Below are 65,568 nucleotides of genomic sequence, written 5' to 3'. Positions count from 1 at the left end.
ACCAGCCGCGGGACCTCTGAGCGGATCATACGCAGCTTCAGCCAGTCGGGCAGCAGCAGTGCCTCCTCCGATGTGTCCACCAGGAAGGCTGTGGGTAGCGGCTTCTTCTCCGGGAACCAGATGTCCAGCAGCGCCTGGAACTCGCTGTCACCAGCTTCAGGAGAGATGGTGCGGTCAGCACCATAGCCACTCTGGGACCTCAGGCCGAGGTCTGATGCCAGCATGTCCCCAGTTTACGAGGGGAGCCGGGGCTGCTGAGGAACAGGGCGGGGGGTAGTCTACCAAGAGCGAGTGTGACCGGCGCCAAAGCCTTCAAGGGGTGGGCTTATCCAACCCTCACAACCACCATGTTCTCCCCTGTCAGTCAAGGAAATCGAAGTGCAGGGAGCCGGCCAGGCCCCCCAGAAGCCGGGTGAGGCCAGGACCAGCACGTGCACTGGGCTCCGTGGGCTTGGCCGAACCAGCTCCTTCCCGCCCTCGTCTCCACAAAGCCCTGGGCAGCCAGCAGGCCAGACCGGCATAAGGCCGCCTCCCTGGACACAAGACGCAGTCACCCACACCATCAGCCTCACAGGAGGGATGGAGAGGCTGCCAGGCCAGGAGGTCTCAGGCAGCCAGAGGATCAGCCAGCTCTGGACACAGCCCCTAGGCAGTAGGTCAAGGGCCACGACCAGGCCTGTGGCGGGGACCTGCGGCCCCTCGGTGGGCAGCCCTGTGGACATCTCCACCTCCAGAAACCCGGCAGGAGGAGCAGGCCCAGGTGTCCGGCAGCACCCATGTGCACCTCAGGACGACGGGACAGCAGCTGGACCTGAGGGGCCCCACCACGGAGAGGTTCACCTGCTCCCCAGGAGGGGCGTCTGCCTCCACGGGAGACCCGGCCCCACCACCCGCAGCCTGCTCACCACGGGGCGGGCCCAGAGTCAGGAGGATGACCATGGCGTGGACTACCAGGATGTGCATGGTGGCCGTCTCCCCGCTGCTCCAGCGCAGGAAGACCTGGTCCTGCGACTCTGACTGCAGGAAGGAGGCGGCGTGAGAGGCCGAGGCGGGGCGCGGGGCCGCGGAGATGGGCGGGGCCTGGCGGGGCGCCACCTCCTTACCCAGCTGTAGACCTCCTCGCCCTCCTTGCTCTTGCGCATGCGCTGCACGTAGCGGGAAAAGATGGACAGCAGGGCTGCCAGCACCACGTCCGACTCGGCGCTGCAGGAGCGCTTGGAGAAGAGGTGGGACATGATGGTGGAGCGCTCCACGATAAGCCGGGCCACGTCCTGGGGGACCGGGCGGCAGGGAGCGGGGTCAGCAGCTCGGGCTCTCCTCCCGTCACACCCGGCCAACGGCCCATCCCCGTCCAAGGCCACCCGACGCGGCATCCTATTCGGCACAGACACCCCAACACCGGCCAGCACGCCGACGACAGACGAGGCCCCGTGTGCAGCCCCCTCAGGCACACGGGCTGTGAACTGGAGAGGGCTGGCCCCGCGGAGAGGAGGGAGTGACAGGAACACAGGCGGCTCAGGACCCACAGGGAAAAGCCGCCTGCCCACAGCCAGACGTGTCTACTGGCAGCCGGCAGCAGTGACGTGGGGGAGGCTAGCCCCTAGACCAGACTCAGAAGGCAGGGGCCACCGGCCCCTCGGCAAGAACCCAGGCTTGGGCAGAATCCCACTGCCCACCAACCTCAGTCCTCAGCCAATCCCTCCACTCCCTCTACAGGGACTTGGGGCCTTCAGGACCCCCGCACTGTCAGCCGACAAGCTCATGGAAGAGCAAGGTCAGGAGAAAGACGGCCAAGAAAGAGCAGGCCGCGGGAGAACACAGGCCCGTGCCCGGCTCACGGGCCCACAGGAGCACGATGCGTGGACCTGACCCCTCCACCTCCCAGGCCGGCCAAACCACACCTCTCGGGCCCAGAGCCCCAGAGACACGGGGCGCTCCTGCCCTCGACTCCTGCTCTGGACAGAAGGTCTCTGCCAAGGTAGCTCGCACTCGGGACCCAGAGCCAAGGTGTGGCCCTGCCGCCTGGTCGCCCACAAGCTCCCCCAGCCCCACCCCCTCACCAAGGCCAGATCGCTGTGCTGGCCCTGCTCCTCCACGGGCGTGTGCTGGGACAGGTAGACCAGGTAGGCGCTGATGGTCTGTGGGTCGGTCTCCATGTGGATGGCCTGCGGGGGGGGGCCGTGTGAGCAGAGGGGATGGCCCCCGGCCCCTCCACCCAGCCCCTCCCGACGGGACGGCCCCGCCCTCGCCCGCCCCCGCCCCCTCGGTGCCCCGCCCTTCGCCTCCGCCCCGCCCGCACCTGCTGCAGCGCCAGCGCGGTGGTGCTCCTCACGCTCTCGAACAGCGGCAGCCGGGGCAGGTCGCGCAGCAGCCACTGGTAGCCCTGCAGCGCGTCCGCGTCGCCCGAGTCCTCCTCCAGGGGCGGCTCCTTCTCCTCCCCGTCCCGCAGGCTGCCCTCTGAGAGCACCAGGGACAGGCCCTGCAAACGGACAGGCGGGCTCTGGGGCTGCCGGCTCCCTCCAGCCCAGCAGACACCGCGCGCTCAGAGCTGCCAGGACAGTGGCCCGGCTGCCCGGGAATCTGGCGCCAGCACCTCTGGGAGGCGGCAGGACGGACACGGGGCTGCCCCCAGGACACTTCCGGTCACCCCAGAGCGGGAAGGGCCCGGGCGGGACAGGACCCAGTGTCTGCACGTTACTACCGTGCCGTTTTCCCTGATGGTCTCTTTCGGTGAAGCCCCGGTGAGAAAAACGGTCATTTTAACAGAAAAGACAACCGTGCCAGGGGAGCAGAGGGCCTGGTCCCCTCACCTTCATGGCCAGCACCCTGGCAGCCACCTGCGAGGAGCCCAGCCGCCGCAGGAAGTAGTCCAGCACCTCACACGTGGTCTGCTCGTCTGCCTTGGGGCCCAGAAGCAGGTCCTGCAGGCGGCCCAGCAGCTGCTTCTGCTTCTGCTGCCTCTGTGGGGGCGGGGGTTGGGGGTCAGGAGACGGGGTCAGGGCGGGCGTGTGGGGCCTGGGTTGGGGGGTGGGGTCAGGAGATGGGGTCAAGGTGGGCATGTGGGGCCCCGGGGATCAGGAGTCAGGCTGGGCATGTGAGGGTGGCGGGGTCAGGGCAGGCGTGTGGGCCCCGGGCAGGCACTGACCTGCCGCTTCCTGGCCTTCTGCTCCTTGCTCTCGCCCTCCTCCTCCTCCCCGCCCGAGGCGGGCTCATCAGCGGCGTCATGCAGCAGGAACTCGCACAGGCACTGCACGGGCAGCACGTCCAGGGAGCCCTCGCTGGACTGCACCAGGTCGGCCAGCCAGGGCATGGACTGCGAGGAGGCCTGGGCGGGCAGCAGCACAGGGCTCTTTCTAGTCAGTCCCGCTGCCGTCCTCCCCCCAGCAACTGCCCGCCACCCGCGGGGACTCCCAAGGCAGCTCTCTGCACCCCGGAGCCGTAGCTGAGGGGCCCGGTCTCCAGGCGTGCCCTCCAGCCCATGGTCTCATCTGATGCCAGGGCCCCCCGCAGCCTTAGGGGTGCTCACCTGCCTCTGGATGATGTTGAGAAGGAAGTCGGGGTTCCGGCTCCGACACAGCAGGTGCCCAAGGCGCAGGGACTGGTTGAGGCCTTTCACCTGGTCCAGGATGTGAGGCGGAGGCCTCCGGGGTGGCCCTCTGAGAGCGCCAGGCAACACGTGTGTGTCAAAGTGGCAAGTAAAGCGCCCCCAGCTAAGAGTGGATGGGGGGGGCGCCTGCCTGCCTCCCACCTGCAGCCAGCTGCCCGTCCTCCCACAGGCCCGTGGCTCCTCCCCTCTCAGCCTGGCCTCGGGGGCTCTTGGCTTCACCCACAGTGTGGCCCGGCCTCCCATTAGACCCCACCCCCACCCTCCAGGCCTGGCCGCCCCCCGCCCCCAGCCCGGCCGCCCCCTGCCAGCCAGGCTGGCTGTACCCCCCAACCCCCGCCCGGCCACGCCCCATGCCCCAGGCTGTGCACGCACTGGGGCTCGAGGCTGGTGAGCTGGGACAGCAGCAGGCTGCTGCTCTCGGTGATGGTCTGCCGGGTGGAGGCTGCGGCCAGGTGCCCCTCGAATGCCAGGATCTCCTGCTTCTCCCGCTGCGAGACCTGCAGCTCCCGGTTGATCATCTCGGTGCGGCTCTCCTCGTCCGTCAGGGTGCACGGCGGGTACGAGTAGTTGCTAGGACCAGGGGACAAGAACCTGTCACCGTGCCGCCCCCAGGTAGCACTCAAGAGTAGGGGTCAGAGCCCGTGGCGACGTCCTTGGCTCAGGCCTGGATGGAGCCTTTAGACTGTGCAAGGCATCCGAGGGCCATCGGCAACACACCACAGTCAGACCTCAGTGAGGGAGCGGGTGTCCCTCAGAGCCCACAGCCCGCCACTCTGTCCTTCCACACGACCGCACGCTGGTGCCTCCAAAACTGGCCGACAGGCGTCAGGGCCCCAGACCCAGAGCGGCATGTGTGCGGGAGGGCCGTGCGAGACCCCTGCCACTGGGCCATGTGGTCAGGCACAGGCACCAGGCCGACTCCCACTTCAGAGACACAGGCGCCCTCCGGGGGCCTGAAGGCCGGGACCCCTGACACACGTTCTGAGTGTAACCGAGCCCCCGCATCCTGGCCCCGCGTAGTGGCAAGCGACTCACTTGGTCATCGCCATCTCCATGAGCATCTTCAGCGTGGGGTACTCTTCCCAGGCGGCCAGGCCTAGGGGCAAGGCAACAGGTGGTGGTGGGACCCCGGCCCGCTCCCAGCCCCTCCCAACTCATCACCCCACCCCCCCACCAGGCTCTGCCCCCCAGCCCGAGGAGCGGGACATCCAGGAGAGGCAAGGCCCACACAGGCTCAGGTGGCCGTGGCTGGCCAGGGCAGGGGGCACTCACCAATGTTCTCTGGGTTGAACGCAGCGACCACCAGCAGGAGGGGCCACGCCTTCCAGTAGAGAGTGGAGATGGCGAGGTTCGGAGGCTGATACCTGGAACCAAGGTGGCCACAGCTCAGCCTCGGCACCCGAGGTCCGAGAGGCAGACATGTCCGGACCCGGGCAGCAATAGCGCACACATCCGTGAGGGGCCACCCGGCCACCACAGCTCAGATGTGAAACGTCCAGAAACGTCCAAGCTACGGGACTCGTGGTGTCCGACGGCCGTGTGTGTTTGAGGGGAAGGGGAGGGGAGCGCCAGCGGATGGGGAGAGGCTTCTTGGAGGGACGACGCTGTCAGGTCACACAGACGACGGCAGCGGAGCCCCGCGGCTGCGCCGAGACTACCCTATCACAACCGCAAACAAGTGACGCAGGCGGCAAATGAAAACCACGCTGCGATCGGGCGCTGAGGAAACGGAGTGAACGCACTGTCGTCCGGAAGCAGACACAGTGCCTGGTTCACACACGAGGGAAATAAGCAGCCGAGTGCTGCGGGCCGAGGAGAGAGCGGGGCAGTCGGGGGACCCGGGTGCTGGGGGCCTCACCCTGGCGGGAGCTGGATGTTCTCGGGGTGGTGGTAGGTGCACAGGTTCAGGACGGCGTCGATCAGCTGCACTCGCTCCACCTTCAGCACGTCCACATCTGAAACGCAGGAGCCACACGCGGGTCCCTCGGTGGACGTCCCGCCTGGACTCGGGCCATGGACGTCCGGGAGCAAGGACACTGGGCAGGTGGGGCGGGGACGATGCAGGCACGGGACGCGCTGCTGCAGGAGCCCCAGGGCGCCAGGGCACGTCTGCACCACGCGGCGCCCGAGGGTGCAGCACGGCCGGGCTCAGGGACGGGCAAGGACACGCTGACACCCGTGGGTGCAGCGGATGCACCAGGGAGAGCAGGGGAACGGCGAACCCCCCCGTGCTGCAGCCCAGCCCAGGCCCACCAGCAGCGAGACACGTGCTCTAGAAGGGGGCAGCTCCGCCGCAGGCCCTCCCGCGGCCCTTCAGAGAGGTGGGGGACAGACACTCCTGCCGGGTTCAACCGTGCAGAGAACACACAGAGGCCCGGGAGGTCACGGGGAGGGGAGCCGGCGGCGGGAGGCCCTCACCGTCAGCCTGCACGGCTGCAGCCCGCTTCACCAGGTGGTCGGCCAGCTCCATGGCGTCGGCGGGGCCAAGCGGGAGCTCCCGCGAGAGCCCGATGACCAGAATGCGCATCAGCGTGTCCTCCAGGATGGGCACCTCCGAGCAGAGGCGGAGGAAGAAGCTGCGGGCAGAGCGGGCAGAGGAGGGCTCGTGGGAGCCCACCCCCAGGGCAGGGGAAGCCCCAGCTCCAGCCTCATCTGGGCACAGAGGGGGCACTGCCCACCCTCCCCGTGGTCACTTGTGCCTGATGCCCATGTGGACCGGGCCCCACAGCCCTGCAGAGGACTGTGAGTGGGAGCCCGGCCTTGGGGGTCTCACAGGCCAGCTCGGCCCCAAGCTGTGCCCTCAGACAGGGGCGGGGCTCCGGCAGGTGTGGAGGAGCATGCTGACCCCGCGGTGGGGCCCAAAGCGGCGAAAGAGGGAAGCGACCTGTCAGAAGCTCGGGGAGGGTGACCTGGCTCGGGGACCGGTGAGGGCAGAGAGAGGACACGTGTGTGCGCTGCCTGGACGCGAGGGGTGGGGCTCCACCCAGCCGAGCATGCGGGAGGGCGCGGGGGCCTGTAGACAGTGCATCTAGGGAAAGGGCGGCGCAGGGTGTGGGCGCAGGGACTGCGACCCCCAGGCCCGCCCGCGGCCCGCCCCCCGCCCTGCTCACTTGCGGTCGCTCTCGGGCGGCCAGTTGTCCCATTTGTAGTAGGTCTCGGGCTGCTCCGTGAAGAGAACCTTGTGGAGGCTGCAGAGGGAGAGGACCATCAGAATGGGGTCCTGGCCCCCACCCCATCAGCCCCTGTGGGCGAGGAAGCCCGTGCGCAGAGCAATGGCCCAGCTCCTGGCTCTGCAGTGAGGCCTGGGGAGGCTGGCAGGTGATGGGCCCCTCCCAACAGGGAGCTCCCCACCCCACCAGACAGGGCCCCGCCTCCCCGAGGCCCTGCCGGAAGCTCAGACACCACGAAGTTTTGGCTGTTGCCCACTGGCCCCTCTGGCCTCTGAGAGCCTGGCGCCAGCTAGTGGCCTGTCATCCGGGGAGGAGCCCTGCCGCTCGTCACCCATGAGCCCGGGAGCGCGGCCGGTCGGGGGCGAGGCAGAGCCGGCCGCACCAGTGCACGTAGTCCTTGGGGGCGAGCTTGCTGATGGAGGGCACGACAGTGTGCAGCCACCACACGGCGTCCCGCTGGATCGCGGCGATCTGGTTCTGGAAGGAGCGCAGCACCTCGAGGTCTGGGGAGGAGGAGCCGGTTACGCCGCCTGCATGGCAGCCAGGCACACGGAGAAGGCCTGGACAGCACAAGCATCCTGAGGCCTCACAGAGGGGCGGGACCCCAGATGGGGGGGCGCTGAGATGGCTGGAGCAAGGCTCCGCGAGCACCTGACCGTCCCAGGGTTGAGGACACCTCAGGGAACTGAAACCCTGAAATCCCAAGTGTCTTTCCAGCCAATCGCTTAAAGGGCCTTGCAGCCAACCCTTTCCAGGGTCAGTAATGACCCAGGGCAGGCTGACCCAGACACCGCTGCCCTGCCCCCCTACCCTACCCCCAGCCCAAAGGCACCAGGACCTGCACAAGCAAACCAGCAGAGGGTGACCCCGGGCTGGGAGTGGTTGCTCTCCGCCGGGACAGAGTAGGAAGCAGCCGTTTCCTGGGACTCCAGGGGCCGAGCTGCAGCTGCGACCCTCCCGCCCCAGGCCCACACTCAGAGCAGAGCCCCTTCTCCCACCCAAGGCCACCCCCCCTCCACGAGAGCCCCCCGCAGAAGGCAGCCCGCCCCCAGCTCCTCACTCTTCTTCTCTCCTTTGTCCCAGGCGACGCCAGCCTCCTTCACCTGGGCAGTGATGCCCAGCATCATGGACACGGCCAGCACATCCGTGACGTGCACCACGAAGCGCTCCTGCAGGATAGAGCAGCCCCGCCCAGCCCAGCTCAGCACAGCGGCCCACGTCCCTGTCTCCCCTCTACCCACCCCCCACCACGGCCAGCAGGACGGCAGGACGCTAGGGACCAAGAACCAGCCACAGCAAGGCCAGGTCGGGCCACAGGGGGAGGTTTAGCCCACAGAGCTGGACTGAGCTATCCTCCGGAGAAGAGGACCCCCACAGGCTGTCTGCTGACCTGCTCACGTGGCACTCGAGATCCGCCACTCTCGGCCCCAAGTCCTATTCTCCAGAGGCCCTTCCTGCCTCCCCAAACTCCCTAAAATCCACCCTGAGCAGACCCCGGGCCCTGGGGGCGCCGTTGGTCTGCACACACCAGACACTGCTGCCCCACCCCAACACCCAGCCCAGAGGCCGCGGGGACGGCGGCCTGGGGGTGTGGCGCCGCGCACCTTGAACTCCATGTCCAGGTACTGGGGCTCCTTGCGCTCCTGCATGAGCCCGAGGCAGAAGGCCTGGAAGTTGATCTCGTGCTTGGTCTGCTTGATGATCTCACGCAGCAGGGCCCGCGAGGCCCGCAGGTAGTCGTCCTTGTTGGTCAGCAGGTCCTGGAACACCATGGCCAGGAACTGGGGAGAGAGAGATCGCGGGAGCTGCCGGCCGCCTGTCCCAGCTCCTGCGGCCCCCGCAGCTCTCATCCTCATGGGCCAACAGGAGGCCTGCCCAGAGAGCCCGCGACCCAGACACCCCGGGACAGCCAGAGCCTCCTCACAGCGCTCTGCACCCGCCAGTCCACACCCTCTCCTCCAGCCAGGCTCCGGGGCGGGGGTCCCGGGGGCCCACCTTGGGCGCCAGCTCGGAGCTGTGCTGCAGCACGGTGTACAGGATCTGCATGTTGTTGGGGTTCCGCGCGTTGGAGAGCTCGTTGAAGATCACGAACTTGATCGTGGTGCCCAGGTTGTCCTTGTGCGCGTTCAGCAGCTCCCTGGGCACCGCCAAGCAGAGGGAGCTCCAGCGGCTGCCGCCCGCACCCCCCATGCCCCCGCCCCACGCCCCCGGCGGCCCCACGCCCCCCCCACATCCCCACCACCCGCCCCGTTGGCCCCGTGCCCCCGGCCCCGCGCCCCCGCCCCCCGCCCCCCGCGCACCTGATGCAGAGCATGTAGTGGTTGAGCAGGACCTTGGGCTTGAGGCGGATCTTGACCAGGTGGGAGATGACGTCCATGTCCTCAGCGCCGTGCGTGCTACAGTTCATGCACACGGACATGAGCAGGTCCTGGGCAGGCCGCGTCAGCTGCGGACGGCGGGAGAGAGGGGGACGCCGTCAGCCCCGCGGCCTCGGGTGCAGGAAGGGCCCTGCGTGCGCAGATCCGCGCGCCTCACCTTGGGGTTCTGCAGCCACATCTCCAGTTTCTGCACCGTCATCAGCCGCACCTCCTTGTAGCCGCAGGTGGAGGTGAGCAGCCGCAGGAGGTTCCGCGAGACGCTGTCGATGGGCTGCCGCCGGTTGAGCTGGTCGCGCAGCATGTCCAAGACGTACTCCTCCACACTCTCCGCCAGCTCCTCGTACCTAGGCCAGAGGGGGGACAGCAGCGGGCAGGAAGGCAGGCAGGCGGGGGGTCTCCTGGGACCGCGCGGGCCAGGGGCGCGCGGCACACCTACCTGGGCATGAGCTGGCCCTCCTGCTCGGGGCTGAGCTTCTCCTCGGCGATCAGGAGCTCCGTCTGGCTGTCCTCCTCCTCCGTGAGGGACGGGTGCGGGCTGTTCCCTGCGGAAGGAGCACCTAGTGGACACCGGCTCCCCCCCGGTGCCGCGTGCCCGGGCCCCTCCCACTGGGAATCCCAGCCCAGCTGCCACGGGGGCTCTCACCAGCACTGAGGTCCCCTCCGCCACGCCCCGCCTCCCCCTGCAGGAGCACACTCTTGGGGGGCATCTTGGTGTTGAAGGCTGTCTGGATGTTGTCCACGAAGGTCCTGCAGTGCGGGCTGTCCACCCAGATCCGCTCCCCCAGGGAGTCTTCGATGTACACCTGCCAGGACGGAGCCCAAGCCTCAGCCTGCCCTCTCCTGTGACCCCGCGTGCGCGGGCAGGAGCAAGCTGGGAGCCTCCCCAGGCCCCGGCTGCCCCTTCACAGCCAGCAGCTAGGGGCAGGAGATGCCCTGGGTTGCCATACGCAGCCCTCGGGGCTCAGATGCCTTTACTCTCTGATGGTCCAGCAGTTCCCCCACCCCAATCGCGGCCCTCTGCCCCCTTCACCAAGAGTGATCGCCTGGGAGAGGCCACTCACCTTGACGAAGATCTCGGGCCAGTTCTCGTCCTCCTCATACGCGGCCATGAGGAGGTTGCAGGCCAGCACGGACACCAGGCTGTTGCCCTTGGCCTTGAAGCTGACAGAGGCATCCCGGCGCAGGAGGCTGCACAGGGCCTGCGGGAGATGGCGTGGTGGCGGGGAGGCCCGTCTGGCCCTGCCCGCCCCTTCCCCACTTCCTGGCATGGAGGAGGGGACGGCGGCCCTCACCTCGATGACGCCCTCCGTGGCGAAGATGTTGGGCTTCATCTTGGCCAGGTACATGAGGCTGAGGTACAGGACACTGTCCGGCTTGGCCCGTGTCACCTTCAGCTGCTTCACAGCCCCGCACAGCACGCCCTCCAGCCGGTCATCGTTGCCCTCCAGCTCGGCTGCCTCGATCTCGTCCAGCAGCACCGTGGGTGGGACTGCCGGGGGAACGCCCGGTCAGGTGGGCAGCCCCGAGCCAGACCGTCCCACTCGGCCCCCAGGCCAGGGGCTGCCGAGGGCGACTTCCAGGAACCTGACTGAGGGCCTGGGGTAGAGCCGCGACCGCAGGTCCCCAGGGAGTGGGCGGGGCAGCTGGGCCATGCAGTGCAGGGGTCGCCCAACCCCCAGGAGTGCCCGGGCCAGGAGGGGCCGTGCGGGAGCCCACCAGGCACTGCTAGAGCCCTCTCGCTGCGCCCACACGGCTACTCCAGGGTGACGTGGCCTAGGAACACCTCTTTTTCTACAAATTGGTCCTTCTCCCTAAGCTTCCGAGCGAGCTGGCCGGGCGCCACCTGTGGACCTGTGGCCTCCTCCTCCACTGCGGCCTCCCCGCATCTGCCCCTCAGAGGCTGCTCCCTGTATCTCTGAGAGAGCCCGCCAGGGGCTCCGACTCTCCCCCCACACAGCTACCCTCTGCTCTTTCCCTCCTGCTACCTCCTTGGGCATCCTGGCTGGCCCCCACCTTCCTCCTCTGACGGGACCGGAGGACCCCCTCCCTGTTCCCCACCTGAGGGCCCCCTGGGCCAGGCTCGGCTCCACCCACGTCTGATCTGTGCTGCACTTGCGATCGTTTGGGTCCACCTATTCTCTCACTTCCACTGTGATTTCTTTTCTGACCCAAGAGGTTTTGTTAGGACTGTGTTTTTAGATACCCAAGTGATGGCGACGCGATGGATTTCTGACTCAAGTGCGTGGAGGACAGAGGTTGACCGGCACTCCCCGAGTGCTCTCCACGTGCCAGGGAGAAAGACAAACAGGCAGGAAGAGGGGTGGAGCTCAGAAAGTCCTGGCCATGGAGACACTCCAACTGCCACACGCCATGAAGTAGCTGAACTCAGCCTCTTCTGTTTTGCTAAATGTGTTTCATTTGTAACATGCCTTTCATAACCATACTCCAAGTAACCTTCAAAGCCACCTTATCTGGGACTCGTGTGATGGTAAAACCAAAGCACGGCCAGTGAGGAGAGAGCTGTGGCCTGAGTCGGGACTCGGTCCCTCAAGTGCTCAGTGCTGACCTGGCCCAGCCGCCAGGGAGGGACCCCAAGCCAGAGATCCGAGGCGGCTGCCACCCAGCGCAGCCCCAGGCCAGCCTCCGCCCGGGTCTCACCGCTGCCCAGCACAGCCCCGGCCCTGGCCCGAGCACGGGCCCCTCCACCAGCATGAAGGCCGCCACGCCACGGCTTCTCTCGTAGTCCCGCTGCTAGTCGAATCCCAGCCAGCCTGTCAGGCTCTGTTTCCTGCCACAGTCCCCGATGGGCCTCCTCTCTCCCCGGTTCCCCAATGGGCCTTCCCCTCCCTGGCTGCCACGTGAGCCCCTGTACACTTTAACGCCCAGGACTGATGTGATGTTAAACAGACCCGACCTCCAGAAAAACGGGAACGCCCGGGGCAGAACAGCTTCTGTATAAACAGCGGGCTTGTGGCTAAGCTTTATGCCTGTCTCTAATGCTGTCATGATACCTCATCAGCTAAGAGATAAAAAACAAGCAAGTGAACTCTGCATCGTTAGGAACTGGGAAGAGGGTGAGGCAGCACAAGCTACCGCCTCCTGGGTGGAGAGGGTCCTCACGACACGCACAGCCCCCATGGACAGCACCTGTCTGTCTGCACTGCCTTGGACTCCCTGCACTCAGAGAAGACTGTCACAGAGGCAGCCTCGGAAAATAGCCAGGCCAGCAAGGGAACAAGAGAGTGCGCCTGCTCCCCAAGGACCGGAGCTGGCAGCCCTCCAGGAGGGCATCAGGCTCATGCCCGCTCCAGCCCTGGAGCAGGGCTGGCAGGAATCCGTGCAAGGCTTTCCAATGCAGGAGGCCCCTGCACGGCTGTCTGCTCCCCAGAGAGGGCCACGGAGGCGCGCACTCGGCAGCAGCCCCAGATGGATGTGGGCCACCTTGCCCTGAGTGACAAGCACCTCCCATCACTGTCAGTCTGAAGCAGAGGTGCAGTGAAGGCGGCCCTATGAGAGATGCTCTGAAAAACAAACTCACAGCTGACTCCTGTCCTCCATTGTCCAAAGAACCTACACTCCTAAGCTTGGAAGTAGCCTTTCTGAACCCCGGTGCAGGGACGAGGCAGGGGCTGTGCTCTCTGGGGGACGTAGAGAGGCTGTCTTTACCTTCAATCGGGACCACGGATGGCTCTTTAATGGAGGGAGAGATGGCACGCTTCTCTGCAACCGCAGCCTCAGCCAGGCGTCCCAGGGCACTCAGCGGGGGCGTGGAGGAGAGTTTGGGGCGCTTGGTGAGCCCCGGCAACGCCGAGGCACCCGCCAACGCAGCCGCAGCATCGCGCTTCCGCTCCGAGGGCAGACCGGAAGGGGCAGGCTTCAGCAGGGTGGAGGCTGTTTTCGACTCAGTAGTCTGACCCTTTGAGCCCAGAGCAATGAAGTCTCCTGGCGGAGGGTGACCTGCAGAGGGACACGCACCTTCACACAGAAGCTAGGTGGAAAAGGAGTCCGAGAACAACTCCAACCTCCCACCATTTCCATGGGGATTCGACTACGGTCGGGGCAGGCGAAAAAACAAGACACCCAGCAAGTGCACAGCAGTCCTGGGACTGGCCAGCGAGCAACAGCGGACAGGCACACGGTGCTGACCACACAGCAGGCCGTCTCCAGCCTATCAGCTTCCGGTCCCTGCACCCTCAACAAGTTTCTGAAACAGGCATCATTAACCTCACTTTACAGGTTGAGAACTACCAGGCACAAAGAAGTTCAGTAAAGCGCCCAAGGCCACTCAGCTAGCGCGGGTTGGAGGCCAGTCTGGCTCCAGCCTGCTGTCAGCCCCTGCTTGTGCCGCCCCCTCCTCCCGCCAGGCACTCCTGGGCTGCGGTCCGCGGCCTCGGATGCACAGACCAACGAGCCGGCCTGGGTCGAGAAGGCGGTGGCGGCGGTCCCAAACCCCCGTCCCGGGACTCCCAGGGCCCCCGGGACCAAGGGCTGCTGTCCGAGACCCCATTCCTGGGAACCGCGTTCGGCTCGGGGAAACAAAGCCGCGACCCGAAGGCGCTGCGCCGCGTGCCGCGGGGAGAGGCCGCGCACCCGAAGGCTTGGCCGCAGCGCTGGGCCTGCGGACAGTGGTGGGCTTGGCCCGGTTCATCCTGCCCCCGAGCCCTCGCCGCTCCGCGCTGCCGACGCCGCACTGGGGGGAAGACCCGCGCTAGTCAGCAGCCCGCCGCTCGCCCATTCATTCCAATCTGGGACTGCGGCCCGGGGCGAACGCTCCGCCCCACCGCGGGCAGCAACTCCTGAAGCGGCCGCGCGACCCCGCCTTTCCGCCTTGGATCCCGGGAGGCTCCGTCTCTCCGGCAGAGGCGACCCAGTCCCTTCTAGTGAGATCGATAGATGTCCATCGCAGCGGCGCCCGGGTACCGTCGCGTCCGCCCCAGAACCGGAAGTCGTCCTTCGAGCCCGACTTCCGGAACACCCGGAAGCAAAACAATGGGGGGGAGGGGCGCGCGGGTCCGCGGTGCCTGCAGCGCCCTCTGGCGGCGGGAGGCCGGTGCAGCCTCCTCGGTGAGGCGGGTTTTGTCACCCGCTCCCGCAGGTGCGGCTGCCCTTAGTGAGTGTCGAGCCCAAGGACACGCAGCTCGGAAGGGGGGCCTCGGCTGCTCCCCGTACGTGCTGGGCCTTCAGAGTGCTCTCCCACCTGTGGGCCGAAGGGCAGGCTGCGGGGTCCCCTGGGGGGGAGGGGGGGCGTCTAGGAGGGAGCCCAGCAGCCAAGCCAAGCCGGGCAGGGCCCCGGGGTGCGGCCTCGGGACTCCCGGGGCCTCGGGGCGCCGGCCTGCGCAGCGGGGCCCGCTCGGTGCTGAGGACGTGGTCGCCAACCACGCGCCGAGTGCGGCTCCACGCCAGACCCTCACGTCCTCCTCTTCCTGGGGGTCTCCACGCCGTCCCCACCTCCCAACCAGGAACGAGGATCGGGTGGACAGCCAGGCCCCACCCGGCCACTTGCAGCGGGCGGCCCCCCCTTGAAGGCAGGGCGGAGGATCCCCGCGCGAAGGACGAGGCGACCGTGGGAAGGACGCGGGCGCCACTCACCGACCGAGCGCGTCGGAAAGGCGGCATCGCTGCCGAAGGAAGCCGGACAGGGCCCGGAGCTGAGAAACGGATTTTATTCAGTAATGCTGCGGTGGGGGCAGCGCTGAGCTTTGAAAGGCGCAGAGCGGGTGGGCTCAGGCGAAAACCTGCGGACGGTGGCCAGTGTAGACGCACCGGACCAGCTGCCGGCGGCTGTCAGAGCCCCGGACCGGCCTTCCTCCCGAGGATGGTGTTCGGAGAAAGGGCTGCGGTCCTGGAGAGACCCCTGCCGGGGAAGGGGTCCGAGGGGCGGGCGCTGGCTGCACAGTCGGTCCTCTCGGCAGCCCCCGCATTGCCGGACTGAGCGCACACGGAGGCGGCGTCCCGGGACGTTCGTCAGCTAGAAGCCCTGCTGGTCTCGGCCACGTCTCTGTGAGGGTGTTTGTGCAGGGGTGGTTTCTTGCTTGTTTTTTAAAATTAAGTTTGTTTGTTTGTTTTTGTCTGTGCTGGGTCTTCTTGCAGTGTGGGCTTCCCTCCAGCTGCAGCGAGTGGGGGCTCCCTATGGTTTTGGGGTGTGAGCGGCTCACTTTAGTGGCTTCTTTTGTCCCAGAGCATGGGCTCCTGAGTTCAGGGGCTTCAGAAATTGTGGTGCAGATGCTTAGTTGCTCCACGGGATGTGGGGTCTTCCTGGACTAGGGACCGAGCCCATGTCCCCTGCATTGGCACGCGGATTCTTATCCACCGCACCACCAGGGAACCCCCTGAGCAAAGATGTTGTGTGGTTCTCACAGCCCAGCCCCAGCCAGAGAGGTGCCTTCCCTGACCCCACCAGCCCCACCTCCGCTCCCCTGGCGGGTCTGCTGCCCACCTGGGGCAAGGTGGGCTGTGGTCACTTTTCTCTCTGCTGTGACAACATCAGTTGCATTGGGGTGTTGAGGTTCTAAGCCAGGAGTCCAAAGGCTCCCAGGGGCATCTGCAGGAAGGACCACTCTCCAGGGACCCTCAACACCAGAGAGGCTGACCTTGAGCCCCCCGGACGGTGCCAGGCAAGCACCGGAAGGTGCCAGGGAGCCAGCAGCTCCCGGTACAGGGAGCGGGGGCCCGAGGGCCAAAGGCTCAGCAGAGGCTGCAGGGAGGGCTGCACTCTCTGTTTTGCCTCCTTGGAGCTCGTCTGCCTGGAGGAGTAACGGATGGTGAAGAATGAAGGGTGGAGCAAGGGAGGGACACTCAGTGAGGAGAGAGGTGCCCACCTCCCGAGAAGGAAGACAGGCAGGGAGGGCGGGCTGGAGGGGCGCTGGGGTAGGTAGACAGCCAGGGGTGACTTTGGGCGGACAGGTCAAAATACTCCCCCTCTGATGGGGTCGGATGTTGTGGGGGAGCTCAAGAGGAGGGGACATGCGTACACCTATGGCTGACCCGTGTCGGTGTACGGCAGATACCGATACAATAGCATAATTATCCTTCTATTAAGAATAAATTTAAAAAATTGAAACAAAAAAAGAAAACCCCTCTGCATCAGACTCCCGGGGGCCCACCCAGCGCTCCCCATCAAGGCTGCCCCTGGCGGTGCTGGAGAGGGCCCCTTCTCAAACCTGGGACTGCTGCAGACAGCGGGGCTCCAGGAAGACGGCCCAGGGAGCCGTCACGCCAAGGCCAGGTTCCGGCAGAGGCTCTGCCGATGCTGGCCTTCCCCTGGGGCCGCCAGCCGTCCCCACACCCCGTGAGCGCACGACCATCCTGGGGAGATGTCTAGCGACAGCCTGATTCTGTAAGCTGTGCTCGACCTCTGACCCAACCAGCACGCCTAGGATCTGACCCCAAGTGTGCAGGAATTCCAGCACCAAGTTGAGCCTCTTGGAGGCCTGGGATCCGGCTGCCTGGACCCAGGCACAGGGGGCCCAGAAGACGCACTCGTCAGAAGCTGCTGCGGAAGGACCACGTGGACCTCCTGTGATGGAACAGCCCAATCGGTGGTGAAGGGAAAGAAGCCATCCGGGCGTCAGGCTGTCGGAAGTGACCGCATCTATCTAACGGTGGAAACGGTCTGGGAGAGGCACACCCAGTGCTCCCCACAGTTACGAGCAGGCCCGGGCTGGGCGGGGACAGCCGGACAAGCCGTTCTCTCTGGGCGCTTCGTTTTCACTGATATGTGAATGGCGCAGCGACGTTTCCACTAGGAAATGAAGGGCGGCGCGCCTGCCGCACAGGGCTGTCCCGGCTCCTCCCGCGGGGCCCACTCAGGCCCCAGCCTCCCTCTGTGTCGCAGGACGGGCAGGCGCAGTCCAAGCTGGCAGTCACCACCCTGGCCTCTCCCTGGGACGTCAGCCTCTGCCTCACTGGACAGCCTCTTCTTCCTTCAAAGTCCAGCCTCCCAGCACTGCCCTTCTTCCATGAAGTCCTCCAGGGCTGCCCCCACCGGGGCAGGCGGTGGCCGTCGCCCTGCTCGTGCCTCCACCCTGGCAGCTCGCACACCTGGCGTCTGTGCTCACGGGCAGTGCCCCAGGGACAGCGCCCAGCCCTTGTGGAACGGAGCCTGCCTGCCTGCCTCTCTGAACTTTCTGGACAAGCCCCAGATGCTGAGGTCGGGGTCACAGAGGTCAGAGGTCAAGGGGTGATGGACAGATCTTTCCCGTTGGGATACCGGGGCAGCAGCGCTGGAGGCCCGTCCCCCACGGCACCGGCCGGCCACCTGGAGCTCTGCCGCGCCCGGTCCAGGAGGGAGGAAGGGGCTGCAGGGACAGCGAGGGGCCACCCGGGCTGCCCCCAGAACTGAGTCTGGGGGCCCAGGAACCTGCTTTCCACAGGTTCCCCGAGAACGCAGGGGTCTCCAGGCCTGCCTGAGACCCCACTGCGTTCGTTAGCTTCCCAGGGAAGCCCCTCTGCCGGGCGGCTGAAGCACAGGCGTGCCCTGCAGGCTGGGCGTCGAGGTCGGGCATCCAAGGAGGGGCCCTCTGCCCCTTCCAGCTCACGGGGCACCAGCTCCTGGGCTCCGGCCGCACTCTCCGTCTCTGCCTGATCCCCAAGCCGCCCCTCTCTGGTCCCTTTTTCTCTCAATGGATTTAGGCCCCCCCCAACCCAGATGACCCCAGCTTGAGGGCTTTCCCCGAATTAGGCCACAAAGACCCTGTTTCCCGACAAGGTCCACTCTGAGGGTCCAGGGTGGGCATGTGTTCTGGGGCCGCCCTCCCGCCCACAGCAGCTGCATTCCGAGGACTCTCGCCTGGTTTGCCATGCCCCCTGACCCCGTCCGGCACCCCAGCCTTCTCATCTCTGCGCGCGCCAGGCTCCTGTCTCAGGGCCTCTGCCTGCCCAGGCTCTTCCTGCATCAGAAACCCCAGGCGCCGCCGTTCTCACCCCAGGACCGTGGCCCGGGCCCCCAACACCTCCCTTTGGAGCCCCTGCCACCCCGAAATCCTATTGTTTACCTCCTTCTTTAAGGCCTGCGTCCTCCTACCTCCACCCCAGCAGCACCTCGCCGGCGTGTCCCCTGCCAGATGAACGTGGGTGGCGTGAGTGGACCAGGTGGGCAGAGCGAGGTCGCGACCTGAGAAGCCGTGATGGGCCGGTGCGGGGTTCAGCCTGGACAGACGCGTCAGCTGGACAAGCCCAGGCCTCTGACCCCCACTGCCCCAGGTCATCTGGGCGGTGACCCCGGAGCCACAGTGAGAACCCTCGCCCCCCAGACTCCTCACCTAGTGGGCGCATGGTGGGCACACACCTCCAAGCCCCCACGGCTCTGCAGGAGACAGGAGGGCAGCCCCTCCCTGGCACCTGCAGGTCTCAGAGCTGAGGGGGCCCGTAGGTGGGGGTCAGAGGTGAGAGGCACCTACCCCGGCCCCCCAGGTGGGGGTTGGGGAGGGGGCAGGACTGCAGCTGTGTGTGGTCTAACGGCCTCCATGCAGGAAGCAGCTGCTCCAGTCTGGGGCCCTGGGCACCCCCTGAGCTGGGCTCCAGCCCTGGGGGGCGGGGTGTCCCCGGCTGAGGTCTCCTTGCCTGGGGCAGGGGTCCCCAGCCCAGCCAGGCCTGGCCCGGCCCAGCACTCACAGTGGGGGGGCTGGGAGGTGGGTGCCCCCCAGCAACCACCACAGGCTGGGGACCCATCAGTTCCTAAATCTAGAAGCCACCTCGTCCACGCTGGAGACCGGGTCAGCCGTGAGTCAGCGGCCGTGGGGACTCTCGGGAATTCCCTCCGCCGACGCCAGGCTGTCGGGGGGCACAGGGGCCTGCCGCGGGGTGTGGCTGTGGTGAGGCCAGCTGGGGAGTGGGTGCCCTGGGCGCCTCCACCCCCCCACCCTGCCTGAAGCCTCTCCGGGGGCCGGGGGGCCGGGGAGGTGGAGCGGAAGCCCCAGGGAGGCCACCTCTGGCCGGAGGTGGGAAGCGCCTTCCGACAATGGTCTGAAAATAGAGCTCCCAAGGAAGCTGACCCGCCAGGGGAGGGGCAGGAGCAGGAAGGCTGCCTGCCCGGAGGGGCCCTAGGCCTCAGTTTCTCCGCCGGCACCGCCCAGGTGTGGGGCCGCGTGACTGAGGAAGCAGACCTGGGGGGCAGCCCCCCACAGTAGAGCCTCTCTGAGGCCACGCTTCCCACCAGGCCGCGGGCATGCCCAGCAAACGGATTCCAGGGATAGTCCCGTGTCAGCCGGTGCCCCCTCCCGCCCCGTGAGGGCTGGCACACTCTGGGGCCTGCACCCAGGACCAGGCTCAGCGCCTCTGGGGAGAAGACTGAGCCCAGGGCCCAGCTCCGGTGGGAACGCCAACCCACTCGTGACACGCTGCTCCCACGCCTTCGAGAGCCTGCGAGGCGGCGGGAAGCAAGTGTCAGCCACAGAGAGCAGGGCGGGGAGGAGCCGGGTGCCCCGGGGTGTGGGGGGCTGGACCCTTCCGCCTGCGGAACCCTGGGGCCCCAGGGAACCCCGCTGGAGAACCAGGGCAAGTGGACTAAGCAGCAGGGACCCCAGGCCCAGCCCGACCCCCCGACCAGCGTTTCACCGGGTTCCAGGCTCCCCTAACGGTCGAGGCTGAGCACCTCCACTGTGGCTGGGAAGCCCAGGTGCACCTGAGGGGCTGCTCAGCTACGGTGGGGAGAAGAGGTCGGGGTCAAGGGCACGGGGCTGGCAGGGCTGGGGTCACTGGTGTCAGGGCCAGCATCGCGGGATAGGAGGAGCTCCTCCAGGCCTGCACTCGCCCTGGTCAGCGGACGGAGACCCTCAGGCCAGCCCCTCCTTCTCGCCTGTCCTCCGGCTGGCGGGCCGGACGGGGGTCCTGCGACGCGCACAGCAGCCCCAAGCCCACGCTCCTGTCTCGCCGTCCCGCCGCCGCCTCGGAACCTCCCCGTCCCGACGCCGCCTCGGAACCTCCCAGCTCTCCGGCCGGGTTCAGCTTCCTTGTGGGGTTTGCCCAAGTTGCCTGTTCAGAGCGCGCACCAGCTTTGAAATTAGAAAAACACCCTCACGGATTTTGCTTTCTTCTTCCCGCTTAAAAGCAGATGCAGACAAATGTCCCAGAGGCTCCGGCCTCCTCCCAGGCCCGCTTCTCCCGGTTGACACTTTTCTGTGGGAAGTGCCCTCACAGGCTCACACTCCATCACGTGTTCCAACGTTTGGCTCAGGACCGAGTCAGATATCCCCAGGTTGGCTTGGTCTCCGTGATATTCTCAGGCTGAGCAGAGGCCGGTGGGGGAGCGGGCCCGCCCCCAGGTGGCTGACTGCAGGCCCCACGGGTCACAGGACTCTGTATTCACCGCCCGTGTTACCACCTCTCCTGGCCCAGGGCTCACTGGACTCAGCTGGGCAGTTCTGGGTGTGTGTGTGTGTGTGTGTGCGTGCATGCACACGTGTGGGGCGGGGAGGCAGGGACAGAGGGCCGGACGGGAGCACCGCGGTCAGTCTGGTCAGGGATCGAGACCTCTTCAGGGGCAGCTGCCCACGGCTCGGGCCTCCTTCCTGCAGGACACCAGGTTTCCAGGTCAGGAAGCAAAGAGACAGGGCCCAGCAACCCTGTATAACAAGGGTGTGCACTCCCCGGTGGTCCAGTGGCTAAGACTCCACGCTCCCAGCCGGGAGTTTGATCCCTGGTCAGGGAACTAGACCCCCTGGACCACAACTAAGACCCGCCACAGCCAAATGGCTTTTTTTTTTAAAAAAGGACATGTTTGGTCTTCGTGCAGACCTCCCGGCGGGGAGCTCCTGAAGCCCTGAAGCTTCCTGAAGGGTAGGGTTGTCTGCGGATGTTCCTAACAAGCCCCCGTGGACCCCACCAAAGTTCACGCTAAGGAGGTGACTCCCGGGTGGAACCGCCCTCATGAGGAGGGAGTGGACCTTACAGCTGCACCCCATCCCCAAATCGGAGGAGGTGGGGGTCAGGGGGGTGCCGGAGAAGGTCCGGTGAGTTCAATGGCCAATGGCCAGGGGCTGGATCGATCATGTGTACATGGCGAAACCTTGATGGAAATTCTGGAAGGAGCTCTCCTAGGAGCCTCCGAGCTGCTGCAGGCACAGCTGTGCAGGGAGAACGTCTGCGCTCCGTGCGCGCCCCGGCCCGCCCCCTCACAGCTGAGGCCATGCCCCGGGGCCTCCCCACGCCTTCCCTGTGACCATGCCCCGGTGGTTCCCAAGTTGCAGCCTCAGCGATGCTCTGCCCTGAGTATAAGTCCTTCCGGTGCCCTGCGCGTGGGTCTCTTTGAATGAATCATTGAACCTGAGTTTGGGGTCATGGGAACCCCCCAAATCTGTAGTCAGACAGGTAGATGAGAGGGGAGCCTGGGGACCTGGGGCTTGAAATGGGCTCCTGAAATCGTGGGGGGACCTCGTGGGACTGAGCCCTCATCCGCGGGGTCTGCACTGACCCTGGGAGCTAGTGCTCGAGTCGAACTGAGTTGTAGGACACCCCACTGGTGTTGGAGAGTCACAGAGCTGGCTGGTATTTGGAGAAACCGAACAGCTCCTTTGGTGAGCTGGTGTGGACACCCCCCCACCGTCCTCTGGGGCCCGGCGCGCTTCAGTCTTGAAAACAGGACTCAGGGCCCGGCCGCCACTGAACACGGCACATGGTAACAGCTATGCCTGCTGCTCGGAGGACGCAGCGGGTGCTCCAGTTTGGGGAGATTATGGATCAGGCCAAAATAAACTCCTGTGTGCAGGCCAGCTACTTGGACTTCACCTGCACACAGTCACCCGGAAGTGGTCCTCTGTCCTCCGTAACTGGGAAGTGACGGAGCTGTGGCTCCGGGTCCTTGGCGGGGGCATCTGGTGAAGGCATCTGATGGCCTCACCCTGTGTCTGGGGCCGAGAAGGACACAGAACGCAGATGCTTCTGCCGTTGTTGTTGTGGGGCATGGGGGACACGAGACTCGCGTTTCCCCAGAGCAGTTTCTTACCATCCTTTAAAAAAAAATCAATATACTGTTTATTGATAGGGACTGTGTGGATATATTGGAGAAAGAAATGGCAGCCCACTCCAATAGTCTTGCCTGGAAAATTCCGTGGAGGGAGGAGCCTGGTGGGCTGCAGTCCATCGGGTCACACAGAGTCGAACACAACTGAGCGGCTTTGCCGGTGTGTCTGTAGCCGTCGTTTGGCCACTTAAGCTTTGCCACCAGGTTCCTCTGTCCATGGGGTTTCCAGGCAAGAACGCTGGGGTGGGCTGCCACTTCCTCTCGTTCTGCCCTGCAGCCTTCTTTGCTTTCTGGGGCTGCCCCGTGCATTCTGGGATGTTTAGCAGCATTCCTGGCCGCCACATGCTAGATGCCAGTAGCAATTTTTTTTCTCAATAGGATAGGGGAGAACCGCTCAAAATGTCCTCTTGAGCAGATCCACAACATCGGCAGGGAAGGCTACAGGGCTTCTGTGTAGGTCTCACACACAGAAAGCATCACTGGCTTCACTGGCGAGGAAGCCTCTGGCTTGCTCTCTGAAGCGAAGGCCACGCGGCTGTGTAAACACGCACCATTATCGTGGTCACTTATGACTCCAGACGGAAAGGCATGACTTGGGAAAAGAATTTTTAGTTTTGGATCCTGAAATCAAGTGCAGTTACCGAGAGAGGAACTTCTGGCCACAGTCTTTGTCGCTTCTCCAAGCTGTGACAACCCAAAATACAAAACGGTGTCCGGTCTTGACCAAGCGCCCCCAGGCCCGAATCATCCCGGTTGAGAACCCCACCCTCCAGCATCTCTAAGTCCCACGGGCAGGAAAGGTGTGTTTCTTTGCAGAGTCAAAGGATGGAGGGACTGGCGTGGCATGCGGTCTCCCTGCCCCACAGTCCTGTAAGAACCAGCGCTCGGAGCCGCCGTCACTGCGGGCCCTCCTCCTCCTCTATAACCCGCAGGGTCTGGGGGCCCCGAGACAAGGGAGTGAGCATCTTTAGTGAGACGCTGGTGGCCACAAGCGAGCTTGCCATCGCCTGAGTCTCAGGTGCTCCACCTGGGAAAGGGGGCCAAGTAACACCTGGATAGCCCGTGGGTACCAGTGTGGGATGGGGCTGCAGACCACGAGGGCAGCCAGCATGCCCCCCCTGGCTGGCCGCTGCGGATGGGCTGGAAATGTCAGGGTGGGGCGGTCATGGGACCCTCACCTGGGAGCAGGAGCTTTGCAAAGCACCCGGCTGCCGCCCGACTCCTACAACTCGGTTCCACTCCAGCACTAACTCCCAGGGTCAGTGCAGACCCCATGGGTGGGAGTTCAGTCCCGCGAGGACCCCCCACAGCTCCAGGAATCGGTTCCAAGCCCCAGGGCCCCAGGTAAACACAGGAGAGGCGGTGGGCAGGGAGGTTGCGGGGGGTGGAGGGAGGTAACTTCTTTAGGAAACTTGATAGAGTTGTTCTCAAAGTGTGACTGGAGACCAGCTTTATTACTCAGTAACACGTGAATCTGGGACCGTCTCGGCTGCGATAACTGAGGTCTCCTCTTTCATGGAGTGCTCTCCTGTGTGAGCCTCGGGCAGCTCTACGCGATGGACATGGAGAGGGCCAAGCGCCCTTGGGAGCCTGACTCCGCTTCCTCCCTCTGCGGCCCCCTGCTCCCCTCCCAGGGTGGAGATGGAGGGGCCCCTTCCCCGGAGCTGGAAGGCAAGGAGACCGCTGGGACACAGAGGGTTCCAGACGGACCCTGGTTCTGGCCAGGCCACCAGCTCCTTCGCCCCAGAAACCAGGGGCGGGGAAACCAGCAGGCAGACGCTCCCAGCCGCCCCCTCACCCCTGCTTCCTGGCGGGGCCCAGGCTGCGGGGAGCAGGGCGGCTCTGCACTCCCAGGAGGGGCCTTGGCCCCGGAAGCTCCCCCGGGGGAGGGACCAGGGCCCGGAGCGGGTGCACACATCTCCCAGCGAGGGCGGCCCCTCGCCGGCCTGAGGGCCAGCGGCAACCCATGGTTCCTCCAGAGCCCTGCTGGCCTGTCCAGGGCTGGGTGGGGCGTGCAGGAGGAGCCCCTGCAGTCTGCCCCCACCCTGCAGTCCAGCCCCCCACCTTTCAGGGGTCCAGGATCCTGAGGGCAACTGTGGGGATGCTGAGGGGTTGTAACTGCTGGGACCCCCCCAGAGCTGAAGTGGGCCCCTCGTCCCCTCCCCTGCAGACAGAGTCACTGATCTTCAGGCCTCAGTGTCCCTCCCTTTACCCAGACCTTGGCCAGGGCCACCTGAGTCTGCCCACGGCCTCCAGCTGTCTGGGAGGAGGGAGGAGCTGGGTGGACCCTGGGTGGAGGGGGGGCCCAGACTCCTCCCTGGGAACCAGCTCTACTCAGCTGGGCAACGGGCAGGTCTGTCTGCCGCAGGCGGGGGCCCTGACGGTCACAAGCCTCTTCCCAGGGCAAAGAGGAGCCGTTTATCTGGTAACCAGCTCTGCCTTCACCATAAAGCCGTCATAAAAGGGCTATTTGTCAAGGCCAACCAGGACCCAGAGCTGTGCAAAGGTCTTCACAGCCATTTAGAAACTGCACTCTCATGACAGTCGAGTGAGGTCAGCCTAGTTCCCTCCATTTTATTTCATTTTTAATTTGACTTTATAGCTTTGAATAGCTAACACGTTGCACGGTCTGCCAGTGGAACTGACGAAAAGAGGCTGACACGGAGCCTCGTTTCTGTCCCCACGGCGTCGGCCCCGCCAGCCACAGGCAACCCCTGCCCCCAGTTTCTGTTCTACCTCCAGCCTGCCTTCTGCAGGAACAGATGTGAATGCGGCCGAACGTCCTCCATGGAAACCAAGCTCCCAGGATGCTCAAGTCCCTTCTATAGCACAGGGGACTTCCCTGGTGGTCCAGTGGTTATGACTCTGCGCTTCCACATCCAGGGGCCAGAGGTTCGGTCCCTGGTCAGGGAACTGAGATCCCATATGCCATGAGGCACAACCAAAAATATATATTTTTTAAATCGCAGTATTTGCACGAAACCTACACACACATACTCTCAATCATCTCTAGATTACCTGTGACACTTCATGTGATGTAATTTCTATGTAAATAGCCGCCAGTGCATTGCAGACTCGAGTTTTTGCTTTCTGGAACTTTTGAGAAGTTTTACCCCTGAATATTTTCAATCTGAGACTGGGTGCACCTGAGGATATGGAACCGGAAGATACAGAGCGCCGACTGTATACGTTTTTATGTCCTTCCCTTGGTGACACTGAAGGCAGCCCATCATCCGCTAGTTCTGCACCTTGATGCTTCGTGTGTAACAGACCCTGAGCGCTTTGGTAATGCGCGGGGCCTCGCGCGTCCTTTTGCGTGGCTGCGTGGTACTCCGTCATGCAGGCGTTCCGCAGTGTATTCAGCTGGTGCCTTGATAATGACAATGTGGTGGCTTCTCATCCCCCTTTATTGGAGGTACCGCCACAGTGGTGAGCTCATCTACTCCCAGCTTCACGCGTGACCAGGTGCACGTGTGGCACAGATTTCCAGAAGTGAGTGACTGGGTCTAAGGTTGAGTAAGGTCCAAGGTAATATGGAAGAAGCTGCCAGATACTCCCCCAACCCCCACAGCAGTGCGCTCCAGGGCTCATGCCTCCAGCCTCTCCATCTGAGGAGGTGCTCTGGCTTTGGACCCTGGAAGATGGGCCGGGCGTTGCGATACCATGGTGACATGCGTTCCGTCTGTGGTGGGCGTCTTTGCTGCGTCTGTCGTGTAGATGTTCTTTTCTGCCGCTGACCTCTTCCTACCCTTTGCTCCTTCTGTTGGTCTTTTACATTTCTAGGAGTCCTTTGCGTACGAGGAGAGTAGTCCTAGTCTATTCTTTGTGTGGTAACTTTGCTTATGGTGATTTTTGCCTTAAATTACTTTAAAATTTTTTAGTGTTTTGCGGTTGTGCTGGTTCTTTGTTGCCCCCCCCGAGCTTTCTCTAGTCGTGCTGAGTGGGGTCTCCTCTTCGCTGGGGCGTGCAGGCTGCTCCTTGCGGTGGCTTCTCTCACTGCAGAGCGCGGGCTCTAGGGCGCACGGGCTTCAGTAGCTGTGATGCACGGGCTTTTGTTGCTCCACAGCATGTGGGATCTTCCCGGACCAGGGACCGAACCCATGTCCCCTGCATCGGCAGGCGGACTCTTAGCCACTGAACCACCAGGGAAGTCATTAAGTCATTGTTATGCTTCGACTTTTCATCATAATTAGAAGAAACCTTTTCCCACTGAGAAGTTATAAAGAAAGTCACTCGTGTATTCTTCAATATGTGAATGTTTTCTTAAGGTTGTTTTTTTTGTCGTGGCGACATACAAATAAAGTGTAATTCCCCGTTTTAACTGTTTTTGGTGTTTCTGCTCAGAGGCGTCAAGCACATTCGCATTGCTGGGCAACCACTGCCATCCACTTCCAGAACCTTCTCATCATTTCATGGCTTCTTTTAAAATACTATTAATAATTACTTGATCCCTTCGAGATGCATAATACTGCCGTACCCTGTAGGTAAACCATGGGCCCAACTTTATTTTATCCTGAATGGTTATCATGTTGTCTCAACATCACTTTTAGAAAGCCCATCTCAGGACTTGCCTGATGGTCCAGTGGCTAGGACACTGTGCTCCCAGTGCGGGGGGGCCTGGGGCTGCCAGCGCAGGTTCGATGCCTGGTCTGGGAACTAGATCCCACATGCCACAACTAAAGACCCAGTGCAGCCCAAGTAATTAATTAATTAAAAATAAAAAGCCCATCTTCATTTTGGTTTTATCAAGCCCATCTTATTTTTTATTTAAAAAATTTATTTTATGTTGGAGAATTGATTAACATTGTTGCATTAGCTTCAGGTATATAGCAATGCGATTCAGTCATACGTGTATATGTATCTGCTGTTTTTCAAATTCTTTTCCCATTTAGGTTATTAGAGAGTATTGAGCAGAGTTCCCTGTGCTATATAGGAAACTTGTGATACAGGTCCCTGTTGGTTATCTGTCTTAACTACAGCAGTGTGTACATGTCAAGGCTAAGCTCCCAACCTTCCTGCCCCGCGACACTCCCCATCCCGGTAACCATAAGCTCCTGCTCCAAGTTTCTGACTCAGTTTCAGTTTTGTAAAGAAGTTCGTTCATCAGGCCCATTTTCCAGCCGAGGAAACTGAGACCCAGAAGTGGACCTGCGTGACCGGCCCCAGCACAGGCGTACCCCCCGGCTCCCACATCCACCTGCTGCCGCTTCTGCGTGCCGGGCGGTCACGGCACTGAGGAGGCCGTTTAGACAGCGCCCTTGGAAACCAAGTTAATACAAAGAGTCTGCAGGCTGGTGAGGGGAATGAGGACAGGGAGGAGAGAATCCGTCAGCCTGACCTCTCACCGTGGTGTCCTGCTGAGAGAGCCACAATCTGGGGACAGAGGGCGTGGGCTGGGAGAAGGGGAAACACCTTTCAAATTCAAGCTCTGAAAACATCCTGGAGAGGCGAATGCTGTTGCGTTTGTTGGCAGCTGTTACTGCTGAGGCCATCAGCAAAGTCCAGCATGCCTGGTGGCCCCACAAGGCCAGGGCACCCTGGCAGAGCAGGTTGCTCAGAAAGAAGCCCACCTGTCATGGGAACTGCAAATGGGGGACTCGAAAACCCTTTGGCACTTTCTCCCATTTGTTGCCGGGATACACTCTGAAGGGCCCAAGATGGTTCGAGGCCCCCTCGCCCTCATACCAGCCTTAGCGACTTTCCCTGCTCTCTCAGAACCCAGAAATGTGGCCTCATGGACATAGCTCATTGTTTCCGAGAAGGATCCAGAAACCGTCCAGGGATCCGGCCTGCCATCCAAATGCTGAGGAGGGGCGAATGGGTCAGCTCCCCAGCTTCAGCCTCCACGTGCCGCAGGAGGGGGCTCTGCTCTCCCGTGCTGGCCCTGGCCTGAGTCTGGGCAGCATTCTATTCTGCTTTTTCAGGGTCTGCCACCCCACAGCAACCATCAGCTGGGCCTTAGGTGGGCACTGTTTCCAGGTCATGGGTCTTGGAGCCCCTTAACACTGAGGCTCTGGGTTGAAACCATTTAACACCATTTTATCTTGTTCTCTCTATCCATATCTAGGTCAAACTGGTAAATCAAAAGGCAGGGGTGTCTATCTGGAGGGCATGTCAGGGCTCTTCCCTTATTGGTGGGGCCAGGCCCCCACCCAAGACAGGGAGGTTGGTGTGTCTCCAGACCCACCTTCTCTCTTGATGAAACTACCAGACTGTTCCCAACAGGGGCTCCCCAACAGGGGTTCGCGCTGCGGCCAACCCTGGGGAGATCGGGGGTCTCTGAGGGCCCTGGTGAGTCTCAGGGATGCGCGGGCCTGGGGGATGGGGGGCGTTTAAGATTAGGTTCTGGAGGTCAACTGGAGAATATGGATGTGGATTGCAGACAGCAGTTTGCCCTTCCACCGAGCTGAGAGCGGACGAGCTCGAGGGAGAATGGGGTGCTCCCGGCTCTCGACGTCTGGGGACTGCTGCCGCCACCGCGCGGCGCGCGCGGCACCTGCGGTCACAGGTACGGCGGGTCGACTCAGCGCAGGTGGGCTCGGGGGCGGAGCCTCCGCTGGGCGGGGCCTGGGCGGGGCGGGGCGCGCGGTGGGTGGTGCCTCGAGTGGGCGGGGCGCTGGCGCGCGGCGGGTGGGCGGGGCGGCGCGCGGTGGGCGGGGCGGCGTGACGCGCGCCGACGCCGATCCCGGAAGCGGTGTCAGATGCTGGGGAGCCGGGCGGGCGGGCTGGCGGCGGGCGGCGGGGGGGACTTGTTGTTCTCCGCGAGGTCGGAGCCCGAGCGCTCGGCGGAGGCAGCGGCCGACGGGAAGCGCGAGACTGAGCGCGAAGAGAGCGCGTGCCCGCGAGGAGCCGCTGCGCGCCCGCGCCCCACGCGCGACGCCAGGTGAGGGGCGGACGGGCGGGGCCGGGCGGGGGGCCGAGGGGCCGCCCGGGGGGCGCCCGCCGCCGAGTGTCTGCCGCCTCGGACCCGCGGCCGCTGGTGTCGGACCTCGGGACCTTGGCCCGGTCGGCGCACCTGCGGTCGGGTGTCCAGCCCCGAGCGCGCCGCACGGGCGGGGGGCCCTTCCTTGAGGGCGCGCCCCCATCCCTGAGCCCCGGCCCGCGTCCGGGGGCGGCGGGCGCCAGGCGGGCCCGGGGAGGGACGGGTGGGCAGCGCGGCTTTTCGGCGGGCCCGGCGCCCCTGCGAGGCCCGCCCCACCTGTTCTGCCCTCCGGGCCCCCGGAGATGCGCTTGGGGGAAGCGGGGGTGCGGCGGGGGCCACGTGCCGGGGAGCGCATGGCGACCCGGGCGACCCGGGCCTCGCGCACCTGGGCGCTGCCCGGCTTGGCGGCGCGGTCCCGCCCCGGCGGCGCTCAGGCCCGGCCTGCGCTGCCCGCGCGCGCCCGGTTCCCTGCCGCGCCGGACGTGCGCAGGGCGAGGAGCAGGGGCCTCGCTGACCGGGTCCCTGTCCGAGCAGCCGACCTGCCGGGGTTCACCGAGGGAGGCCTCGGCGTGGGAGCTTGTGGTGGGGAGGGGGGCGACGAGCGCGTCATTTCCCAAAGTCCGTGGCTCGCGTCTCATCTTTCTCCTCTTTGAGTGGGGGTCTCCGCCTCTTCTAACTGGAAACAGAGACCCTTCGCTACTTCTTTTGAGTTCCGGACACCGCGCGCTTCCACACACCTGCCCCGCCACCTGGGCTCGGGTCTGCGTTGGGAAAGCACGGTCGCTCCGCCCCGGCCCCCGGCCCCTGTCCCCCGAACCAGTGTCCTCACTCGCCACGTGTCCCGGAGCCCTCAACCAAGCGGCACTCGCTCCTTCTGCTCACATTCCGGGAGCAGCCTGCGGCCGCGTTGTTGCTGAAAGTCCCCTGCTCTCCGTCTTGTGTTAATGATTACGCTCTTGTTTACCTTCCCCACGGTAGGGCAGCCTAGAGAAGTGAGGTCCTCCCCCTGACAGTCCATTCAGAGTTGACTGCCAGTCAGCCCCCTCTTGCCAGGCGCCTGTTCTCCGGAGGTCCCGGGACTCGGACGTCCACACGCAGCCCATAGTGACAGCTCAGTGGCTTCCGGGCAGTGTGGCTTGGCGGCCCATCGCCCTCCCCTCGCCCCTTTGTTGGCATCAACCAGGTTTTGCCAGCACAGTGGTTGCTGCCCAGGAGTCTTAATGAAGTGTGGCCGAATGCCTTGCCTGCCATCTCTGAAGCCCAGTCCGCAAGCTTGATGTCTTTGCTGGCTGGTGGGGGGTTGACCCTTTTTTAAAAAGCGTTCCTTTAAGCAGGTGGGAGGGCCTGGAACACTGAAGGTAGGCTGTGCAGGTGGGTGGGGCACACCTGCCTTGTGGATGGTTGCCTCCTATCTGAGAACTTCCCTCCCTGGGTCCAGTAGGGATGTTTGAGCTCGGTAGAGAGTGTCTGCTCTTACAGCTTAAAGCTGGACCTCTCGGTATTCCAGAATAAAACATTTATTAATTCAGAACCACAAGCGAGGCTTCTCGCCCGAGCGTGTTTGCGTCTCGTGCTTGAGCAGGGCTGGCCTTTAAGGGACAGCTTCCAAGTTGAGCATCGCTCACTTTCAAGGTAGTTGCTAAAAATGGGAGTTGAATCGCGGCTACCGGGGAAGTCGGCTCCGGGGCTTGCTGTGTTCCAGCCCTTTCTCCAGCCCTGCACTGAGGCTGCCGCCAAGCGAGTTCGTTTTCCGGGCCGTTCTTTGTCCACTGAAGTGCGTGTTTTCACGCTCAGGCTCTGCCGTAGCTGGAGAGTTTGTTTACAGTCTCAGGCAGCCCAGGATTCCTGCCTGTGTCCTGGCCGTTCCCGAGTCTAAAGGTTTCTGGATGGACTTTCTGGACGGCAGGTCCAGTCCGCACGGGAAATGGAGCCCCGGCCAGTGGGGACGGTCCTCTGCGTGGCTGCTCCTCGGGGCAGTAAACAGTGAGTCACTCTCCTCCCTGCTCCCCGCCTCCCTGTCCTCAGCTGATGGAAGATGCACTGCTCCGGTATTTACTTTTGCTTTTTATAAGTCACAGACTCGTCATGTTTCCTCTTTCTTACAGTTTCAGGAAATTGAGAGTGTCATCTCACAATTGTAGGATTTTAGAGCAGGTAGAGATGAACCTGCGGGATCTCAGTCTACAGACACACAGTTCTCCCCAAGGAAACTGAGCCCCGCAGCGCCTCAGCTGCCAGAGGGCTGGGCCCCATGCCCAGTGCCTGGTGTGGCTGGCCTGCCTTTCTGCGCTGCCCACCTGGGTGCCCTGGGCAGAGGGGCAGAGAGGACACGGGGTGGAATGCCCCAGCCCCCTCCCTCACGCAGGCGCTGGCACCTGCTCATGAAGCAGGCCTCCCACCTGCCAGGAGTCGTGGGGAGTGGGGAGGTGAGAGCACCCCTGCCGTCCACCCATCGAGGGAGGCAGGCCTTGGACAGAAAGGCCAGCGCTGGTCCTGAGCGCTGCCCTGGATGCGTGCTCAGGAGGGGGTGCCCACCTCCCACACGTGAAGCGAGGCAAGGAAGGGGGCAATGGCAGAGGGGCAGGAGCTCAGAAGTGGGAAGGCCCCCGGCACAGATGAGCGGGGGGCTTCAGGAAGTTCGTGGGGGAGGCCTGGCACAGCAACAGGTGGCCCTGGGAGTGGCGGCTTCAGGAGGGACCCCCTGCCTGCTTGTGGGGGCTGTGCTTGAGACACTGGGATGGGAATCCAGACCAGACTCGGGGGCCCGTGCCCAGGTGGTGCCAAAGGGCTGCAGCATCAACGGGGGCGCAGGCCAAGCCAGCAGGCGGGCGCGGAGGGACAGGGGCCTGTGGCCGCCACCCACGCTGCAGGCCCGGGAGGAGCGCGGCGCGAGAGGGGGTATCTCTGGGGCCGTGCGGGCTGGGGTGGTCCACAGCTGTCGCGTCCCTGGCTGGACAGAGAGGTGGGGCTGGTCGGAGCCCTGGTCGGCCCCGCTGGGCTGGGGCAGAGCAGAACCCCTGCCGTGGGGGCTCCAGGGGAGCAGCGGCCCAGCCTGAAGCTGGGTGGCGGGGGTGGGGTGGCGTTCAGCTTGCTGTCAGCCTGGCGGCCGCCTGAGTCACCTCTGGACATGGCCAGGATGACACAGCTTCCTCGGGCTGCAAAGGCAAGGTGACCAGACGTCCTCCAGGCCAGGCAGACAGTCACGTCTTGCCGGAGGGCAGCCAGCCAGGGCCAGCCTGCAGGCTGGGTGCGGGCTGGGCCGGTGGGGTGGCCGGCAGGGTGCGGCGGGACACACCCCCATCTCAGGGAGCTGGTGCAGGCAGTGGGTGCCCTCCTGGTTCTGGGAGCTGCCTCTGCTGGCTCCTTCCAGGGTCGGATGAGTCGACGGGCGCTTGTTCAACAGGCAGGCTCCTGCTCTGGCACCAGCCCCAGGGGCAGTCGGCTGAGGGTCTCTCAAGAGGAGGCCCCTAGTCCCCAGACGAGAGGCAGCACGGCACGGTGGTTCTGGCTTTGGGGTTCACTCTTGGCTGCCATGCCCCCCGGACGCCCCTGAGGCCTGGCAATGGAAGGTCCGCTCCGACCCCCTCTCTTGGGCTGAGCGCCACGGGCGTCGGGATCCTGCCCTGCTCGACGCTGATGTTGGAGACTCGGCTTCTCCCACCCGGGCTCATGACCTGGGTGTGCAGACTGGTCGTGCAATCCAGTGAGAATCTGAGACTCTCGAAGCCCCCTTTGCTCCTGGGTGATCTAAGCCCAGGGCTGCCCAGGTGGGTCGTGCTCCCGTTCGCCAGTGGCTGCCCTGATGAAGAACGGGTTTCCTGGGCCTGGCCTGGTGAGGGCTGGAGCACACAGGGGCTGGCCAGGCCGTGTGTCACCCCGGGAGCCAGGTCTCAGCCGCAGCAGGAACTTGCGAGGAGGAGGGCAGGAAGTGATCCTGGCCCCAGCTCACCTGCCTGCTGGAAGGGCAGTCCTGCACTGTCAGACCTGGGCGCCCTGCCCTGCCCTGCTTCTCACGGGCCCAGAAGGGGAGGGACGCTCCCGAATTTACTGCAGACCGTGTGGTCCCCGGGGTTGCCTCTGTCTAGGCCGCTGGGTCCCCTTCCCTACAGAGGACGTCCTCTTTCGTGTTCAGCTGGAACGGAGTTTCTGGCTTTGGGTTGAAAAGCAGCCTCTGAGCCGACGCTTGGCTGGGAGGTGCTCCTGGGAGAGGTGCTGGCGGCGTGCTGCACCAGAGGCTCCTCGGGGCACGAGAGGGCAGAGCAGCCCCGTCCAGCGTCCCAGCCTGGCGCGGGCCTGGCTTGCGGGTGGCGGCACCAGGAGGAGCCGCTGGCTGGGCCGTCGGGAAGGTGTGTGAGGGTCCAGGCCCCGACGCAGCAGCGCTGGCCCTGGGCATGCTGGCCGGCTCCCACCTCTGCTGGCCTGCGCGGCTGCGGGGGTCACAAACACCTTTTCGGGGCAGCTGTTCCCCAGTCAGTTGTTCTACAAACTCTGGTTCACACCTGCAAAACTCTTCTCTGAACCTCTTTCCAAAAGCAAGCTGTTGTTTTCTGAAGCCTGAAGTGACGTGAGGTCGGTTCTGGGGGTGTTTCAGGTGTTTTAGGGAGAGCCGAGTAGCCTGCCACTCCTGTTCCCTTACTGAGTCCACGGAAGGGCTCTTGGCCCGCCGACCCACAGCCTGACTTCGACGTGAGCCCCTGGGCCCTGAGGGCTTTGGAAGCCGAGTGCTAACGCGCCTGGGTCTGTGGGGGTCGCGCCTGGGTCTGTGGGGGTCGTGACGATGGACAGGGCCGGCCAGCGTCTGCTTGCCTGGGGCTCGCCCCCCTTCCCCTGGGGTGGGGGTCCTGGTGCAGACCCTGGGGTGAGCGCCCAGGGTCAGGGTGTTGTCTCTGGGCGTCACCGGAGTGGCCCAGCTGAGGACGTTTGGCACTGGGCCCTTGGTTCCGATCTCCTCGTTTTTCAGAAGAGAAGACCAAGACCCACAGAGAGGAGAGGTGTTTCAGAGGCTGGGGATCAGCCCCCTCGGCTCCGTCTGGTTGGTGGGGGCCTGAGGACTGAGGGCAGGCCCCCGGGGGACCCCAGCCATGCTGCTCTCCCCCGTCTCTGCCAAGGCTCCTCGCCCAGGTCCTGGGCCCGGAGGCCAGGCGGTGGGCCAGGTGGGCTCAGCGCCGGCAGACATGGGGCCTGGGGTCTGTGGCCAGCTCGACCCGGTGGACAGGGATGCCGAGCCCCAGTCCCGTGTGCATCCTGGGCCCTGGGTGCCCACCCGGTAACGTCACGGTGGGCAGGTCCCCAGGGGAGGCGCCCCGGGAAGGCGCTGGGGTCCCGGCCAGGCTGGTGCGTCCCTGAGGGTCTGCTGGGTCCAGCACAGGCCCCCTGCCCTTCCTTTCCCACCGGGGGTGGGCGGGGCCTCCGCCTGTGGGAATGTGAGCCCAGCTCTGTAAACAGCTGGTGACTCACCGCCCAGCTATGCCCTGGCGTGCTGGGAGCGGGCTGGAACGATAGCGGCCCCTCCTCGCTCGACGTGGAGAAGTTTCTCATGGCCTCTCGGCCGCCCGGCCCGCCAGCCCTCCCCGTGGCTTCTCCAGACCAGGGCTGACTCCCGAGCTGGAGGGAGGGGTGGCCCACGGGGCGCCCTGGGTCCCTAGGGGTCAGGCCGCAGTCAGGCTGCAGTTCTCACCTCCTGTGGGGTCACCCGGGCAGCCGCATGTCCACCGTGGGCACAGGCGTGAGCTCAAGAGGGCCCAGGGGCCCAGTGCCCCCAGGGCTGGGAGAGCAGACTGGGCACAGACCGGGGTGCTGAGACCATCTGGTGCTGAAGGGTGGGCGGGCCGCCAGAGGCGGGACCAGCGCCTGGGGGAGTCCAGGCGGCGCCACCGTGAGGGTCTCGGGCTGCAGGGGAAGACTGCCCAGCAGGTCTCCCTCACCTTGAGACACGGCCTCTGCTGCGGCTCTGCCTCTGGCCCCAGACCCTCCTTGGGTGTCTCTCTCTGCTCAGTTCACCTCGGAACCGGGGGGCGGGCCCCGAACCTGTGAGCCCGAGGCCCGTGCACGAGTCGGGGCCGGGTCTTCCGCACCCCTTCCCCAGCTGCGGGCCCAGGGGGCCTGCTTGCCGCCCCACAACCTGTGCTGTCGGCGCGGCCTGCCCAAAGCCATTGTTGCTGTGGGCTTCTCCGTTTCCATGACGACCATCAGGGGCTGGCTACCTCCCAAGGTCGTCATGGCAACTATCAGAGGGGAATCATGCTTGGGATGCTTTGGCTGGCTTTTTCATGAATGATTAGAATGTGTGACACAATGCAGACGCGAAAATGAGAAGGGCGGGCGGTGGGGGCTGGCGGGCGGCGGGGACAGCTCCCGCCAGACGGTCGGTGGGCGCTGGAGGCGGTGGCTCCCACTCCCCGGCTGGCCGGCAGCGGGAGCCCCCACTCACCCTCTGGGCCTCGGGTCATGGCCGTGGGGCAGCCTCAGTGGAGGGGGTGATGTCACCGCTGCAGTGCCCTTGGAGGAGGTAGGTCTTCCGGGGAGGATGGAGCTGCCCCCACCGGTTGTGGGGGCGAGCTCAGCAAGGCTGGAGTTCCCCAAAGGGGGCCTTCCTGTCGGGGGCCAGGTGGTTCCAGGGTGACGGGGTCCTGCCAGGGTGGGCGCGTCCCTGGGGCCAGCGCATTTCTCGGCTGAGGCGTGGCCTCCCGGGAAGGGACTCTGCTGCTGCGCACGTGGACCCCCAGGCGAGGCGTCCCGCGCTGCCCAGGTGCCGCCATCCAGCTCAGGGCGAGAGCAGGAAGCAGCCGCGGCTCCTGCCTGCTGCCGGCCCTCGACGCTGGTGCTCGTGGCCAGGGCCCTGCGGGCGGGGCAGCCGTTGTGACCACTGCTGGACGAGGTGTGTCCAGGCCACCCCGATGGCGAATGCTGGACTGGAGGAAGTAACCCGGCATCCCCTCTGCCCTTGGCAGAGGCTCAGGCCCACCAGGATGCCCTTGCTTTCGGGATGCTGTGACCCCCTGCAGGGGGCCGTTCCCACTCAGGTCACTCGTGACGGTGGCCTGTCCCCCCAGCCCCCACCATAAACTGACCGCATGCATCTCTCTGATTCCCAGCTACCATTTCCAGGTGGTTCTGTCCGGGTGACTGTGCCCAGGTTATGACGACTAATCCCAAAGCGAACAAGGCGTTGAAGGTAAGGGAGGGTGGGTGCAGCCCTGTCTCTGCACCAGGCACCGGCCTGGGAGAGGCCCCCTCTGGCCCCAGAAGCCCGGGACCACCCTGGTGTGTACGGAAGGGCGCCTGTCAGCAGGGTCGGGAGGGGGCTGCGGGCTGGAGGAAGTACCTGAGGGAGGCGGGAAGAGTCGGGGCTGTGGCCTCAGGAGACGTTGGGGAGGAGGGGTGGGTGCCTGCTGGCCAGGATGTGCTTGTCAGCCCAGCACCCGGATGTGGGCGCGTGGCCTCTGATCCCACAGAGCCCCTAGGGCTGGCCGGAGTCGGTTCTCCGTGTGTGTGTGTGTGTGTGTGTGTGTGTGTGTGTGTGTGTGTGGCCTGCAGACCTCCAGGCCCCTGCTGGGTCCCGCTGGGTCAAGGTGGCCTTGGGGACACCCCATGGACTGGAGGGGTGCACAGGGCGGGGCAGCCGTCTGCCCAGCAGCCCGCACCAGGCACTGGAGGTCCCCAGAGGGCAGCACAGCTGGGACAGCCTTGCAGGGTTGGGGTAGCCGGCTCACAGCAGGGCATAGCCAGTGGCTCCCTCAGGATGGCCTGCGCCCCGTGCCGTGTGTGCCCGACGCCTGGTGAGGCCGCGGTGCCTGTCCCGTGCCCAGTGGAGGGCAGCCTGGGGGGCAGAGGGGCCTGGTCACTCGCGCTACTCACCGCCCGAGTCCTGGCCCCCGGAGCTAACCCCGCACTGTGGCCCCGCAGGTCAAGAAGGAGGCGGGCGAGAACGCCGCGGCGCTCAGCGACGATGAGCTGGTGTCCATGTCGGTGCGGGAGCTGAACCAGCACCTGCGGGGCCTCACGCGGGAGGAGGTGGTGCGCCTGAAGCAGCGGCGCCGCACGCTCAAGAACCGGGGCTACGCGGCCAGCTGCCGCATCAAGCGCGTGACGCAGAAGGAGGAGCTGGAGCGCCAGCGCGTGGAGCTGCAGCAGGAGGTGGAGAAACTGGCCCGCGAGAACAGCAGCATGCGGCTCGAGCTGGACGCCCTGCGCTCCAAGTACGAGGCCCTGCAGACCTTCGCCCGCACCGTGGCCCGCGGCCCCGTCACGCCCACCAAGGTGGCCACCACCAGCGTCATCACCATCGTCAAGTCCGCCGAGATGGCCGCCTCCGCCTCCGTGCCCTTCTCGGCCGCCTCCTAGTGCCCGCCCGGCCGAGGGGTGTGGTCCCGCGGAGAGCGGACCCCGCGGACTCTTGCGGACCGGCCGGCGGGAACAGATGGGGTTCCGCGCGCCGCCCGCCCTGCACACGCGAACACGCACGCGCACTGCACGCCCCGCCTGCCCGGGCTCCGCTGCCCTCTCCGGGCCGTCTCCCGCTCCGGGCCGCCTCCCGGGCTCTCAGTCCGGCGCCAGCGGGGGCAGGGCGTGTGGACGGAAGGCCCTTAGGAGGCCCCTGGCCCAGACGTCTTCCACCCCTCCCTCGAGCTCCCCGTCCGCACGCGATAGCGTGTCCACACCCTGCACGGGCCCCCAGCTGGGCCAGCACCCCTTCAACACGCTGACTGCACCTGGGCCCCCGGGAGGAACCGCCCCCCACGGGGTCCAAACACTGTGATCCTGCTGCAGCCTCGGCCAGAGGCCCAGACCCCTTGAGTGGGTGGAGGAAGGGCTGTGCAAGCGTGTGCGAGGGTCACCTGTGCGTGTGAACATGTGCGCACGTGTGCCTGCCCTCCTCCGGGGTGCCGCCGCTCTGGGTGCCTCGGGAGCGGCTTGTCACTGGGCCCGCCCACGCTTTGCGTTTCCTCTCCATGTCGGGGGGCCCAGGGGCGGTCCCCAGCGAGGAGCAGCAGCCACCTGGCCGGGAGAGGGGAGCCCCGGGGGTCACGCAGGGGGAGCACGTTCTGTGGGGAGCAGGTGTGAAGTTTGCAGTGGCCGAGGTCCTGCCGGATGAGACGGAAAGCAGGGAGGAGGGTAGGTTGGAGGACAAGGAGTGTTGTTGGTGAGGACGGGGGAGGGGTGGGCGCTGGGCTGGGGAGGCGGCAAGGACCAGCCTCCTGGGGACACTTGGACGGTCTGTCAGCAGAGGACGTGGCACTCTGCCACCTTGGTGCTTAATCGTTGCCTGGAACCTTCATCTGCTCTTCCTCTTGGCACTCAGAGCCACTGATGATCGGGTGGCCTTTGCTGGGTGTCCCTTCCCTGAGTGTGGCCAGGCTTGGGCGCTCCTTCCCGCCCTTCCTGGGAAGGTGCCAGGCCGAGAGGTAGGTGGTGGGTGGGTGGTGAGCCCCAAGCCCCCCGCAGGCCAGAAGCCCTGAGCTCCAGCTCCTGGCTCCTCCTCAGCTTGCTTCCCACCAATAGCCCACCCGGGAGGAGGAGGCAGCGTGTGGGGAGGGCAGAGGGCCCCAAGGGCTGCAGATGAAAAGTGTCCCCCTGTCTGGGGGGAGGTGCGGCCTTGGGGATGTCTGGGTCCCTTCAGGGCCAGGCGCAGGCGGGCGTGTAGAGAAGCTGTCCGCACCATAGCCATGGTAGGTAATCCACATTGGATATCAATAAGGACCATGGGGATATTTAAAAGAGAAAAGTATATATATATATAAAATTATATACACATTTTATCGTTCAGATTTTCGTACCTTTTCTTCCTATTTGATACTGTAAATCTCTATAGAGCAGAGCTGCCTGGCAGTGCGGGTGGGGGGGGACCCCCTCCCACACCTGGCCTCTCAATTCGGCTGCCCACCGCCCAGTGCTGCCCGCCGGACCTCCCCGCTCCCAGGACCAGGCCTGGGAGACCCGTGTGCCCCCTCCTCCTTTCAGAGCTTTGGAGTTTCATTGTCACAGTTTTAATATATGGGTTTTTTTATTTAAGAAAACAGGCCCGTCCCCCTGCTCCCTGGCGACAGGGCCCTGTGCGTCAGCTCCACACCCGTCTTCCACACCTCCGGCCACTCAGCAGTTTCATTTCAATATTTATTTTTGTGCTGCTTTTATCATGATATAAATTATTGAGAAGAGACCCTATGTCGTGGCCCCGAGGTGGGAAGCGGCCCGCCCGGCTGGCCACACCTAATTTATTGCTGTACATCTCTGCTGTGACGCTTTTGTACCTTTCAATAAAGAGTTTTCTGGTTTCACGTCGTCTTGCCGCATGGCTACCACTCAGGGACAGCTGTCCGTCCGTCCTTCCCCTGCCCGAGGGGGTTGTCGGCGCTGCACGTGCCCGCCATCGCCGTGACCACCCCCCCCCCCCCCCCCCGGGGCCGGGTCAGCAGCGGAGCTGCTGGGGGTGGGCGGCCAGGCCTGCGTGGGGCGGAGTCAGGCGCCGGTGGGTGGGCTCCCTGGGACCCCACTGCCCCGTCGCGGACGCCCGCGCGGCTGTCTTGGCTGGGGCTCCAGTGAGCCCACAGGAGGCGGCAGAGCTGGGGTCTGCCCGGGGTGTGGGGGAAAGCAAGGAGTCAGGCTCCCCTGAAAGTCAGTGCTGGGGCCCAGCCAGCCTGGGCCTCCTGGGGTGGGGCGCCCGCCCTCAGATGCTGCCCCCTCTGTGCCCCACGGACCCACCGAGGGTCAGGCGGGTCAGTACTCGGCCTCGGCCTCTGAAGAGAGGCTTGCAGGAGAGCTGCTCATCGGCGTTTCTGCCGGCTGTCGGCCCTCCCGCCCACCCCTGCCTGAGCTGACCCGGGCAGCACCTGATAACCCAGGGACTCTGCTTCTGCGCCAGCCACTCCGTGCGAGTCCATGCCTGGCCTCCATTGGCTCCTCCTGCGTGCACTGAGCGCCCTTCCGTGGAGTCAGGTGAGGGCACAGGTGCGCTCAGCTCCCCCCTGCCTTCTCTCAGCGAGGCTGGACCCCCGCCCCAGCCTGCTGCTTCTCAGGACCCCCAGAACGGGGCCAGAAACCAGGGCAGGCAGCAGCCATGGGTGTGGGCCTGGGAGGCACGGAGCATCTGCATCCTCTCCCTTGGGTTTGTCAGGTCAGGAGGGCCTGCCCACAGGCAGAGGGGCTGTGGGGCCAGGACCGGGGTGAGCCGCGCCCTGCTTCCCGGCTCTGTGACCCAGACAAGTGGCCCAACCTCCCTGGGCCTCCCTGAGCCTTCGTCAGCTGTGTGTGTGTGTGTGTGTAGTGTATGGGTGTGTGTGAGAGAGAGCCACACACACACATCGGGTGCTCCCTGAGCGCCAGGCCTGCCCGGGAGCCCCCTGCCCCCAGGACCCTACCACTCTGGGGTCTCCAGGAGGAGGCCTGGCCCCGGGCCCTCCGGGTACACAGCTTTGGGTAGCTCACGCCGCACGGAGGTCCCTGCGGACAAAGCCTCCGGGCCGCCGCACCCCCGTCTCACTACGGAGCCGCAGAGGCCTGTTCTACAGCCTCCAGAAAACCTCCCTCCTGGGCCGGCACGTCTCTGGGGAGCCCCATGGCTGCTCCCACACCAGCTGACAGACGAGGGGCCTCCCCGCGCTGGTCTGACAGCCGCAGAGGGTGATAAGGCAGGTGGGGACTTCCCAGGGGGTGGCAGGGAGGAGGCCAGCCTATCTTATCGGGCAGGCGGGCTGGGCCCTGGGAGAGGCTGCTGGCCTTGAGCCCCGTGTCCCCAGGCCCAGGGGTGACGCTCTGGCCCGGACATCACAGGCCATTTCTGCCTGGCTGAGCCTCCCCGAGCCCTTCGGCCATTCGCTCTTTCCCTGGTGAGGTGGGGGCCAGCGACCAGGAGGCGGGGGGCATCACGCCTGGGTGGTGCCCGGGCCTTCCTGCCCACCCAGCCGGGCCACTGCCCCCGCCCTGCTCCTTCCCCCAGACACACTGGACTGACTCAGCCTCCCGGGTGGCTGCCGCCCCCTCCCCACGTGCTGACCCCCGACGCCTGGGGCCCACTCTCACTTTCCCAGCTCCTGTTCCCCCTCCCAGGTCCCAGGCTCCCCCCGCACACCAGCCCGGCACAGGGAAGGGGAGAGGATGGAGAGGCAGCTCCAGGGAACAGTTCCCTCCTTGGCCTCTGGGCTCTGCACACCCGGCCTTCTCAACCCATCCCAGGCAGGGCGGCACAGGGCCTTGAACTGGGAGAGCAGAGGCTCTGGATCTCAGGGCCTGCGAGGGGCAGGCCGCCCCATCTCAGGTCCAAGCCCCTCGCCTGCCTGCTAGGAGCTGTGACCGTAGCCGGTCGCCCCACAGTGGATGAGACCCTCCCCGCAGCACCCAGACTAGGGAGGGTGGTGTCATCTGTGCCCCCCACCCTGCAATCCGTCCGTCAGAGTGCTGACCCTGCAGGGACACAGCTCGCTGGAGGCACTGGAAAACCTGGCTGTTTATGTATGAACATGTGCAGCTCACCAGGAGACCCTGTGACCTCCGCGGGGGGCCCTGCTCCCCCGACCCACAGCCAGCACACCCTCTGCCTGGCGGGCGGGCTGACCTAGGGGCTTGCACCTCGGCCCCTCCCTCCAGGGCCCACCCCGCCTCCCGCGGCCCACGTGGAGCCCTCCCGTGTGGCCTGCAGCTCCTGGCTGCCCAGCGTCCTTCCCCACCGCTGCCCCGCCTGGGGTCTGTCCATACGGGGAGGCTGCCTGAGCTGCCGGCCGGGGGAGCCCGGTAGGTCCCTGGGGTCACCAGGTGGGCGCAAGTGCCCTCTTCTGGGGCTGCGGGCCCACCGGGTGAGGGAGCAGCCCCTGGGCGCCTAGCAGGGCTACCAGGTGACCCACTCCACCGGCCGCAGGTGGGTGGGCAGGAGGCTCCCAGGAGAGGCCTGACCTTTGGCAAGATGGTCAGCAGGCAGGGCTCCCTGTCCTTTCCAGGTGGCTGCTAACCGTGGGCCCCCTACAGCTCCTCCGCGGGTATTAGCATCCTCTTCTCCACATTGCGGCCCTTCCTGCCCCCGCCGGGGCCACCATCCGGGCTGTGGGGGGGCGTGCGGGGTGAGGGCGCGCTGCCCTGGCCGGGCCGGGGGGCCTCCTGTGTGGCCTGCTGCGTGTACTTCTGGTAGGCGGGGGAGAAGTTATGGATGGCGTCCTGCACGATGTCCTGCGGGCTCATGGTCTCCTTGAGGCCACTGGAGATGCTCTGCATGGGTGCTGAGGGGGCTGGGGGCAGGCGGTGGGTGGGCTGGGCACGCCCCGGGCACGCACCACCCCGCGCCTCGTGCACCCAGCCCCCAGGACCTGGCTTCCTCCCTGCCAGCCTGCGCACTGCCCAGGGCTGAGGCCTCTTTTCTGCATGTCCAGGTCCTGGCTCAGCCAGCAGGGGGTGACTCCAGGACCCCTGGATCTCAGCCCAGCCCTGGGGCACTCCCAGCCCAGACCCTCTGCCAGGTCGCCTTGGGTTGGCCCCCACCTTATCTCCACCTTGGGGTGACCCCTTCACCTCCTCACCACTCCAGGCTGACCAGTCCAGGCTGAGGCCCGTCCCTACCCACATGGGCCTTTCTCTAGGGGCACCAGCGCCAGCCAGCTCCCCGACTCTCCTGCCAGGCCTGTCTGAGCGCCGAGATGTGCTGGTGAGGACCCCTCAGGCCCAGGGGGCAGGAACTGTCTATCAGTGCAGGGACTCACTCAGCTCATCCCACCCCTGGTCTCCTCCCTGGGACTGTGTGGAGGTGACGCCCCTGCTGGGGGCCCGTTCCCTCCTTGGGGCTGTCTCCCTGCCCACCAGGATGAGATGGGGAATAGAGGCGTGGTTTGGGGGCTGCCCAGGCCGCCCCAGCACCCCTGCCCTCGAGACGGTCCAGGAGCTCCTCACCCGGGCTGCGGGCCCTGCATACCTGGCGAGCTCTCTGTCTTCTCCGAGTACACCTGGCAGGTGAAGGCATAGCGCAGGGCGATGGAAGCAAAGAGCATCTCGATGCAGATGATGAAGTTCTGGTAGCCGGCGGCCACCGTGCCGGCCCCCACTGTGCTCCCATCGATGACCTGGACCTCGGGGATGACCCCACACCTCTCCAGGATGGCCAGCAGCAGCCCTGGGGAGTGGTGATGGCCGCTCAGTCAGCTGCTCCGGACAGGAGGCTGGATGGGAGCTGACCCCAGCCAAGACCCCCCCCACCCAGCCGAGGCTGCGTGAGCTTGATAGGGGTCTGCAGGGTCTGAGCTCAGTTCAGGGGGACTGGGCGCCTCCAGTGCTGGGTCCTTGGCGGCACAGCGGGCATCAAGAATCCCCAAGGGCCTGTCTTGCTCTCCCCCTGGCCCCAGCTGCTCACTGTCCTCTGAGAAGTGGGGGCCAGGAGCGCCCAGGGGCTGGTGGGCGCAGGGCTCCAGCACCCCTCTGGGCGTCCTGTCTCCCCACATCAGGCCCCATCTGCTGGGGGGTCCTCGCTGTCTCCCCTGCTGAGAGGGCCACCGGCTGACCGGGGCTGCAGCTGGGAGTGGGGCTGGGCTTGAGGGCACCAGGAACGTGCCCACCCACCCTGCCAGAAAGAGAGGAAGATGACGGCCTTGATGGTGAGGAACTTGAGGACGGGCTCAAAGGGCTGCAGCAGCTCCCTGGTGGCGGAGTAGAAGAGGAACAGGGCGTAGAGCGCCAGGCTGACCGAGGCGTTGTAGACGAGGGTGACGTACAGGTAGCCGCTGCGGACGCTGCGGGCCAGGACAGGAGCCCGTTAGGGCGGCTACAGCCCTGTGCCCGCCCCACCCCACCCACTGTGCCACCGGCCTGAGCCCCCAGCCTGGGCACCGCAGAGACTCAGACCTGGGCCCCCCTCCAGGGCCGCACGGGGCACCTGGCGGGGAGGCCGAGGAGCTGAGGGGCGCTGGGTCTCCAGCTCCCGCCCCCTCCAGGCAGGAGCCCCGCTGCCCCTCCCCAACCTCCCTCCATGGGAACAGCCCTGTGCAAGGCAAACCCACGTCGTGTGCGGGCCTTGGTGTGCATGTGACTGTGTGAGCAGGAACATGTGTGCACACGCATGCACACGTGAGCCTTATGTGTGCACGCGCATGTGTGCACTCCTCTGTGACAGCGTGTGTCTGCACATGTGCATGTGTGAGCATGTGTGCACGTGAGCAGGAGTGCGCATGCGTGTGGGATGTGAGCAGGAGTGCGCATGCGTGTGGTGTGAGCAGGAGTGCGCGTGCGTTTGGGATGTTCTTGAGGCCCTGGCCCAGGGGCACGTGCGAGGGCGGAGCTTGGCTCCCTGGGTGCCCTTAGCTCCCCCCTGGCTGTCCGGGGGCCGTGGGGTCGGGGCCGCGAGGCCCTGGGGTTCCTAGGCCTCACCTGGGAACAAGGGTCTGTTTGCCACAGTCTTGCCCCCGGCCCTTACCCCTGTGCTGAGCCCTGCCTCCCGCTCCGGCCCTCACCCCGCCCTGCCCGCATGCTGGCCGGGCCTCACTTGAAGTCCCCGTCGTGGTATTTGCCGAACGCCTGCAGGAAGATGGTGACCAAGGCCATGATGGGCTTCACAATGCAGAACTGCAGCGTGGCCTGGGGGTCGGGGAGGGGCTGAGGATGGTGGCTGGGGGCACTGGTGAGGAGCCAGCCCAGTAGAGCCAGCCCAGCATGCTGGGTGCGCAGGGGCCGTGGGGGGCTGGCCGGGCGGCCCAGGGACTCACCTGCTTGCAGAAGCGCAGAAAGCCGATGGAGTAGGTCATGCCCCGAAGGCAGCAGGTGCCGTGGAAGCAGCTGGTCCTGGGGTGCAGGAGTCCCTGAGGTGTGTCCCCGGAGGACACCCCCAGAGTGTCCTGGCTGCCCAGCAGGGGGTGGGGGACCCGCGGGCTCTGGGCAGAAACTTACCTGACGGGCTTTCCCCGGATCTCAGCCATGATGGCGCTCTCACCCCCCAGGTACTGGAAACAGAGGCTCAGAAAGCTGTAAATGACAAAGGCTGCAGAGCAGGTGTGGGCAGTGAGCCTGGGCCGCCCGCGAGGCCCTCTGGCCACGCAGAGCTCTGGGCACCCCCTGCCCGGGAGACACAGACACACTCCTCATGGGGCTCGCAGCCCAGCCCTGGGACGTTCCCCTGGGCAGGGGGTGGGGCCACAGCAGTCCCTGCGGCTCTGACCCCCCCACACCTGGCCCGCGGCCTCTCCCAGGCTCCGGCCGGCCCAGCTGCAGCCCCCCCCACCTTGGGAGCCCGGGAGTCTCCTTGGCACCCCTGATCTGGCCATCCGGCGGGGCCCTCGCGAAGCCAGACTCAGGCTGGCAGGGGCTGTGCAAGCCCCTGGGAGCCCCTCACTCGCTCCCCGGGCCCTGGAGGGCTGGCGGCACCCACCTTCGTAGCAATCCCTCACGGAGTCGAAGTAGACGTAGTGCTGGTGGGCCCCCAGGAGGAGGAGGCTGAGCCAGGAGTCGAAGGCATAGACGGGGACGATGAACAGCAGGCGGATGATGTAGCGCTGCTCGTGGGGCACCGTGTAGGAGCGCAGGTGCAGGTAGATCTGGGCAGGCAGAGGAGGCAGGCCTGGGGCTCGCTGCCCGCCCGCCCCCGGCCCCCAGCCAGCGGGAGGGAGCAGAGCCAGCCTCGCTGGGCCCTGCCCTGAGCCGACACTGCACACCAGGAGTGTACATAGTCAAGGGCGTGTTCATTCATTCATTCAGGGGTGGGCATGTACGCTGGCCTGCGGAGCAGTATGGCACGGCGACATGGGGGCATTAGAACAGCTGATGCCTCCGACCCCTCCTTGGGACTTAGCCCACGGAACAGATTTATTCAGAGACAAAGACAGGATTCACGTTCAAGGACGTTCATCATAGGGACACAGGAGACTGAGCCTGGTGGTGGGCCCTTGACTGCCTTGCAGAGGGCGACCCTTAGCCCCGGGCACCAGCCTGGGGGGCTGCTCCGAGAGAACGCAACAGGACGGCAAAGCAAGTAGGGCCCAGGTGTGTGCCAGAGCCGGGCAGAGACAAAGGGGAGGACATCCCTGAACGAAAGGGACAGATGGGTGGTCCCCGTGATCGTCTGTAACCTTCCTACATCATCTTTGTTTTCTATGAGGACATGAAAAAGCAGTGATGGGAAGAAGCACAGGGAGCCAGGCAAACAGGTAGCTGGCCGTGGTCCCCAGCACCCCTGGGAGGCTTCCTGGAGGAAGCGCCATGAGGGAAGGGGGAGGGGCAGGCAGAGGGCAGGCTGAGCACAGAAGCCCAGCCTCTGGGGGCACAGCCTGGGGTGGCGGGGGCAGGCAGGCGTCATCAGGCTCCTTATCAGCTGCTCCCTCCCCAGCGGGTGCAGTGGGAAGGGCACAGCCTGACCAGCTATCAGGAGACAGACTCGGGCCCTTGGGCACGCACTGCCCGCTGCGGGCCTCGGCAAGCCGCCATCCCCTCGGGCCTCAGTGCCCTGTCTTTAAAGTGAGAGTTGAGTCGCTTTCTGTACCCCTGGGTGGAGAGTGAGGGACTGCCTGTTGGGGTGGGGGGAGGAGGGGAGGTGGGGGCCTGGGAAGTGCCGCCCACAGACTCTCCGTCAGCCCTGCCCAGGCCGTGGGGCCCCGGGACACTGGGCTCCAGACACACGCTCCCAGAAGGTCAGGGCTGGACAGAGGGCCCAGCCAAGGCTCAGACTGTGGCTGGAAGTGGGACAGCCTGGACCCAGGACGCTGGGTGACCACCCCCCTGATGCTCGTTGTCCCACAAAGCACAGCTGCCTGGGAACCGAAAGCCATGCTGCCACCAGGAAGAAGGCCCGGCTTCCGTGTGATGCAAACGCACCACCCACCTGTCCTGTCTACCCGTCCAGATGCTCCGGGACAGCTTGCTAAAACTCAGGGCAAATACTGCCTCCTCCAGGAAGGCCTCCCTGATGGCCCCAAGAGGAAGGGGCCACCTTCTCCTGCCGCTCTCGGCTGCACCTGGCCCACCCTAACATGCTTGCCCTGTCCCCCTTACGACCGGTTATCTGAGGCCACGCCTAGACGTGCACCAGCCTGGGGGTGACTCTCACTGGGGGGGCATCGGCCCCCATGGCCCTGCCTCGAGGCCTCTGGCCACCTGCTGTCCTGCCAGCCAGCCTCCTGACTGCCCCTGCCACAGGCTCACTCCGCCAGTCCAGCCCCTGCAACGATGCCAGCCAAGCCATCCTACGGGGCCACTCTGCCCTTGGTGCCCAACCGCAGCCTCCTCTGGCTCCCCAGCACCCCTGGCTGAGGGCCAAACTCCCACATGTCCGGGGAGTGCCTCCAGCCCGGGCAGCCCTCTCCCGCCAACCTCCGCTTGTGCCTCTCTGGGCTGGTCCTGGGCTCCCGAGCTGCTCTGCTATCTGTGATGCCTGGTACCCACTGCCCAATGCTGCCCCCAAGCACCACCTCTCGCCGCCCCCCAGCCACTCCCTCAATCTCTCTGCCAGGCCTGGCGGTTCCACCTGGGGCGACCTGGGTCCCCAGCTCTGGGCCCCTCCAGCCACGCTCTGACCCCCAGGAGCAGAGGACTCTTCCCCTCCCAGCAACGCGGGCCTGGGAAAGACCCCCAGCCTTTCACAGCCTCAGTCTCCTTGTCTGTGAAAGCGGACCCTGCCGCTGACCTCAGCGAATGGACCCATGGCCTGACGAAGCGCCCCGGGGTGGGGTGGGGGGGCCGGGCGTCCAGCCAGAGTTCTTCCCACTTCTGGGCGGAGGCTGTCTGTCTTCCCGCCCAGCTCTCTGCGTCCCCTGAACCTCCCTGGCCCCACGCGGCTGTGGTGAGCCCCCGGGCGCTGCTCCTCCAGCCAGCCAGGCCTCCGGGTCTGCCCCAAGGCCGAGCAGGCCCCCTGGGGCTGGGCTGAGGGTCCCCAGGGGGCACCGAGGGGAGGCTCACCTGGTGGCCGGTGAGCACCAGGGCCGCCCACACGAAGATGCCCGAGACGCCGCGGGCCAGCGGTGAGGTGAGGAAGAGAGGCCCGGGGCCCTGGGAGCCGTTCCCCGCATGCTCCATCTGCTGTCCAGCAGGCCTGGCCGGCGGCGTCCACGCCAGGGGGGTGCCCGGGAGCCCCGGGGCGTCAGTCATCTGCAGAGGGAGGAAGGGCACATGGGGCGTGGAAAGGGCAAAGGTGCTCTGGGAGCGGGCGGCATGTGGGCGGGCGGCAGCGCCTGGCTGCGCAGCCAAGCTGGGCTTTGGCCAACAGCCCTCCCGCAAGGGTGCCAGGCAGATCCTCCTGCCTGCGTGCCTGGGCTCTGGGCAGCCCTCTGTGTGCAGGGACCCAACTCCGAGGCCTGGCCCCAAGGTGCTCTCCTTCCTGGTGTCGGCCCCCCGGGCGCAGACGCCAGCCGCCTGCCCGTGACCTGGGGCGATGCCCCCTCTGGTATCATGGGCTTGCGGGGAGCCCGCATCCAGGAGCCAAAGACATCAGAGGAAATCGGGGAGTCCCCGTGGCCCTGCCTGCTGGGGGTGGCGTCTGGGAAGCCAGCCAGATTGGCCCTGCCCTCAGCAGCAGACAGGGTGGGGGGCGCGCCCGGTACCCACCCACCCAGCCTGCCTGCCTGACCGTCTGGCATCCTGCTTGGCCAGAGCTCCTGGCCACCCCAGGACCGCTCGCTCGTCCTGGGTGCCCGCTCTGCAGCCTCTTGTAACCTGCTGGGGCGCCAGGCACCTCCCTGCTCTCGCACTTGAGGCCTCCACCCCGCCCTCCGGCCCTGGTCACAGGGCCCAGCACCTACCTCTCAGGCAGGAAGCTCCCGGGCCAGTCCTGGGTGCTGGGCCTCTAGGGAAGCCAGGCTGGTCGTTCGTGTGGCCAGTGAACCCGGGGGGCGGCCCTGGTGGGGGTGGGACCGGGCTACCTTTGGGAGGCCACGCCAGGCCCGGGGAGGGGCGGCCACAAGCAGGCACAGCCCCGTGGCCCCCCCAGCCTCAGGCGGAGGGCGGGCCGGCAGAGGGGCGGCACGGAGGCGGGCCCCTCCCCTGACACTCTATCCCTCCCCCGGCTGCTTGCTCCAGGCGGCTGGCTCCCGGCCTGCCTGCCGCCAGGTGCCCTCACCTGCCTGGACCAGAAGGCCAGGCCCACGGGGGCCTGAGACAGGGGGCGGGTCTGCGGCGGGCCAGGGTGGGCTGCACTCCTGTAGGTACGGGCTTCCCGTTGGGTTGATGGAGTTCTCCAAGAAGACAGAGTGGGCATAGCGTGACATCGAGGGTGGATTAAATGCCCCTTAAAATGGGTAAATCTATTATCGGGTCCCAGCCCCCAAAAGTCTACTGGGAATGTTCCTGTGTTTGTCTGCTGGAGGAGGGGAGGAGGGGCCTGGGTGAGTGAGAAAGGCAGCTGGGCCTGCGGGGTCAGCCCTGGGCCAGGGGCCTGGGGCAGGGGGCTCACCCGCCCGGCCTCAGGGGGCGGCAGGGGGCGCCTCGGCGGGCGTCAGCACGGGTACCTGCCCACACGGTCTTTCCTTGGTGCCGCCCACCCTCCCTGAGGCCCTGGGTCCAGGCATCAGGCTCCTTACAGAGGCGGGAGTCATTGGTGAGACGTGACTGGGCTCCCCCAGGGGTATGGGGGTGCTCCAGAGAGGCTGCCACCCCCTGCGCCTGCACCCGTCCACCCACATGGTTGCCCCAGGGAGCCCCCAGATACGCCCTGAGGTCCTGGTCCTGACCCGGAAAGCCCGGGACTGCCCCTCCCCCAGGCCCCTGCAGGCCGCCTCGGCCAGAGTCCCCTGGGCCCAGTGTCGTCCTGCATCCCAAATGTCACCTCCTTCAATTCCACAGGCGCGTCAGGATCGCTGTGCCCTGCCCAGCCCACGCCCGGGCCCCGGGGAGCCAGCGCCCTGCCCGTGGGCTCCCACGCTGCCTGGCAGGTGGCTGCTGCGGCCTGTGGCTTCTCCCGCCGCCGCGAGTTCCCGTGGGCCCCCAGCCCCGTCTGCCCACCGAGCAGTGGCTGCACGTTATAAGCCTGGGCGCCCGCCCGTCCTGCGGCTTCCTGATCAGGCCACCCCAGCGGCCGCCTCGGCCCCGCCTGCCGCCGGGATCCCGGCCTCCTCGGAGGCCCCTTCACCTCACTGAGCCTCTGTTTTCTCGTCTGCAAAGGTGAGTCTGGGTTCCACCAGCCCTTCCGTGGGGTGCTGTGTGCAGATTGCAGGCCCTGCCCCACCTGCTCCTTCCTTGAGCCCCAGACCGCAGATCGTAGACCGCAGAGCCGGGCCACATACCAGGTGTGGCAGGATCAGGAGCCCTGGGGGGTGAGGCGTGGCTTCTCCAGCTTAGAGGGAAGGACCAGCTGTGCCAAGCCCGCGCACAACCGGCGAAGGGTCCCAGGTCTGGGGAGGCGAGGGCTTCAGCACCCCGGCCCTGGGAAGGGCCCGGGCAAGTCTGACCCTCCGGCCAGCATGGGCCTCTTCGGCCACAGGAGGCCTTGCCGCTGTCACAGCCACACTTCCTTGGGAGAGGTGGCCGGTCCGGCTGGGCCTGCTCGCCCTCCCGGGGCTGGACACTGACCGAGCCTGTCTCGGGACAAACCTGCCCACCCAGAGGCTGAGGCCCCTGAATGCGGGTCCCCTGACAGGTGACGGGGCCCCAGGCGGCCCCCGGCTGGGCTGCGGGAGGCTGGGACGCTGCAGACCCATCACAGACCTCAGCACCCTCGTCCCGGCACCTGCCCCTCACCTCAGGGACCTGACACCCGGGGCACTCAGCCTGGGTTGGGCACCGAACCTCCCTCCAGGCGTCCCTGCCGAGCCAGCCCCTTTCTAGGCCGGCCTGCTGCCTGGGGACATCTCCGGGGGCATGCAGGGGCAGACTCTCCCTGCCCGCCCTCCTCGCATCCAGGCCCTTTCCGTGCCGAGAGCAGCCTGCCAGGGTCCTTTGATGCCCCCTAGGCCCTCGCTGACAGTGCCCACGGGCGGTGAAAGGACTCACCCCTGGGCTGTGGCTGCTGCCAGCAGAATGGCCGGTGACTCAGCCAGCACCTGCACAGCCTGCACAGGGCGCCTGTCAGGCCCCCAGAACGCCTCTGCAGCCCACGGGGGATGAGTCCCGGCCTGGCCGCCCATCAGCCTGGGGGCCCTGAGCCTCTCCTCCACTCCCTCTGGGCCTTAGCTTGGCGGGGGCAGGGGGCGCTGAGGGGCCTTCCAGCCCTAGTTTGGGGGCAGTTTTGGAAGCATGGCCTCCCTCTGTCCAAGGTGCCGGCTCCTTGCCTTGGCGGAGCCCTGGGCCTGAAGCCAGGGGCGCCTGGCCCCGGGCAGAGGCAGGCCCGGGACCCTGCAGGCCTCTCACTGTGTCTGTGGCCATGGCCGACTGTGGCCTCTCCGGGCCCTGGTTTCTGTGGGTGATGATGGCCGCGTGTGGCAGGGCAGCCCTGGTCAGCACGGGACTCGAGAGGCTCTGCCGGCTCCTCCCAAAGGCGGCCTCGGCTGCCGCCGCCGGGGGCTGGGCGAGGGTCCCACCAGCGAGCGCACATGGGTGGCCTTCTGCTGCCCAGTCACCGAGCCAACCAGCACCGCCCCGTGATGCGCAGGGACCCACACGAGGCATTCTCCTTGCATCCCGCCCTCTTTCCTGCCCGTGCCCAGCCGAGTCCCTGCCAGACCTGCTGCCTTGGTCCCCGGGACAGCCTGTGCCTGCCCGGGGCCTGTCCATACCTGCCTGTTGCCCCAGAGCAGACTGGGGTGCTGACCTGGGCCTGGCCTGACCGGGCTGGGCTGAGGGCCTCTTTGGCCACGGGGTGGCACCCGGGGCACGGGGTGCCTGGCAGGGGGCATGGCCTCTGGGGTGGAGGTGGGCTGGGGATAGAACCACTGTGAAGCTCAGAATCTCAGGGTGTGGGTGTTTCTCTCCAGGGGTGCACAGGGGTCCAGCCTGGACACATCTCTCTCCTGGGTGTGCAGGCACGCCCACACACACACACGCGCGCACACACACACACAGCTCACCTCCCTGGTAACGCCCTCGGCCATCCGGCCGGGCCTGAGGCAGGTCTGACGCAGGCCTCCGGGCCTGTGGGGGTGGCGGGCTGTCTGGAACCACCGCCAGACCTCCAGGCCTCTGCCGTGCCTCCTCCCGGCGGCCGGGGTCAATCCGATAGGCCTGCTGCTGGGAAAGTGCTGGCCTTGCCCCAGACCCAGCAAATGCCTCCCTGCTGCCCGCCCCAGCAGCCCTGCCAGGCCGGCCCTACCTGCCTGGGTAGCCCAGCCATGCCCTCCTCCATGCCCCGCCCAGGGTTGGGGCCAGCAGTCCTTCCCACCCACCACCCACCTGGCCGTCATGGCTCCGACCTCCAGGCATGGGTCTTGCTGGACCAGGGACTGCCGTGGCTCTGGGTCCTGCGTCTGCCCGGCCCGTCCGTGTGGCCGGGGGTCCGAGGCCCACTTCACGTGCGGTGAGGGTTGAGTGGGGTGATGTGGCGTTTGCCACACTCGGAGCACCCCCACCCAGCCCTGCTCTGTTCACGCTGCTCTATTTTCCTGTCTTCCGTCCCTTCTGCCCTCAACTGCCCCACCTCAGGGAGCCGCGCCTCCCGGGGCTCCGGCACCTCCCATGTCTTGCAGTCCGTGCGGAATGTACCCTTCTGGTGTCCCTGGTCCCCACAGGAAGCCGGACCTGCCCCCTGCTCTCCAGCTATGACTGTGAAAGCCCGCGGCGCACTCACTGTCCACACCACTCAGCCAGCTCTGAGCTCGTTCTCGCGGATCCGGCCATCACCCTCGTCCCCTGTCCAGCGCCCCCTCCTGATCTCCAGTTTCCCTCCAAGGTGCGAAACAGAACAGCCGACGCCAGCTTATCCAGCTGGGCCTGTGCCCGCTGCCTCATTCCGTGGGCTGTCTGTCATAATTGGTTCAGGAGGATCCAGGGCTCCATCAAACCCTGGACAAGCTGCTTGGATGGATAACCGAGGATGGCCGCCCGCCTGGCCTCTCTTGACCGCCAAGGGACCCACTCGCCCTTGACTCTGAGCTGGGGCTGCAGGCCCGCCCTTGACCCTGAGCTGGGGCTGCCGGCCATGTCCACTTAGGAAAAGGCAGCAAGTGGGAGAACGTGGGCTTCTCTGCTTGCAGCTCAGCAGCAGGGGTGTCTACACCACCTCACCCCACCCCACGTCCACCCCACACTGCGTTGGTCCAAGGGCACGGCCTTGAACAAGGGCACTTCCTGCACCTGTCGGCGTTGCAGGGGCTGGCACACCGACCCCACGTGTGTTATCCACATTCAGCCGTAAATTGCTGGGAGTTGTAATTACAGTTTGATTGCTGGGTAAAGCACCATATGCAGCCTTTCCATCTAAAGGAATAACAATTTCCACGAAGCCGACAGCCCTGCCTGCGGAAACCGCGGCTTTATGGATCTCTTTATTGGAGCGTGTATCTCTCCTCCTGAATTACAGCAGCTGCGAGCAGAGCACCGCAGAAAGCAAGGGCCAAGCGCCTTCTCACACGAGCCGCCCGTCTTGATTTACAAGGCAGAGCAGAGCAGCGAGGCGCTGGCTTCAGTGACGGAAGTCTTTGCTCTCGCTAGCTACGACAGCTTTGGGCAGCTGTGAGTAAGTACCACTCGGGACAGCGCCGGGGACCCTGGTTTCAATTATACGTCAGCCGTCCCCCCACATTCCTGGCGGGCAGCCGTGGGACAGCACAGATGACGGGCTCAAGTGTGTTTGCATCCTGGGGCTGGTCCCCTGGGGGCCTGAGCAACTCGCCCCGTCCTGCTGAGCCTCGATTGCCTGCACTGCCCACCTGCCTCCTAGTACAGTCACCAGGACTCGGTCAGACGGTGGGGGTGCCGCCAGGGCCTGGCGCGCAGGAGGCCTCCACACAAGGCTGCGCCCGAGCCCTGCACGCAGAGCACGGAGGGACGTCCGTCCGCCGTGTCGACGAGGATGGCCTGTCCCTTAGAAAAGGGACCAGGGAGTGCCAGCGTGGGGCTGGGGCCGGGTGAACAGTGTGGAAAAGTGAAAGTTGCTCAGTTACGTCCAACTCTTTGTGACCCCACGGACTGGAGCCCACCAGGCTCCTCTGTCCATGGACTTCTCCAGGCAAGAGTACCGGAGCGGGTAGCCTTTCCCTTCTCCAGGGGATCTTCCCAACCCAGGGATCACTCTGGTCTCTTGCATTGCAGGCGGATTCTTTACCAGCTGAGCTACTGGGGAAGCCAGTGTGGCCCATCCAAGGAGCGTCAGTGAGGGGTCTGGGAACGTGTAAACAGCGTCCCTCGGGGCCCTCGGCTTGCTTCAAACCCCAGCCCTGCCGCTTGGTGGCAGCGTGCCTCCGTTTCCTCAACTGCTGTGTAGACCTCATTGGGTGGGCGGGAGGATTAAACGTGTTACCAGGACTGAAGGGTGAGCCCAGAGCTCACCAACAGGCAGGGTGAGCCAGACCTCTCGTACATTTAGGGGCCGAGGCAGAAAACCAAAGCTGCAAATCTGGACTAAGCCCCAGGCTGGAGCCTGACCCAAGGTTCAGGTTCCCGGCTGGTCAAGCAGGAGAAGCGTTTCCAGACTCGTCTGATGCCTAGATGACGAGCGTGCTAATTACAGGCTGCTATGGGTCGAGGCGGCTCCAGCCCAGCGGCACTTGCGTCGGCCCGTGCGCCCGGCCAGGCGCCGCTTCTCCAGGAGCTGTCGCCCCCATCATTCCCAGGTGCTGCTGACCCCCCAACACATCTCTTCTACTCCGGCGTCTGTGTCCCCACACCTGCCATGACCTGTGTCACCCCTCGGGCCCTCTCATGTGGGTGGACAGGCCTTTCCCTTCTCCTGTTGGTCAGCTGCTTTCTGGCCTTTAAAGCGTCCGTGCAAGCCCTCCAAGTGCAGACGCCAGGCAGGGTCTTCTCAGGAGAAAGGCCAGGGCTGAGAGCGAGCAGCAAGGAGGTGGGACCCAGAGCCCCCAGCCAGATGTGGCCGCCGAAGAGCCCTGAGCTGCCCGGCATGGATCTGCCTGTTTCCCCTGGTGGGGGCCTGGCTCCCAGGTCCCTCAAGCTCCCCACACAGGGGCATCTGCAGCGCTCTAGGAAGTCTGGTGGACCCTTGTATGACTGCCTGGCCCTCCTGACACAGGTCACCGGGTCACCCCACAGCTGGTGTGTGCCTGTGGGTTTACCCGACGGTCCTGAGGGGCTGTGAACGTGCCTCCCCGGGGGCCCTGGCATCTGCTGAGGGAATGAGCCTTTAAACAAGGCTGTCTTCTGTCCCATGCTCAGCAACCCCACTCGAGTCCTTCTCAGGTTAGACCAGCAGCATGGTCTCGCCATCACCGGTCCCCGACAGCCCCTAACGTCCCAGTTTGAGCTTCTGCCCCCTGGCCGTTCCCACAAGCACCCACACCGGTGGCGGGATGCACCTCTACCCTCTGTCTTTAAGCACGTGGCTCTGGAAGCTAGGGTGCCAGTCCATCGAGAGGCCTCGAGCGGCGTCTGGGCAACAGAAGGATCAGAAAAGCCACGGAAGAGGAGCAGGATGAGGGAGGGGGCAGAGTCAGCTCCTGGAGCTGTCTCACTGTGTGAACCTCAGATTGAGCTTTTGCCAAATATGTTTTCCTCCCCGCAGCTGTTCACTGCAATGAACGTATGTCGTGTGCCTGACATTTCTCAGCATTGTTAAGAAGAATGGTAAGGTATTTGAGGATATGCATTTATTTTTAATAATAAAAAAAACTTCCCCCAACAATTGAGGGCCATGGCTCATTTGTCACTTCTCACACACGTGAGGCTCTGGACCTGGGGAGGAGGACTCGCAACCTTCTCAGGACGTGCTTCCTGTCCCTCCACAGGGGCCGTCAGCCTCCAAACCAAGGCCAGCCCGAGGCGTCTGTGTTTCTTCCAGCCAGAGAGCTCCTCCTTCTAACCAAAGGAGCGCCTTCAGATCCTTGAGAAGGTGTCTGAGTTGGCGCATGGCCCTCCCGGGTGGCAGGGGCGGCCACGCCAGGGTCACCACACCTGGCACATCTGGATCGCCTCCTTCAGGGCCTCCACCACCTCCATGCTCTTGTCCTTCACGGCCAGGGCGAGGAGGACAGCTCTGTTTCCAGCTTCTTGAGACACAAATGCCACCAGGTTTTTCGCGAAGACATGGACGAGCGGCTGAAGAGGGAAGGGGAGACCACTGTAACTGAAGGAGACCTGCTTTCTTCTTAATGGCTTCACCCAGTGCCTCTCAGGAGCCCAGGCCAGCTTCCGGATCCTCTCTCTCCTGGTTCTCTCTACTCTGGAAGGGCCGTGAGAGTCCACAGAGGGAAAGCCTGTCAGACCTCACAGATGACCTTTCCTGAACGGGGCAGAACAGGCTCTCACTATCATGAGGTACTATGATGGGGTCAAACTGTGGCACAGGCTTGCATTACAAAACAATGCCTCTGCATGTGTCTGATAAAATGCTGATGGGCTGCATGCAGCAGGTGGACACCCTCCAATTATCTGCGGGCCCCACGCAGTGCTGCCCTGGGCTGTGGTGGCGGGGGGACAGGGGTGCGCTTGCCTACCGGATGCTCCACATCCTGACAAAGTACGGGCACTGGGAGCCCTTCCCAGCCCATTACCTCATCCTTCCCGAGGAGGACTTTGGTGGTCAGCACAGGCTTGCCGACGTCACTAGTCACACTGCTGGGCTCCAGGGAGACCAGGGTACCCATCTTCCCCAGCTGGGTCACCACAACCAGGATGTGGCTGCTGAAGGCCGTGCAGACCACCTGGGTGGGGACTCCGCACACCACCGCAGTCTTCTGCTTGGACGTCAGCAAGGGTTTACCTTCCATTGCGGAGTCTGCTCGGTAGCACCTTACATTTATCTTAAGAAAAAAAAAAGTAAATCAATCGATGGCAGATAGCCTGGGAGCTCCAGAATAAACACTATTTGGCATTAAAAGAGAAACACAAGTTGGCCCATTCAAAAGCCTGTCTGTTCGCCCACACAGGCTTTATTCGCCCGAAACTTTCTGGATTCACTCACACACACAGAGGTACCCAGGCTGGATGTCAAAGAATGCTTCTCCCTGTGGAGGCAGACTAGGGCTCATCTTCCCCGCGCGAGGGCCCCGCCCCACCCCGAGGGCCCTCCCTGAGTCCCGGCGGCCCGCCCTCGCAGGGGGAGTAGGCGCCGCAGGTTCGGAAACCCGGCGGAGCAGCGGGCCGCGCCTCCGCCGCCCCTCCGGTCCGCCCACTAATCGTTTCCTGCGTTTGGGGAAACCGTGGGTCCCACAGAAGCAGCAGCACCCCGACCACAGCGCGAGGACGAGGGCGGCGGGGGCCAGGCGGAGCCCCCGGGGGCGCCCAGCCTCTCCGCCCGGCTCCAGCCCCGCGAGACGCCCACTACGCCGCCACCCGCCATGCCGCCCTCGCTCACCGCGCCGCGCCCGGAAGTGGCGCACGCAGGCGCCGCGGGCCCGCCCCCGACAGGCCCCGCCCCGCGAGCGCCGAGCCCTCCCCCCCCCCCCCCCCCCGCCGGAAGTGCAGCCCGCGGGACTTCCGGCTCCCGCCGCGGCTTGGGACTCTGTGCTGTGGGGTTCCGCGCGCCCGGGCAGGGAGGGCTGGGCGCCATGTTTGCGGAAAGGGGCTGCAGCAGCAACCCGCGGGCCTGTCGGCCGCTGGCCCGCAGACGAGGGGCGTCTGACTTCTCCAGAAGGGCGTCCTCGCGCCCTCCTGAGGGAGACTCTGCAGCTCTGTGGTTGAGGAACCTCAGAAACAGGGTTTCTGGCCCGTTGGCCATGGGTTCCTGGACCTTCAAGGAAGCACGGGGAGCTGAGAGAAAAGCAGGGCTGGACGTCACTTTAAGCGCCGAAAACATCCCCGTCAGGACCCTTGACGTAGGGCGCAAGAGACCTCAGTGTGGGGCCCTCTGGGTTCATCCCAAATGCCTGTTGACTGAAAAAAAACACACGACCTAAAAGTCGGGAGTTACGTTTTATTCCTTGGACAAAACTGAGGACTTAAGCCCAGGACGCAGCATCTCGGATAGCTGAGGGAATGCCCCGAAGAGGTGAGGGAGGAGCCAGGGTTTATAAGGGTGTTTGCAACAAAGACCAGGTAGTCCGAAAGTCAGAAGATTGCTTAATACCGGAAAACCAGGCATCTCCAGGAATTCAGCGCTTTCCTCCGTTCCTTTGATGTGCACCTCAGCTTCCCGGGGCCAGCGTCCCGTGCTTTCTCACCCGAGTCCCCTCGGTGCACCGTCGGGCAGCTGTGATGTGACGGCTTGTAGGTTGCAACATCCTTTGCTTACTGATAGAGCAGGTGACATTTTTCACTTAGAGCCGCAGGAACCAGTGGGGATTTACAGCCAAGGTTCAGGATAGGGTCAGTGGGTGGGAAATTACTAAGAGGAAAGCGGGGTGGGGGGTTTCTAGGCAGGAAAACCCAGCAGAATTCCTGCTGGAGGCTGGCCAGGGTGGCCTCAGACCACCTGGGGGACAGTGGGGGATGAGGAACTGGTTAGACATTGGCGGTTACCAGACATGCGGGATGGGGTGGGGGGCAGTTCTTACTAAGACTGGAAAATGCAGAGACATCGCAGAAGTCCAAAAGTGAGTGCCTAGTTGGGAAAGAGTTCAGAGGGACTTCCCTGGTGGTCCAGTGGATAAGACTGTGCTCCCAGTGCAGGGTTCCATTCCTGGTCGGGGAACGAGATCCCACATGCTGTGGCTAAGCCCAGGCGCTGCAGTGAAGACCCAGCACAGCCAAGATTAAATAAACTGTGGCAGAGAATTTTTTAAAAAACAGTTAAGGGAGTAGAGTCTGGTCTAGGAGAGAATCTTTGTCAGTATGCTCTGCCTGGCAGTAACAAAAGCCTTTTTAAAAAAAAAAAATCTTTTGGGGGCTTCCCTGGGGGCTCAGTGGTAAAGAATCTGCCTGTCAGTGCAGGAGACAGGTCCAATTCGTGGTCCGGAAAGAGTCGACATCCGGAGAGGCAGCTCTGCCTGTGCACAGCTTCTTAGCCTGTGCTCCGAAACCCACAAGGAGAGAAGCCACCACGATGAGAAGCCCATGCACCATGGCTAGAGAGTATCCGCCACTCGCTGCAGCTAGAAAGAAGTCCTGGCGGCAACGAAGGCCCACACAGCAAAATGCATACACTTGAAAGTCACTGAGACTGTAGAAACCGCTTTTGGTTGCACCACGTGGCATGTGGGACCTTAGTTCCCTGACCAGGGATTGAACCCACGTCTGCTGCATTGGAAGTGCGGAGTCTTAACCACTGGCCCTCTCGGGAACTCCCTGACTAAGGCCTTTGAGCCCCTCTAGGTATGCCAGGCGCCTCTGCCCTCACAAGCCCCTCTGGGCCAGCCGTCCACGGCCGAGGGGGTGATGACAGCTGACGCTTATTTGGCGCTTAGTGTGTGCCAGGAGTTGTGCTCAGTGCTTTCCTACAGTGACGTGTTTAATCTCAACCCCACTGAGTAGACACGTTACCATCCCCGTCGTATAGACGGTATGTTCAGGCTCACCGGACTCGCCCAAGGCCACACAGCTGAGAGGGGCAGGATCTGGGCTTCCGAACTTTACTCTTGATTACTGGTCTCACGATGCGCACGCCCAGGTAAAGGGGAAGAGCAGGGGCAGTGCTGTCCTGCAGCAGGATAACTTCTGGTGCCCCCAGGGGTCTGAGAGCCCCCCACACCCCCTGCACGCATCTCTCTCTGAGCTGAAGTGGTGTTGGCAGAGGAGGGTCTTGTGCTGACCCTGCAGTAATCAGAGTCTTGAGCCTCTCCCTGAAGAGATGAACACCCCCTGAGGAACCTGTCCGTCTTCCTGATGGCCTGTCACGGCAGACTCCCCCCGGCCTGGTCTGTCCACATCACTTAACCCCTTAGGAAGCCCTGTTGTCATGTCCAGCTCTGCGACCCCGTGGACTGTAGCCCACTAGACGCCTCTGTCCATGGGATTTCACAGGCAAGAATACCGGGGTGAGTTGTCATTTCCTCCTCCAGGGGGTCTTCCTGACCCAGGGATTGAAACCGTGCCTTCTGCCTTAGCAGGCAGACTACCGCTGAGCCACCTGGGAAGCCCTGGGTGGCACCCTCCTATCCTTACTGCTTTTTCTCAGGGTTTAATAACTCCGTGCACAATCCAAGTTTTGTCAAATGAAGCATGCTCCTTGCACAGTGATTTCTGGTGGCATGAAAGAAAAAGGCTTGTCTGCAAAAAATGATCAAGACAGACATAAAAGTCAAGAGAAACCTTGTATTTTGAGCTTTTTTTGCAGCCAGTTCACCAAGGGAAAGATTAGGAGAAAGTGAAAGTGAAGTCGCTCAGTCGTGTCTGACTCTTAGCGACCCCATGGATTGCAGCCTTCCAGGCTCGTCCATCCATGGGATTTTCCAGGCAAGAGTACTGGAGTGGGGTGCCATTGCCTTCTCCGAATATTCAAAAGAAGAAGCATACAGTTTCTCAGGCGGGTCTACGTTTTTGTTGGCTCTAAATTTAAACACCCATCCATCCACACGTGCCTCAAAAGCCAATTTCCAATGTATTGCCGTGTGAAACCTGTAAAAGGTTCATTTATTTTTATTCACCAGTTCATGCATTCTCTCTCTGAAGGCAAATAGGTACAAGAAATCTGACCCCCCCGAAAAAAGCCCACCCAAAACAAAACAAAACCCCCCAAGTCTGGAATAAGCTTATCACTTTTATTAAAGAGATGCTGAAGAACAAAGTAGATAGTTTTTTAAAGATTCTTTTTGATGACCATTTTTTAAGTCTCTGTTGAATTTGTTGTAATATTACTTCTGTTTTATGTCTTGGATTTTTGCTGTGAGGCTTGTGGGATCTTAGCTTCCTGACCAGGGATAGAACCCACAGCCCCTGTGTTGGAAGGTGAACTCTTATTTTTGTTGGACTGCCAGGGACGTCCCTAAACTGGATAATGTTTTTATGATGGCATTCTTTGGTTTAGATCTTTGATAAAGCCTGAGTATGAAGGACGCATGAGGTGAGATGCCGTCCCAGACTGAGGTGAAGGCCGTCCAGGCAGGGGGCTTCCTGGTGGCCTGAGTGGGTGTGTGAGCAGAATTTACACAGTTACAATATCTGAGCAGGAGGTCACCGCCTGCCCTGGACTACTTGAGTGCAAGATGAGACTCAAACTAGAAAGAAAGATCCCTTAAATTAAACTCTTTTGCCCCACCACTGATGTCAGTGATGGGGCAAAAGAGTTTGAGAATTTATCTTGAAAAAAAAAAGGAGGGGGAGTATCTTGAATTTGTCTTGTATTCAAGGAAATTTAGGTTCTTAATGCAATGATAAGTTGAAGAACCAGCGAAGAATTAATCAGGTGGTGTGTTGGCAGGTCATAATTTTCCCAACAAATTGTGTGCTTGCTCTCCACGTTCTCCTTCACATCGTGTATGATTTCCCAGCTCTGTCATAAAAAGGGTAGTTGTGCTGAGATATACACGCTCAGCATCCATTTCCCCAGGCGCCTCTCCTAGCCCCTTGCTGTTCACGTCCCTCACAGTGGGAGCCCCAGCCTGACACCAGCTTTGTCAGTTTCCTGGTCCTTGGTTGCACAGTCAGGCCCTCCCACACTTGCCAATGGCTTTGGGCCAGGTCTGAACATCCCTCAGCATTTCATTTATGGACTTTTTGAAATTTTGCATCTTTTGCAAGATTTACAACCTGACTTGATCTGCACTGCACTTCCACAGCCTCACAACATGATTCCCAGGGCGTTCAGTGTTGGGGGTGTGTGTGTGTGAGAGAGAGAGAGAGACAGAGAAAGAGGGGGAGAGAAGTAGATTCTGGAGCTACACAGTGAGGGATGCCTGAGAGGAGCCCAACTATGCAAATAGTCAATTCATTCATGAAACTCCTTGTGTTACGACAATGTCTCTTCCTCTGCAGCCTCCTGACTGCAGGCACTCAGGCAGCTGAAACCTGGACCAGCAAGACTTCCAGGTATCGCAGTCTTGGAACAGGTAAGGCATTGCCAGGGTTTGCCTCGGTCTTGTAAAGGCAATATCCCTCTAAACTTTTATGAGACGCGGCAGTTAGTGGAACCCCTTTACTTATTCACTTGACTGCACCTCCTGGCTTTGGGGATCTCACTTCCCTGATGAGCAGTTGAACCTGGGGCCGCAGCAGTGAGAACACTGAGTCCTAACCACTGGACCGCCAGGGAAGTCCACTTGGTTTGTATAAAGGGTGCTCGCTCTCACCTCTCTCGGCCACTCCGGGTCGCAGCCATTGGAGATTACATTTGTAACGCAGGCCTAGACGCAGACGGGGTGCAGGGCTTTCATCACGTTTAGGTTACAGATGTCTTCAAGTGAGTCAGAAAGCCGCATCCACTGGGATTTTTTCCAGTGTAGGTGCAGACACAGACGTGAAACCGTCTTTTGCCCAAAAGGAGAGCAGATGGGCTTGTACAGAGGAGACCGGCACGCCGACGTCGCCCCCACCTGTGGACGGGCTGTGCCCGGCTTTCTCTGGGCCGCAGTGCAAGTCCTGTGACCGAGTCTCCTTAGAGCATCCTGGGTCACGTGCCTGTCCTCGAATCAGTCACTGTTTTTAGAAAGAGTTAATGTCAGGAGTTCCCTGGCTGTCTGGTGATTAGGACTCGGAGCTTTCACTGCCGTGGGTTCAGTCCCTGGTTGGGGAACTAAGATCCTGCAAGCTGTGTGGCTCGGTCAAAAAAAGAAAAGAAAAAGTTAACGCAAAAGCATTAACCCGTGTATCTATGAGTTTAAACAATGCTCCTAAATACTATATGTCAAACAAGACGTTGTCAGTGGGAATGGCAGAATATTTAGGACTTCCCAGTGGAGACCACTCGCTCACCTTCTGCTTCTGTGGTTCAGCCTGTCCCGGGCATTTCCTACCCATGGGCTGACGTTCTGTGGCCTTTCATGTCCGGCTTCCTCCCTCAGCCTTCGAGACGCATCTGTGCTGTGGCCTGGGTCAGTGCTTTTCCCTCTTGGAGGAACCCATTCTTGCTCGTTCAACACTTGGGAGAATTAAATGACATCCCACTTGCAGAAGGGCCTCGCCCATACGAGGCGCTTACAGAGTCTCCTTCCCCTCACGGGTCATTGAGTTCCACTGGCAGTGCCCTACGCACAGGCCTTCGCGTGATCCGTGACACCAACCGCTCCGCGCGCCAAGCTTTTGCAAGCAGCAGAAAGACCAGGAGAGGCTCGGCCCCTGATTCCTCTAGATGCCGAGTCTGGTATCAGAGCAGCATCCTAGGGACCGTCAGGGCTGGGAGGTGCTGATGCCACGGCCCCCTCTCTGGAGAAAGGCTGTGATGATGCGGAAGCCGCGTCTTGCTGAAGCAGGACGTGCGTTCAGAAGCAGGCGCAGGAGCTGCGGGGCCGAGAGGGCCAGCGTGGCAACCACGGCCGGCCTCCGGGTGTCCGCAGACCTCGGTCCACTCGGCAGCCCTGCGGTGGAGTGCCTCCGTGCTTGCGGACCCCGCTTGCCACCCCCAGCCTGCCGCTGCTCTTTGCCCTGGGCAGGGTGCAGCCTAGTCTCAAGGCGTGGCTGTGTGCCCGGCGGTCACCTGTGTGGTGTGGGGCGCCCCCGCTCGGCGGTTGCAAAGAGCGTTGAATGAGCAGCAGCACGGTCCCCAGCCAGGAGGCTCTGGGCCCCAGAAGCGGCCTTTCACTGAACCCAGTTATCTGGGAAAAGGTGGTGAACCGTGACTTTTTTACGAACTAGGTTTATCTAAGTTGAGGGAGGGGGAAGGATATAAAGATTAAAGGCAACCCATTGAAAATCACATGTATTTTATTGCAGGAACAAAACCCTGGGACTCCCTGAAATTCTGATTTTTCTTGAGGGAAACAAACACCATCGACACCGAGCCCAGTTTATAAGGGTCCGGGGAGTGTTTCACCGGAAAGGGCGTAAGTCCCCTTCCCCAGGCCGGGAGTGGGCGCAGCACCTGCCGTGGAGGCTGGCGCCGCCGCGTGGCCTAGCGCTGCCCCGGCTTTGGAGCTTTATATCAGCGGGAGTGTTTTTATTTAATGTCATATGGTGAACACAAAGAAAATCCTCTGTTTTTGGCCCTAATTTCAGCAGGGCACAGAATTAAGAGTTTAGCTGGTTGCCTTGTTTTCTGCCGAACTTAGGCTTCAGTATTTTTATTCCTGGAGCGAAGCTTCCTGCCCTCATTAGAGAGATTGAAAACTTCCTTGTACTCATATCTTACACTATTTGTTTAGTTCTTTAATAAATGAAACCCTAATCCAAGTGCAATTTCCAAAAGCCTTTTTTTCAATATTTTAAGAAGTTATTTCCCCTGACTAGAAGCCGTCTTATTGCCCCGTGTCGAGCTGAACAACAGAGCCTGCCAGGCTGGTTATCGGTCGTCCTGTCCTCTCTTACAGGGAGAGGACAGAAAGCCAGCACACGGCTTTGATAAAGCTTGGCCAGGTTGGATTGTATTCTAGTTGGTGTGAGACAGGGATCCAGGGTAGTGGGTGGGCGTGGGGAGGGGATAGGATGAAGCCCTGTCCCTGGGCCCTGGCACTAACTTCTGATGACCACGGACAATGCCCTTCTGTGCGCTGGGCCTCCGTTTCCTCATCTGTAAAATGGGCAAACAGGCTGGGTGGCCTCCAGGTGCCTCTGATCCATCCTCTGAGCTCCGGGCCTGCGATGGGGACAGGGCCGGGCGGGGGTGGGGGGAACCCGGCGTCGGTCTCATCCGAGCAGGGAGGGCGTGGAGCTGTCTGGGGAGGTCAGAGGCGGGCTCACCTTCCTGAAGGCCGTTCTGCATCTGCGCACTGGGCTGGGGCCTGTACCCCGCAGAGGGTCTGGGAAGGCAGACTGGGCACAACACAGGGACCGTCTGGCCACCGGGGACGCCGGGCCTTCCGCGGGAGGTGGTGAGCACGCTCCCTCCGGAGGTGCTGAGGCCGGGTGGTCACCGTGGTAACGGTTGTGCTAGGGTGTCTGCGCTGAGGGGACTGGACTCAGAAGAGTTTGAAGGCTTTTCCAAATACAGCGTCTGCGGTTCTTTGAGTCAGTGTGGGCCGATGACCAAAAGAAATGTGGCTACTAGAGCGTCTCCAGCAAGACACACAGCTGAACTCCACAGGGACCTGCCACGCCAAGTGCTGGTGGGAACGCGGAGCAGCTGGGGCGCCCCGCACCACCGCTGGGGATGCTGAGCAGGGTGGGCGCCTTGAAAAGCAGCATGGCTGCTCCTCGTGGAGGTGAACACGCGCCTGCCACACGACTCCCTACACGTTGCTGTTTGCCTGGGAGACACGGACGTCGTGCCCATACCAACGCCTGCACGCAGGCGTTCTGACTGACCGAAAACTGAATACGACCCAGTTGTCTCCAGCAGGCGGACAGACAACAAGCTGTGTGCATCTGCGGATGGAGCACTGCTCTCTGATAGGAAGGAAGGAGTCATCGGGGCTTTTGAGGGTGGGATGGGTCTCAAGAACAGAGCCAGGAAGGAAGCCAAACAGGGAAGGCAGTGTGCTCTGCGGATCAGCTCAGGCGATGTTCTGGAAAAGGCGGGATTCTGTACGGATCAGTGGTTGCAGGGCGGGGGTGAGGGGCAAGTGTGAATGAAAATGGGGGACGCCGGGGGAGGACGGATCTGCCGTGTCCTGAGTGTGATGGTGCCTGAGCACTCGTCTACA

At 63.9% G+C, this 65,568-nt stretch overlaps 4 protein-coding genes across 8 annotated transcripts in view; 1 reads left to right on the top strand and 3 right to left on the bottom strand.

Moving 5' to 3' along the window:
* Positions 1-14,095, bottom strand: part of INTS1 (integrator complex subunit 1) — a 24,357-nt gene extending 10,262 nt beyond the window's left edge. For both annotated transcript variants that reach the window (XM_055561811.1, XM_055561812.1), the window contains exons 1-26: positions 13,746-14,095; positions 12,822-13,112; positions 10,448-10,644; positions 10,217-10,354; positions 9,799-9,958; positions 9,592-9,697; positions 9,313-9,499; positions 9,078-9,223; positions 8,773-8,914; positions 8,382-8,558; positions 7,838-7,946; positions 7,160-7,280; positions 6,718-6,795; positions 6,026-6,183; positions 5,466-5,562; positions 4,880-4,971; positions 4,643-4,703; positions 3,980-4,177; positions 3,527-3,656; positions 3,146-3,325; positions 2,811-2,960; positions 2,300-2,479; positions 2,061-2,165; positions 1,104-1,271; positions 906-1,017; positions 1-154 (exon numbers count right to left, since the gene is read on the bottom strand). The exon at positions 1-154 is cut by the window's left edge and continues 8 nt beyond it. In XM_055561811.1, coding sequence (XP_055417786.1) covers positions 1-154; positions 906-1,017; positions 1,104-1,271; positions 2,061-2,165; positions 2,300-2,479; positions 2,811-2,960; positions 3,146-3,325; positions 3,527-3,656; positions 3,980-4,177; positions 4,643-4,703; positions 4,880-4,971; positions 5,466-5,562; positions 6,026-6,183; positions 6,718-6,795; positions 7,160-7,280; positions 7,838-7,946; positions 8,382-8,558; positions 8,773-8,914; positions 9,078-9,223; positions 9,313-9,499; positions 9,592-9,697; positions 9,799-9,958; positions 10,217-10,354; positions 10,448-10,644; positions 12,822-13,112; positions 13,746-13,803 — 3,695 coding nt within the window. In that variant the 5' untranslated portion in view covers positions 13,804-14,095. The remainder of the gene's footprint in view (positions 155-905; positions 1,018-1,103; positions 1,272-2,060; positions 2,166-2,299; positions 2,480-2,810; positions 2,961-3,145; positions 3,326-3,526; positions 3,657-3,979; positions 4,178-4,642; positions 4,704-4,879; positions 4,972-5,465; positions 5,563-6,025; positions 6,184-6,717; positions 6,796-7,159; positions 7,281-7,837; positions 7,947-8,381; positions 8,559-8,772; positions 8,915-9,077; positions 9,224-9,312; positions 9,500-9,591; positions 9,698-9,798; positions 9,959-10,216; positions 10,355-10,447; positions 10,645-12,821; positions 13,113-13,745) is intronic.
* Positions 14,096-28,826: 14,731 nt separating this feature from the next.
* Positions 28,827-39,312, top strand: MAFK (MAF bZIP transcription factor K). 3 transcript variants are annotated; one of them, XM_055561927.1, is made up of 3 exons: positions 28,827-28,996; positions 36,143-36,209; positions 36,941-39,312. In XM_055561927.1, exons 2-3 carry the CDS (start codon positions 36,174-36,176, stop codon positions 37,376-37,378), a joined length of 474 nt encoding a protein of 157 aa, XP_055417902.1. In that variant the 5' UTR covers positions 28,827-28,996; positions 36,143-36,173; the 3' UTR covers positions 37,379-39,312. The 3 variants fall into 3 exon arrangements, with proteins under 3 accessions (XP_055417902.1, XP_055417901.1, XP_055417900.1); XM_055561926.1 differs by having other exon boundaries at positions 28,828-28,996; positions 36,130-36,209; XM_055561925.1 differs by lacking the exon at positions 28,827-28,996 and adding an exon at positions 30,720-31,018 and having other exon boundaries at positions 36,130-36,209.
* A 2,674-nt stretch (positions 39,313-41,986) lies between these two features.
* Positions 41,987-48,122, bottom strand: TMEM184A (transmembrane protein 184A). Its single transcript, XM_055562190.1, has 8 exons — positions 47,885-48,122; positions 45,366-45,531; positions 44,888-44,978; positions 44,707-44,782; positions 44,487-44,578; positions 43,568-43,737; positions 42,927-43,124; positions 41,987-42,249 (listed from the first exon to the last, which is right to left on the bottom strand). Exons 1-8 carry the CDS (start codon positions 48,071-48,073, stop codon positions 41,987-41,989), a joined length of 1,245 nt encoding a protein of 414 aa, XP_055418165.1. The 5' UTR covers positions 48,074-48,122.
* Positions 48,123-55,596: 7,474 nt separating this feature from the next.
* On the bottom strand, positions 55,597-57,383 carry PSMG3 (proteasome assembly chaperone 3). 2 transcript variants are annotated; one of them, XM_055561437.1, is made up of 3 exons: positions 57,318-57,383; positions 56,515-56,763; positions 55,597-56,059 (listed from the first exon to the last, which is right to left on the bottom strand). In XM_055561437.1, the coding sequence occupies exons 2-3, from the start codon at positions 56,728-56,730 to the stop codon at positions 55,907-55,909; spliced, it is 369 nt and encodes a 122-aa protein (XP_055417412.1). In that variant the 5' UTR covers positions 56,731-56,763; positions 57,318-57,383; the 3' UTR covers positions 55,597-55,906. The 2 variants fall into 2 exon arrangements, with proteins under 2 accessions (XP_055417412.1, XP_055417413.1); XM_055561438.1 differs by lacking the exon at positions 57,318-57,383 and adding an exon at positions 56,925-57,228.
* Positions 57,384-65,568: the final 8,185 nt, after the last annotated feature.

Source organism: Bubalus kerabau, chromosome 23 (genome assembly GCF_029407905.1).
Source record: "Bubalus kerabau isolate K-KA32 ecotype Philippines breed swamp buffalo chromosome 23, PCC_UOA_SB_1v2, whole genome shotgun sequence".
Taxonomy (NCBI): domain Eukaryota; kingdom Metazoa; phylum Chordata; class Mammalia; order Artiodactyla; family Bovidae; genus Bubalus; species Bubalus kerabau.
The sequence above is the reverse complement of the archived record's forward strand: the minus strand, read 5'-3'. Positions and strand labels throughout refer to the sequence as shown.

Coding starts and splice junctions, on each gene's coding strand:
- PSMG3 (XM_055561437.1), bottom strand. CDS start 56,730: ATGGAAGGTAAACCCTTGCTGACGTCCAAGCAGAAGACTGCGGTGGTG. Junction 56,060..56,514: donor TCCTCCTCGGGAAGGATGAG/GTAATGGGCTGG, acceptor TTCCCTCTTCAG/CCGCTCGTCCATGTCTTCGC.
- TMEM184A (XM_055562190.1), bottom strand. CDS start 48,073: ATGACTGACGCCCCGGGGCTCCCGGGCACCCCCCTGGCGTGGACGCCG. Junction 44,783..44,887: donor ATCCGGGGAAAGCCCGTCAG/GTAAGTTTCTGC, acceptor CCTGCACCCCAG/GACCAGCTGCTTCCACGGCA. Junction 43,125..43,567: donor CTTCCTCTCTTTCTGGCAGG/GTGGGTGGGCAC, acceptor ACCACTCCCCAG/GGCTGCTGCTGGCCATCCTG.
- MAFK (XM_055561925.1), top strand. CDS start 30,922: ATGGACTTTCTGGACGGCAGGTCCAGTCCGCACGGGAAATGGAGCCCC. Junction 31,019..36,129: donor GCTCCTCGGGGCAGTAAACA/GTGAGTCACTCT, acceptor TCTGATTCCCAG/CTACCATTTCCAGGTGGTTC. Junction 36,210..36,940: donor AAGCGAACAAGGCGTTGAAG/GTAAGGGAGGGT, acceptor GTGGCCCCGCAG/GTCAAGAAGGAGGCGGGCGA.